Genomic DNA, 55,000 nt, shown 5'->3' on the forward strand with positions numbered 1-55,000 from the left:
AGTTTTACTAAAAATAGATTAGATTTCCAGAAAGAAATCGATTCTTGATTAAACCTGGAGAGTTGTAGATTGGTATGAAAAGCCACGTGAGTTAACTCTACAGACATCGATAAGATTGAATGTTTCCATTATATTTAAAAGCAAATTCCTGAAGGGTGTTGGTTTCCAGATTATGCCACCCTAATTTGTCTTTTTGTTGTTGTTGTTGTTAATCGGTAATTCCATTCACCTTGGGCAATCATGCAGGCTGGTTAATTCCGACTTCTCAATGATGCATGCAACTATTCAGTTCTTGAATGGATTGTACTTGTTACGATTGATTCTTTGGAGTGTAAACATTGCAGTGAGAAATTTTCAGGTTGGTCAAACGTGTGGTAATCAAAATAATCTTTCCCGTCCTGTTACTGAAGCCACATTCAACTTTACAATTGACAGTAGAATCTAATAATTTATGCAAACACTTTTGTTGTGTCGGGTTCAACGAGAGAAAAGGATTCTGCTTCCCCATATGATGCTGCAATGTCATTTCATCTTCTGGATCCGATTTTGCTTCTAAAGAAGGTAAAAATTTCCTTTGTGATTTTTGAAATACGAAAAGATACTCTTCCTCTTAATATGGTCTCTCATACCTCTGACATTAAGGACAGAAATACATATTTCGATTTGCCTTGCAGTTTATGATAATAAACATTGTAAAGCAATAGAAAGTAACCAAAAGGCAATACTACAAAACTATAAAGCTTTGTTGAAGAAAAATTAAGCGTTTGTATACCTCTTCCCGAGTGGTGTCTTCCCTTGAAGAGCTCAATGGAATTATAAGAAAGAGAATATTCTAAGATTTACCGTACACAGTCAACAGCATTACAAATTGTTTGATCATGAGTCATCCTCGGACGAAATTTCTTTTGTCTGACGATGTCTTGACGAAAACCTTTCCGTCGATTGTTCAAACACTTTGTAACAAATCATTGTCCTTCTTGATATTGACCAGTCTGACTAAATTCCTTCTTCGGATAGTGAGCTTCTCATTATTAAAAATGCGGCTTAACGCCAGTAGCAGCTGACGTTTCTGGTAATAGGTGAGAAAGACTGATATTCTGTAGCTTCATACGTTGCTTATAAAGGACTGTTTTAACTTTATGGTTGATTTCATTCATCACTTCGTGGTGCGGAATTGGCTTCGTCCGCCATATTGGGGCGTTTGGCCACTGTTGTATCTCCTTGTTCTTCGATCGAACCTCTCCTCTCTTCAGTGTTTTTTCTTCCCACCTAAACGGCTCGGCCATGACCGACAGTTTAGTTCCATAGATACAATATGTATTTCACAACGTTTGGGCTTAGTCGAGGAATTGACTCCAGGACCGTCAAAAACCATGGCCGTCCATGGCCAGTTCACGCACACTCTCGCAGGACTGTATATTGACTAGTGTACGTTTGATTCCTTTTACGTATACGGGATCCTGGTGCAAGTGCATAACATCCCGTGTACTTTCCTGGCATACTCTTACGTATACCGTTCGGATCCTCAAACAGGCCTGATACACCATGACACATTCTCAAACTCATTAATAACTCAAAAGCAAAAGACAAAGGAAATCATGCACCTTGACGTGTTTGGAAATCTGATGAAAAACTCCTTGTTTTGCATCCTTAATTTCTTCTTCAAAATCAGTTTGTTTGTGAAGTTATATCAAACACTCGTCACAGTGTTTCATCACAATATCAAAAACCTCGAAGTTCGTCAAAAATACTCCGCTACGCGTCGTATTTTCAACTCTCTTCTCGGTGTTTGAAACACTGTGTCTCGTGTTTGATATATTACATCTTATGTTTTCCGAATACAACTTTGTATACTGACTGTCAGTGTACAACATGAATGCATGAATCCTGCACGATGGCTATAAGCTTAGGAATCTAAACATCAGCAACGTGGAAATTGCACTTTGACAGAAGGACATTTTCATGGTGTTGAACACTGATGAGGTGGAAAAGTCGAACGGAGGTGAACTTTCACTGCTCGGGGAATGCCCAGAAATTGCCTTCGTTCCCATCATTTATTTCCATTAATATTATAAACTGCAACTATAAATGGGTCTGTTTTCTTCAGAAATATCCCCAGCCTCGTTCATATTCAAAATGGCGCCATTTTGAATGTCGCGAAGAGCGTGGGCACGATGTTGAAATATCCCCCCATCGTGGAAGTGACCGAATATGTATTTGTATTAACTCACATGTAAACAGGTTGTAACCGCAATACAGAGTTAAGCGCGACTGAGGCATGCTAAATCACGCTTAGATAAATTTTGTGTGCAACCTCCGAAATTTGTAACTCGGCCGACGGCGATGTAATTGACACCAAAAGCGGCAGACTTGCAGATCTCAATCGATCGGTTCCATTCACAGCTTTATCTAAAGCTTGTTACAGGCTAACCAATCATTTGCGAGCACAGCCATTAGCACTTGGCCTTCTTATTCTGCCAGACGTTCCGAGAATAACTCCTTGAGAACTGTTTTTCCTCTTGCGATAATTCTCAGCCTAAGTCGTGCCCGGGCGTCTAAGCGTCTAAGTCGAGATAAGCATGAGCAGTCAAATGTGAAAACATGTCCAGTTTAATTTCAAAAGAATTAAGATGAGATCAAATGGCTTGCCTTCTAACAATGGTGGTTGACAACGAGGAACTTCATTGGCGTTGCGGTAAAAGACCGTAAAACGGCAAATGCAAGTCATTTGAAACGTTTGAATAGAACCCCCGTTTCAAAACAACACGAATTCTTTTCCTTGGTCTTTTTCCGAAGATACCGGTACCAGAGTTCATCGTCTTTTTGCACTGGATGACATATGCTGAAAAGTTTGTTTATATCTCATTGCTAACTGTGCTATCACCGAGCCGAACCACGATTTCGCTTTCAACTTTGGAAGACCGAACACCCTCTACACAGCGGGTACAAGCTGTAGTCGTACAGGCGACGACATATAAAGTACAAATAAAGTAACCAAAAAACAAATAATTTACAAACATCTTCCTACCTATATAAAAAACAGGTTTAAGCATCAAAGAGTAAGCATGATGCTCGGCCAGCTGACGGTCTGTTGGTCCGCTACGGAGCGAGCCCAGTGAAAAACTTAATTTGAAAACTATAGGGCAACAATTAATAAGATTATACTACTACAGTCATAGTGCACAGACCTTTTTCCAGCTTCAAATATGTTCAGTGTTAAAACACCGAAGTAACTGACTAACCCTTTAAAGCCTTAGGACCCCTAAGAGTGACAATTGACACACAATGTCATAACTTTGTGAATAAGTGGTAAATTTCTATGGATTTTTGCTACCTAAATTGTCTAGTAACTATATCATTAAATTCATAACACTGTGACCCCACCTATCTGTGATATGGCAAGCACCCCTACAATTTTTAGGTTTTTTTCCCCACTCTGATACATACGGGATGCAAGACATATCTCACATTAATCTCTTAAGCTGCAAAATGAGGTATAGTTTTTCGGCACGTTAGAAGATTTGTATCGTTCTGAAGTTTTTAATTTTTGCGTTTGAGACTCATTTTCCTCAAGCCACAACTTCCGGCTTCACAAATACCGAAAATACAAGTTTTGAAACAGGCTGATCAGTAGCTTAGAAATGGAATATTATACACAGATAAAGAGTGATTTGGAAAATTGCCATCCGCCTTAGGTTTAAAGGGTTAGAAAGACGAGATTACAGATTCCATTTCCACTCGCAACAACTCCGGTATGCTATTTGTAACTCTCGAAACGGAGAGGGGGCTTCGGCAGCGTTAACCCTGTCATGCGTGACATTTGTGTAGCCTCAAGCGCTTGTCATTGAAGTCGTCGGCAGCTGTCAGTCTTTATTTGCGCCAAAAGCATTCAGTTACTAATGAAGGAAAACAAAGAGTCAAACTAAAACAGATGACACTAAGCGTTGTGATGTATAACAACTGGTTGCACTTTAATAGGGTTTGAATAAGAGTTCTGGAGATTTATTCATAAAATATAAACAAGACGAAAAAGAGTGTTGTCTGCGTGTATTTTTCGAAAATCGGTGATCGCGTCGAAATAAACACAAGCACGCCTCCGTACATCTTCATGTTACAGCTGTCGATTTACAGGTCATTTCTTGAAGAAATTATACTATTTAAAAAGCTTTGCTGATAGAGTCTCTTTGATGTTTATTCGGCGCTGTAAATAGTGATTGATACGACGATCAAAATTTGTAATTGTACACCAGACACGTTCCGTTATTGACAGACGCATGTCGATTTGGGTGATTTGCAATAGAGAGCGGGTGAGCTCGTAAATATTTTTGGTCAGTCTCGAATTACAGCAACGGCGTGTTACAACCCGTGCTGTCAGATCCATGTGTCGCTAGCAGAACGTGGACAGCAAGTTGGAGCTTATGCGGCGGAAGACTGCTCCTTCTGAGAAGGGAATAAGGTACAATTTAAGCCACGTCATCGGTTCATCACTCACAAGGTTAGTCATGCTAATCGCGGTGTTTGTAAATCGCAATTCATTCCTCGCTTGAAAACCACAGCATTGATGTTAAGCTGTCGAATATTCGGTGAAATACGTTACGAATCGAGGCAAAGTTATGGAGCGTTTTCCAACACAAAACAAAAAAGTGCATTTTCTTGATAATTTGAGGACGTAAATATTTTCGGGATGCTAAATGACCGAACATTGCACTGAAAGTTGAGACGGAAATTAACTTCATCAGTCATGCCCTCGAAATTATCTCTTTTAAAGTCAATTTCCCGCTTGTTTTGACATTGGAGCTATTGTGCTATCAAATTTACTCAAGCAATTTAGTTTTTATTGTATTTCAAGACATCATTGTTACGAAATTTAGGATGAGAGCTATGGTTATCTTTGATTTTCAAGTGTGCGAGGCCGACAAATCACCGAGGGGCGTCTTATTGTGACATACTAGAGATGATGAATACGTTTGGGTATCATATTATCGGGCTTGGAGAGCTTTTACGAGGTTTCAAATAACGGGGTCAACACGGTTATTCCAATACGGCAAGAAGATTTCACGAAGACTAAATTTTAGTCTTCCTTTTCCCTAGCTATGTCATGAACCCCGATTCCTTTCTATTAACACATTAAACCAAACATTGTTTGCATGGACTCAATCGCACCTTCTCTGAATATTGAAAAAATATTCTAAACAACGCTTTTTTACCGTCATGAAGTTGATAGAACACAGGCGTAGGGCGACCTGGCCGCCATTTTGAATTTCGGCAAGCGCGGCACACAGTGGATAATTTTCGGAACAAGAAGATGTTGCAATTATTCAAGCTTGATTAATCTATGCTGGGAAATAAATTTTGCAAATGTAATCTTAAAACTGTTTGTTTCGCGTTCTTATTATTTGTATGCATTTGTGTCATAATCTGGGCTTATGAAACAGAATCCCTTGATCGCTCATTTACTTAGAACGCTGTGGATTTTGTTCAACGGTTGACTCATCGGAGAAAATGAAGAAACCCTACATAAGAAGCGCTTTCTAGGAAAGCTCGATTGTCCGCTTAAACAACGGTTCCCGGCCATAAGAAAGTGATGTTTTAAGTCAAATGCCACTGCACTGAACGTTATTTTAGGCCCCTAGGTTGGGTTTCGACCCGGTGGGTTCGTTTCCTCACAAAATGGCGGACCGAACAGTTACAGTTCGAGCATTTGCTTACTACTACAACATTGGCAAGAAATAGCTTAAATGGTCACTTTTTTAGAACTTGCAAGAGCTTGTGCTTTATTGAATTTGTTAATCTTTACGGCCGTGGAAACCAAAAAGGTGATTAAATCAACATTAGATACACGTAAGCAGTGATGCTATGCCTTTCATTCTAGTCTGAAAACCAACAAATGGTGAATTTGCCAAAGTATTCAGGACATTTCGTCATTTTTGCTGTACGTACACATTGAATATTTCTCTCAAGGTAAAATAAATATTCTTTTTGAGCAGAACACCGTCTCATACTACCTATAACGGGCCTTTTCCGGCAGAAGGTGCGGGGATTGGGGGGGGGGGGGGAGGGTGGAGATTTTCACCCGCTTTTGAGCTTGTATTTGAACATATTAGTAATGTCGGCGATGACGAATTTGTAGCAAATTTTAAAATTAATATAAGAGGCCAAGCTCACAGAAACAAACAAAAAAAGCTAACGTTGTTAAGATAGTGTCCTGCAGTTTTAAATAATAACTGTAGTTCATACTATACTTGTGATTAATTAGGTTTTACTTTTTGAATTACGATATTTCAATTTATTGAACGAAAGTTCCTCCTTATCTTGATAATGTCAGCATCATCGGCCCATTTGTCCTGAATCATGCTCTTCGTCCTTTTTTCAATCTTTGTGTGTGTGTGCTTTTTTTCCATGTTAGCAAAGTTGCCCGGCCCTCAGATCCTTATAGCTTAGAGTAGTCGAGAGATCGGAGTCATGGAATACCACTTTTTCCACTTTAAGGACGGTGCCTCCTAATACAGAAGCATTTTTGCACAGTTTATAACTATGCGGGAAAAGCAGATCTTAGTATGGGTTACTGAAATCCAGAAAGAAAATTGGGGGTAGCGGGGCATTTTTTAGAGAAAATTAAGCTACAATTATTCTAAAAAGCAGTAAGTATGAAATCGAAATTTTCGCCGACTTTCATTACTGATCATTTAAAGAAGTACCCGCTTAATGAATCAGTCAATTCTACACACCCCTCCCTTCTCAATCATTAGTAGGACATTTCATAATAAAAGTGTGAAATAGAATAAATTAAATTAAAACTAAAAGTAACTGTCCGGTGTTCATTCAGAAGGTGTCATAAAATGGGAGTTTACTTTTATATAAATTACCTTTTCTGTTGCATTCTTTACTTGATAATGGTGCCAGGATGACACCGAAACGTCGTTCCGTTTTTTCGCTCATTTCTATAGTTAATAATAATAATAATAATAATAATAATAATAATAATAATAATAATAATAATAATAGTAATAATAATAATAATAATAATAATAATAATAATAATAATAATAATAATAATAGTACGGACGATGAATTTTCAGTGCACCATGACCATATTTGGGCAGTTTACAAATATCTTCATGGTGCACTAAATATTCGTTGTCCGTCACGTTAGTCTACAGATATCTTGCGATATACGTAATTTCGTGTGTCCGGGAGAAAAATGGCAAAATAAAGATGTTCTCTAGCTTTTGTACAATAAGACTGTGCTCTGCTATCAAATTCAATATGTTGAATGACGAAACAATCATCCTACTCAATCTTGCGGAATATCTCCTGATTTTAGTATCAGGCCTAATTATCAGGCGATATTCCGCGCGACTTCTAGGATAATTGTTAAACAAGAAGCTGGGTTCCAGCTTATACTCGGGCCATATTTGACTGTGTGGTGCGTAAAGCCTACATACAATCTTTTAACAATGATAACCTCCAGCATCGCCAATTCCCCCAAATAGATAGCCTGCGAGCAAGCTCTCTTGGGGGTGGATCCTCTTTCCTCCTCCCACCCCCCACCCCCCAAGAGAGCTTGCTCGCAGGCTATCAAAAAGATAGATAGAGAGATATAGCGAGGCAATAAGTAACCGCCAGATAGAATTGCATTTCTTGCAGTCAGAATGAAATACAGGGGAAAACGACATTTGTCATACGAATGCTTTTTATAATCCCCGGGCTTTAATCCTTACGTTTTTCACCTTTCGTTCAGAGACAGAAACCATTTGTACGGTCCCTGATATGTATATGACGCCGGGTCAATGACGGATCGTAATTTTCGGTATGATCTAGACCCGGCGGGGAGGGGGGGGGGGGGGGGTACTCCCTTATGTGACCTTAACGGGGACGTGCGGCCCGATAGGGTATGGTTTTCAGGGTGTTTTGTCTTGAACGGGGTATCTATTTCATCACTTTCTGTCTTAAACAGGGTATCCCTACATGACCTGATGGCTTAAACAGATTGTGATTGCCAATGCATTAAAATACAGTAAGAAACTAGTGTACTCTTATTTCATTCTAGTCTTAAACAGGGTGTGATTTTGGGTTAAATGTCTTAGAAAGGGCCTGAAAATTTTTAATTCTGTCTTGAACGGGATAGGGAAATCGGAGAATTGTGTCTTAAACAGGGTCAGGGTTTGAACGCCCGGGCTGCACCTCCCTAACCAAGCATCTGCTGAGTACCCCCCCCCCCCCCCCCGGGTCTAGAGTAACCTGACGCATCACGCGTACGTTTATATCCTTGTACGTTTTTCAATGTTTCGCTGTTTATATTTTTAAATGAAATTCAGGGGAAAGAATTTGTTATTCACCTTTCATTTGAAAACAGAAACCGTTTCTACATTGGTTGTTTTTCTATAGTAAACGTGAGACATCTTTGTCTATCTTAGCCCGCGAGGTCTTTTAGTTGCCAAATTTTCGGTTAAACAAAACTTACCTTGAGGCACTCAGGTTAGCCTAAAAAACACTCCGGTGAGCCTAAAGAGCACTCCAGTTAGCCTTAATAGCACTTAGGTTAGCTTAAATAGCTCCCCGGTTAGTATAACGGTTAGCAGTTTATGTTGGGGTTGTTCATGCCTCGCATGCCTCGCATATTTTGTTCATGCCTCACACATCTGGCTCGTATATTGTTAACACTTCTCACGTCCCGAAAACAAAGAACGCGACCGAGAATTTAAGGACGGTGCCTACTATTGTTACTGCGCATACGTTCTGCGCATCGCGAGATACTCGGGTTTCCTATGGGTGGTGCCTACTAATACAGGAATATTTTTGCGCGGTTTAAAACTATACGGAGAAAGCAGAACTTACCAAATGCCTTTGGTATCTCAAAAGAAAATTGGGGGTAACCATGCATTTCTCAGAGAAAATTAAGCTTTAATTTAGGAAAAAATCCCATACATTGCTTTATATTTTGGCGCTTTTTAGAGATATTGTTGCTTAATTATCTCTAAAAAATGCGTGGTTACCCCCAATTTTCTTTTTGGATTCCAATAGGCCTTGCTAAGATCTGCTTTTCCCGCATAGTCATAAACCGCACAAAAATACTTCGGTATTAGTAGGCACCGTCCTTAAAGAATTTGATAACACGACAGAAAACGTAACTCGTACCAGCCGAGTACAAAAAGCGAGACCGAGGACAATAACTCGTGGCCCGAAGACTTATCTCTTGGCCCATCGCGACCCCAAAAAGAAAAAAGAATTTGATAATGCTACCGAAACCTTAACTCGGTCCACCTTACGGCCCGAGTAATAATGACGGGTACTATGTAGACTGCGAGCATTCTCTTTCTTCTCCTGAGTTCTGTCACGAAGCCGCGAGCAGCGAGAAACGCGCGCCCAATCCCTCCTCGTTCACTTTTCTAATTTGCATAATTTTACCGTCGCTTTGCGCGCGTAATCTGGGGGAAAAAGTACGACTGCTCGCAGTCTAGGTACAATGTTGGTAGGGAGTTCAAAATTTGGTTCTCACCCTTGGGCATTTGACCGACTGTTTTGCCCATCTTGGGGTATTTGTTCCCCTCGCTACTGGACTATAAGCATTCCCCTATTTTTCTTCGAGAAGGCTTAGGCTCTACGGGTTTGATTATGAAGATACTTGCCTGGATCACAAAGTCTTCGTGATAACTTGAAGAATTGTTAGGTGGCCTTCGACAGTCGTCGAGTGATGCTTGCAATTTTTTCAGAAACCTATAACCAGTCGGTCTTGCGCAAATGTAGAGGCTCCTTTGCAGTCAACTGATAAGCTGTTATTCTGGATGATCTAGATTGATGTGAATGGATATTGTAGCTTCCTACTTATGTTGGTTGTTGTTGTGTCTTGTCTTTTGTCTTTAGGATGATATAAAAGCATAAAGCGCAGGTTTCGAAATGGAAACAAACACAGTCCCCCGGAAGAAAAGGTAAGTCACTTAAACAAAACGAAGAAAAGTGACTTAGTTTTCTTGCATGTGCGCTCTTCATGTCCATGAAAAGACCGTTTGAAAAATGAATCTAAGGTCGATTTTGTGGTGATAATAAAAATATATATTAATTATTATTAAAAAGCTTATCATTGTATAATCCATTTCCAGGGATTTGATTGGCTTAGCGGTCATGGTATAAAAGCTATTATACCATGCCCGAGAAATAGCGACCTTTGAATTGTCTTTTGATTTCTCTTGCAAAGCGAAAGCAGCAAGAGCAATATTTCAGAGTGTCTTGGATAAAACAATTATTCCACTCGTGCTTGTTGGGTATGAGATGATTATAGCCAACTCAGCGCTACGCGCCCCATTGGCTATCTATCATCTCATATCCAACATGCACGAGTGGAATAATTGTTAAATATTGCCTCATAATAATTTGACTCAGGATCCCAGCTCCTCAGCAACACCAGGTGATCATTATTGTCTGAGCGCGACCCATTCTTTGACTCCCTCATCACGACTTGATTTGGGAGAGGGGAGTGGGAGCGGCTACCAAAAAAGGTAACAGGGCTCCTCTACATCCTACCAAAGGTGAAAAAATCAGTATGATTTAAGTACCACTTGAAATCCAAGGCAGTAGCGCTAGCTGTCACTGAGCTTTCGAAGGTACGAATAAGGTAGATTAAAGACAATGCTTTATGTGTTCAATGCAAACTGCATTATCTCAAACAAGGTAGTGACAATGACTTGCTTCTGTTAAGTTTTCGTGAAACTTTACTAAACCTAATCCCTGGATTATCTTGAGAAAAGTCCCATCCCATTTGCAGCCCTCCCCCTTTTCTGTTCTCTATCTCGTAATTAACCCTCTGCCCCTTCATAGTCTCCACGTTTATACCTTCTTCATACCCACCCTGCCCAGTGCAGTTCCGCGAGTCCCTTTTATAATTCTCTTATTTACCATTGCTTATGTTCTAGGAAATTGCCAACACATTCATCGAAACAAGCTGGTGAGTTACTATTTGTCGACAACGTTTTAGTCTACAAAAAGTCCCCTTTTAGTGCAGAATGCTGCACTGTTGGAAGGAAGGGGCAGATGTGAGGTAATAAGGTAATATGGGAGATGTGGTCTGGTTGTGACCGTCTGCAAGGCAAAGAGAGTGCAGACTATCTTTAAAAAATGAACTGAAAATTAAACGAGTAACTATTAGCAAAAGCAAAACGAAAAAAAAAAAAAAAACAATAAATAAATAATTAAAAAATAAAATAATATAATAGTGGCGTTTCCAGAATCTTGGAGTTATGGTATTGGCTAACAACGTTTTTAGGTGTACGGTGAAAAAAAAAAAAAAGGAAAGAAAGGCAACATTTCAAAAGACGCGACGACCGACTTTTACGTATGACGCGGTGAAAATTTTAGTAAAGCGGAAAATAGGACTTAAGCAAACTATTGCAGGTGGTGTTTAGAGTACAGTAACAATAAAGTAAATGACAACTTAAAGGGTATTTGATCCATGTTTTCGTGCGACGCAACTTGAAACTGTACCGCACGCAACGCAACATCTTCTTCTTAACAACATATCATGCGCTGACGGAGTGTTTTTATTAAAATAAACGCTGCGAACTCCTAAAATAATACACGGAGTATTGTGTAGATTTGCACAGCCGCTGTACAGCTAGGTGCCTCCTATGGTTTTTGAGCCGTTTGGTCTTAACAGATAGAGATTTTACCTAGCACCGTACACCGGAAGTGCACAAGTGATCTTAGGGAGTGCAAGGGCTTTCAACAGATGATCTATTTCTACTGTAACAATAGAAATGATGTTCGCGGCATAAATATGTTTTGGCCCGACTCAGGCTCACTTTAGCCCGACCCGCAGGCGAAAATAGAAACAACAGCTGGGAATCCATTATTTCGTTGAAATCTAGTCGCCCGTTCAGCAGCAAAACTAACGACAAACTGTCAGAAATTGTCGGGTTTGTCGGAGAAAATCTTCATATACTAAATAATATGTAAGGTAAGTTGTTTCTGTGAGTAATGGATATGGTTAAGTGAAATAAAATGAAATATGTTTTTAACCATCCAAAAAGTGGGGGTGCTAACCCCCCCCCCCCCTCCCCCCTCCAGCCCCTCTCCCACCGCGGTCCCTGACAATAGAGTTGATGTTCGTGGGCGTAAATATGGTTTTGGCCCGACTCAGGCTAACTTTACTAAAATGAGTTCTGAGAAGGGCAAAAGCATATTCAGGCCCAAAAACATCAACTCTATTACTATTACAATAATTTCAGAGGGCATTCAGAAAAGGAATCAAATTCAGTACAGTGAGCAATATCTTGAACGCTGCCGGCGTTGCGTCGGCGTTTATTTTATTGTGCAGAAGCTTTTATTGTCGCATAACCTTCAAACGTTGGCAGAACACCGCAAAATTGGTCAAAAGAATCTTTGTTTCTAAGTTTTCAAAAGGAAAATAACAGAACTTTGTAAACAGCGAGGAAATAGTCACTTTGAACAGAAGTGTTAAAATTACATAATTGTGCAATTGCTAGCGTGTTTTCACGTCGGAGAGACTGCCGTAAATAATTAACTATCTTGCAGTCGATCCCTCAATTTTTTCCTCGAAGAAACGAGACATGAGCAAGCATACTCAAAAGTAACTTGTTAAATCCGGATATTTTCGAGCGTCAATCCGAAGCTCTTTAATCGGATTCGCCCATAATTTTTTCGTACGATTTGATTACAAGAAATTTCTTCGCTTGCTATTGGAGATGAGTGATCACACTTTAGCGGCGAGGAGAGGGACAAACAAGCCATGTTTGTTTAAGTTTTTTTCCACGATTGATAGCAAAGAGGGATCTTATATCTAACTGTTACCCGTCAGCATATATTTATGTTGACTCTTGTCCCAGAATGTTCCCTGTTTCAAAACATGCCGCTTGTTATGTTACTTTTTGTTGTAGATGTGGAAGGCGCAGAGATGAGCATAGAAGGTCATGCTTTGGTCCATCTAGATGAAAGCATTTTGCACAGAATCAAACAAGAGCCATCGGATTACACTGAAACACAACAGCCTGCTTGCGTCGCTTTTCAACGTCAAATGAATGAAAATCCTTTTGACAAATTGTTAGAAAAAAATGCAACCACAGACGATGACAACTGGAGCGCAACCAAAGAGAACGATACTGGCGCAACCTTTAACGAAGATTCCCTTGGTGAAGATAACCATGGAAACGTAGGTGAAGTAGGTATCAACCAGGAAAATCCTGTTGGGTGGTCCAAAACAGGAATCCGCAGGAGTAAGCGTCAACGCGTTTCAGTAAGGCGACTATCGTCAGAACACAAAGAGACAAAATCTTACAGTTATCAAAAGCGAACGGTTACCGCACGCATGCACCCAAGTAAAAGTCCCAGAAAGTCACTGAGTTTCGTTCGCAGAAGAGGAGCTAGCAACTCCAGTCAACAGACCTTGCCCAACGTCTCACAGGAGCAGGACGTTTGCAGTGGGATAGGAACAAGTCTGGTGATTAACAACTCAAATGAGGTGTTCAAACGACGATTTCGGAAGGTAATATGTCTGAAGAATTAACTACTCCGTTATGCCGGAAGAAATTAGCGGTGGTGATGGCGTGTATGCGTGTGTGAGTGTGGAGGGGGGGGGGGGGGGGAGGGGAGTTAGGACTTTATTAACGAATATTAATCGTACCCCGTATCAGCTTACATTATACTCCTGAGGTCGGTAAAGCACTTTCTCCTGATGATGACGACGACGATGATGATGATGATGATGATGATAATGATGATGACGATGATGATCAAAGTTCCTGTTGCGGTTCTCTAATGGTGATAATGATTATAATGTAATGCACATTAAACATAAGTTTTGAAGCTGACAACAGATATTTTTTTATTAATGTTTGTTATTTAGATGTTAAAAGAATTAGTAGCAAAACGGATGTTAAAACTACAACATTCAGCCGTGTACAGTGAAACCGTGACAGCCTTACAGAGGAAAATAGCGATACTTGAGCGAAGGAACGTGGAGTTGGAAGATAAAGCTGACAGATTAGAGACAAACATGATGAGTCTCTTCAGCGAGGTTGGTGCAAGTTCTTTTAGATGGCAGCTACATTTAATATGTGATGTTGCTCGTCTAAAGAGTCACCTTTGTCTTCTTCTGAAAAAAAAAAAAAACATCTTTTTCAGGTATATGCCGAATGTTTAAAGTCCAAGCAACTGCTAGTGCAAAACCAGACATTTTATTTCATTATTTATTAATTGTTCAGCGAAAGTTCAACAATATGACACGTTTCAGGGTAAAGAGGAGAAGTATTTATAGAGGTCACTAATGCACATACTACTACTACTACTACTACTTGTTCCCTGGTGCCAAGGTGGCGCATAGGGCCTCCACATGGGCTTTCCAGCGATTCCTGTCTTGCGCTGCAGTACTAATGCACATACAACAAACGAACAAACGCCAATTTGTTTTAAATACGCGCACACACAGGTGTTGACGCATAAAAATTCGCTGAATTACATTATTCCTATCTTGACAGGTGGTCAGGCATTTTTTTCCAGAAAATAGAATATCCCTTTTTAAAATGAAGAAAAATCACAATTTTCAGGTTTCTAGCCCATAATAGGTTTCTGGTTTTACTTACTTTTCGTTCAATTTCGGCGCTTTCCTGAAGTTTTGGGAAAATCCAGAAATCTAAGATGGAGGATCCAAGATGGCCTATGTTAATCTTTAGAGGAGATATAATCTATTTTAATTTAAAGAAATCTATATTTTTTTTGCTACCGAGACTAATAGGGAATTCTCTTTTGTATTTCCTTACAATCTTTGCCTACCATTCACGCAAATTTGGAATTTTGATTTCTTCTCCAGCCCCATATGTGAAGTTTTCCAATATATAATGGGAATATATTTTAACATTTATTTAGTTGTGACTCTATGAAATGCTGTGCAACCGGCCTCGGTTTGAAAAAGAGGCTAAAGGTTTTTGTCATGTTTATCTGTAGAGAGAGAACAGAAGGACTGAGACTGTATCACGTGGCACGCAAGTCTCAATGGGAATGGTAGGTTTTGGAGATAAAAAACAAACAAACAAACAAACAAACAAAAACAAAACAAAACACGAAACAAACACGAAGAAGCACGGTTGTCAAAAGTAAAGTCCTCAAATTCTCAGCCCCGGAACACGATACATATGCTATGTGTTTAACTTGGTCAAGTCATTGTCTTTAAGAGCGACCGATAAGAGTTGATGATCTCGCCATTTCAAAGGCGACGTACGAAGAAGGTTACAGGTCATCAATAATTCAAAAACAAAAACAATCAAATGTGGATTTCAATAAGCGAACTCTGGTGCTCATAGGAGAGAAAGAATGGTCCACTTTTTGTTCTCAAGAAAACTGAACGCCAACCAATTATTAATGGCATAAGAGGACATTTTAGTCTCAGGCTTTTGAACTGCTAATAAGGGGAGGGGGAGTTCTTTTTCCGGCGCAGTTGCTATACGACGGAATACAAAATTGACGTTCAACGTATTCCATTCGAAGATGTTCTGTTGTTGTTGTCGTTGTTTTTTTTTTTTTCTATTGATCTGATTATTTTGTTCGGAGAACGCAGATTTGTCTTTTAATTTTTATTGCTTGATGATTCATTTAGATTCTGAGTCGAGCTTCTGTATCTGGCTGCAAAGAGAAAACTGCTTCAGTCTCTACTGACCAACAAGCATCATTACACAGTTCCACTGATGGTCCAGTGATAGTCAATGTCTTTGGAAATCAGGTAAATAATGTATCTTCTGGTGTTCAGCACCCTCAAATCTCTGCTGCAGAGACCGGCGATACGTCTCGAGAAACATCAGCATCTCACTTCTCACAGGCTCCCCATGGTAACATCTTGTACCCAAAAATCCAGCATGTTTCTTCTGTTAATAACTCCAAACCAGGATTGTTTTATCAAGAGCCTTCGGTACTTGGTTTTGAGTCATACGTACTTCCTGAACATCGTCTTGGTAACAGCTCACAAAAAAGGCCCACATCGTATGAGAAGATAACTAGGCCTTTGCAAGCTACAAATGCAATCATACGAAGATCGGAAACAGGCACTTTAGCATCGAAATTTCAAGTTTCTCAGGTGGAAAACCAGCAAACATTTCCAAGCCACGTGCCCCCGTATTCGCAGCAAAATGGAGGTGATTCGTGTCATCGTATCGCCACTGTCCTTCCACAGCAAAATATTCCTTCCGCAGGGACTACAATGCCAAATACTGTTCAGCAGACGGCTCAACAAACACAGGGTCCTGAAAATCAACCAACTCCTGACAATCATCCACTAGAAACTGTTAAGGAAGTTCATGCTAATCAGTCTGACTCATCAAACGAGAGACAACATGGGGAAGCTCCATCTCAAAGGGAATGCCCTGTGGTCCCTACACAAGATGTCCAGAGTTTACCCAAAGATAGCGTCTCTCTGGTTACGAACAACTCGTCTATGGGCAGTCAACCTTCCCGCTATCGGATACGAGGCTTCCATGAACTGCTACCCGATTATTACCCTAATATAAAGCGGTTCAATTACATTTCTTCCTGGGGAGAAGCAGCTTCCAGACTAGGGGAAAGTTCTGCCCAATCAATCACCCAGCAGACAAGTCAAGAAGCGCCAATAACTAGAAGTAAAAGACCGTCAGCAGGTTGCCTATCTGGTACCCCAGAATCCAATCATGCAACTTCGAATTCGAGTTGTAACCAAAGTACAGGCGATAAAACTCCATCGGCTGGTCAACCGCAAAGTTGGTGCCAAAACAATGGCAATGTTCACGCCGAGGCTTCTGCTAATAATACAAGAAATAGTACTCAGGGATTAACACCACATACACAGCCAAGTCTGCATCCTTTTTCACAGCAGCAATGCCTACCAACCACTCCAAATTCTTCAGACAATTCACAGTCATATCAGTTATCAGGAGCATTGGATCCAAACTATCAGAATTATTTGAATGGCTCCCAAGCCCACATGAACTTATCCCGATCTGATCAAATTTCTTCACGACAATTTGGGAACGGCATTTCAGTAAATACCCAAAATGTACAAAGCAGGCAACCTTCTCAAGTGTCTATACCTAACGAGTCGTCTCTGCGACAACCAAATCAAGCAGAAATGCGTATACCCTCGAATCTTGGAGAAACATCCGCTCCTCGACAATTGTCCGTACTTCATCAGGAATACAGAAGGCTGTCGGGCCAAATTGCAGGCCCACGATCGGAGTTATTTTGGCAAATAAGGGCCAGAGCCAACCACAGGCACCCGTATTACGGTCCTAACAAGCAGATGGTTTCTTATGGGCATTACCAATACAATCATAGACAGCAACAGGAACGTACGTTATTGCAACAGCAGCAGCAACGACAGAAGAGGCAGCAACCACAACAACAATCAGTACTTCAACAACGACAACATCAGCGGCAGCAGCACCAGCAACACCAGCAACAACAACAACAACAACAACAACAGCCACGTCTCTCTCTACAACAGAAACAACAGCAGCAACTACAGCAACAACGGCAGCTTCAACAGCATCGGCAACTTCAACAGCAACAGCAACAGCAGCAACAACAGTTTCTAATACAACAGCAGCAGCAACATCAACAGAGACAAGAACTGCAGCAGCACCACCACCACCAACAACAACAACAGCAAAAACAGCACCAACTACCTCCCTGGTTAATGCACTACCATCAAAGAGCAGATTACCTGCAGCAACCAACCGCACCACATCACGCCATGCCAGTCAGAATGTATCCTCCAGCACAACAGCAAACGATGCCGTACTGGCAACATAGTCCTCAGTTTGCAACGCCAAATGCATGTCCTCAAGGAACGTCTATTGCTGGGCAGTCATTCCGTTTACCAACTGCTTCCAGTGCTAACGCTCCACTTGTTGTCCAAAATGATGCCCAAGCACCAGTTACTCAAACACTTCAGGCTAATGCGTCATCGGAAACTCCCCCTAAAAGTGCAAACAATGGAGTCTATGTCCACAGCGAGAACCGATCACAGAATCACCCAGATCAAAACATCTTACCAAAGCCTCCAATGCTTGCAATGCAGCAACAGATTAGCCTACTTGAAACAGCTCCAACTCAAGTACTGCCAAATTTGCCAAATGGGTTTCAATCTTTCCAGGTGGCTGCTCATCAAACAGGAGGGGTAAACGGCGATCTCCCGCCCAACGGGACCCCTAACACAAGTAGCAAGGTGACATCCCATTTAGACATCTCGTGCAATTCTTCCATAGTGTCGACTTCGATTGACACTCAGAGAAGGTCTGCGAACGAAACGTTGGTACCATTTCCGTCTTCATTTGATGCAGGAAATAAGCAACCTGTTGGAAGTAAAACTGCAGTATCAAATGCTAACACTGTTACGCAATATAACCAACAACAAAATGACACTCCGCCGACTTCGACATGCTTAACAGAGGGATCGGCACCGTGTTCGGAGAGTGAGGACAAAACGTCTCATCTTGAACCATCAGCCAAACCGGCACAGTTAGGAAGTAGGCAAGAATCTAGTTTGGAAAACGACAGTGAAACCTACTTTCAAAAAGACAGCTTGGGTGGAACTGTTTGTCAGTCGTCACCTTCGCAACCGGAAGAAGAAAACGAGTCGACCGAAAAGCCCAATATCACTGGTAGTTCAGCAACTGATAGTGCAACAGAGGTAGAAGACGAATGTTCTGGATTGAGTTCAAATGCACTTAACGGCGACTTAAGTCCAAGTTCGTCGGCGGACGATGTTCCTCAGGCAGAGTCTGGAACACCCGGACACTCACCAGATCAAGACGAGGGGACCTCTCAACTTAAAACGAGCGATACATCTTCATCGCTCAAGCCTGTTCTCACTGTTGAAGAGGGCGAAGTGGGGATTGTGTTGAAATGGGATTTACCCAGTAGAGGAGACGAGCCTAAGGTGATAAAGTATGAACTATTTGTAATGTCGGCTCCCACCGAAACGACTTCGTCAAACGACTGGGACCTTCTTGGTGTTGTAGATGCTCTTGCTCTTCCCATGGCGTGCACCATGAATCAGTTTCAACCGGGAGCCTCTTATTTTTTTACTGTTCGTGCGATCACAGAAAACTATCAGTGTGGATTGTTCAGTGATCCCTGTTCAGTTACGATTACTGGATCGGAGTAACCTTTTGGATTCATTCTCACGTTCTTTACGCAAAAATGCAGTGGAGTCCTGCCAATACAAAAATATTTAAAGCTCTCGCTGTATATTTTTCGAGGAGAACTCGATTTTACTCGTTACTGTAGTGCGTTTATTTACGACAGGTCAAACCGCTTCCGTTGAATAATATAGCTTTCTCAAGCACCCCGTTCCCCAGTATTTTTTCGAAATAACGGCGAGCTTCTTCAGTCTACAAAAAAAGTATATTCGTATTCGGTTGCACATGTAAAGTAATTTACTACTGTCTTTTCTTTTCGTTCTCGAAAAATGTTTCAGTTCCAGTTTGATGTTTTTGACCGGCTCGGACATAAATGAGCTTCGAGAACCATTCCGAATACAGCAGGGTGCATCAAAGCCTGTGTTCAGTTGTCTGCGACAAGGGGATATTTGATTTTGACAAGTAGGTCTTTCACACAACTTGTCCGTTGGGACAGGGGATATTTGATTTTGACAAGTAGGTCTTTCACACAACTTGTCCGTTGGGACAAGCGCATTTCTGGTGATTGGACAAAGACTGTAATGTATGAAAATTGACTTTAAATTTATTCTTTCGAAAAATATGAAAGGAAACTTTAATAGGAAATTTCTTACCTAACAAAATGAGTATAAACGTTGGAGTACGGCGCTGGAAGTACTGTCAACCAGCACTAGAACTGTGTGAACAGTTGAATGTTTTCAACTTTGATTAGTTGGCTACGTTGTTTTCTTATTTCTGATTAGCTCAATGCAGCCCATTACATTATCGTCTCCCGATTTTATCCCGGAAAATACACCACAATGCCCGATGAAATTGCTGTAATTCGACAAAATAGCGTAAGATAGCGAGATTTCCAGAAAATTACCCGAAATTCCAGTTGGAATTTAAATGGGACACGACTTTTGGCTGAAACGGTTATTTTGAGAAGGCAGTCCAAATTCCCGATTGGGACATCGCGAATGTGTTCTATTTACACGTTTCGCATCTTTCACACCAGCTTCGCCATGATCTCGATCGAAATAGGTTTCTTGGGATAAATGAAACAAGTTGTATCCGAACGGAAACTTCCAACTGAAATATCAGGAAATGTCTGGAAATATCAGGAATTTGGGAGTAAATGGTAAATCATAAAATGGTAAACACCTCTATTGTGCGTCAGTTCATGAAAGACATATACACAATGAAGGCGGAATGAATGCCTGCAGCAGCTATAGACTTCACACGTATATTTTGTTGACGTTACTTGTATTCTATATTTTCTTTTGACCTTGTGCAAAGAAAAATAACTCAGTCGCCTACATGGAAAGACATTGATAGAACTCATCGGTATATTTTTGCAAATGTTTTGTTATTAATCTAATGCACGGGGATTTTGTATGTTTACTTCGAGCGACAGTTGAATAAATATTTTTCTGTATTTTTTTTTTTTTAGAATAAATGACTCTTGCTCTCAAGCTTGCGTAAGCCCGTTGAGCTGGAAAAACCTGTTTGATGCTTCTTTCAGAGATAACTATAACGCGTGCAACAAATGGTCTAAAGAATAAGGGCTGGTAACTTTTCGGCTGATCAAACAGCTATGTATCGTTAGGTCAAAGGCTGATTTGCTTGATTCTTTTTTTCGAGAAAGTCAAACCATGAATAATTATAAAGGATTTTATTTATTTATTTTTTAATCCAAGGCGCAATGGCATTTATCAAGAAAATTGAAGCATTACGTAGAATGAACTTTGTGTGTGTGATCCTGCATAGATGGCGTTCTGTTGGAATTATGTCCTGCGCATGTAGGTTCCAGGTTTCTACGTCGCAGTTCACGCAATTGAACTGCTGAATTAAGCAACCGAGGCTGTAGGGTATTCCATCGAAACCGTTTATCGGGTGGCGTTGCCATTTATCGTACACTAAATGATGAACAATTGAGCTGGTCTGCAGTGGTACTGTTTATAGCAGCACACAATATGTTTGGTTGTTACGTTTGAATTTGAAAAAAAAAAAAAAATTAAAATGTGCCCATTCAAATGAAGGCTGCTGAGCGATAATTTCATGTTGTCCTGTCTATTATGCTGCACGCAGATGGTGGTTCTATATTTCCTTTTATGGATGAAATCCGAAAATGTAGCATTTAAATAAGTACTTTGTACGGGAAAATTACTGTTTTTTTTTTTTAAACTCTTTGCTAGTTTAAATCAGAGCAAATTTATTAAAGAGTATTTAGTTTGACGCATCTAAGTAAGAGATAAACGGAATTCAGGGGGCTAACCGTAAAATGAAAAGTCCCTCCACTCGGACGATCGGCATAACACTCTGCTGCAAAAATTAACATATTCATACGCCCATAGCAGACCGTGATCAAATTTGACAACCCCCGAAAACGCGTGCCTGTTGGCGAATTTCACCGGACGGGCAGTCGTCTATAGACTGGCTTTGCAAACAGACCAATCAGTTCAGTTGAACGTTCACTATGAACATTTATTCTGTGTGTTGCCCGCGTTAAATCAGGATCACTTCTGTTGTCAGTTTTTAAATACAGGATATTATATTTGTGTAAGCTAACACAGATTCACATGTTCATGTTCACATGTTTAAGTCAAGGAAAGTGTTAGGAAAAGGACTTTTGTTCCCTGAAGATACTAGCTGTTGTTGGTTTTACCAATTTGCTAGCTGAGCTTTCTTCGCTTTTTTAATGGCACATTTGCCCCTTCCCAAACGAAAGAAATTAGTTTTCGAATGTTAATTGAGCTGACATTTTGCTGAAGAAAAACATTAGGTTTTCGTTACGCCTAAATCCGAATTTCTGTGGCGGTTAGATGTCCATCGAAATGACCTTTGTGTTCCAATGTTAAAATCTTTCATGAATGCTATTTTGTTTACCTTTGTGGCATTCCTCGTTGCTTTGGAGTCTCATCGCAATTTGGAACAATTTTAGATTCGCCGGCTTTTCTTTGATCTTCATTCATCGAAGTTTTTTCTGTGCGGGCCATTCAATTTGTTCAAAAAGACATAATATTACTATAACAACAGGATTTCAATGGGGTGGTGGCTTTTACCGTTAATGGCTCAGTGTTTTTTCTTTCTTCCGTTATGGTCATATAACAGGACACATTAAAGCCCATTTAAACATAGCCTTGTTGCAATAAATAGCGAAATATCTGCTTAGAAACAAGTAAAATGATGTGTGGTAAGTCCGAGTTTTTGTTCCGCCCGCATGGATCATTAACTACCAAATTGAAGAAAATTGACGTCTTGTTTGGAAGCAGGTACTTACTATGAGCGAAGGCGATTTTCAAAAATTGTCAGAAAACGGAATTTAAAAAGCACCTCATTGAGCCTTGCAGTTCTGGCAGGAAGTGTCTCACATTTGAACCAAATGATATGGCTTCGCTCATCACGAGTCCCTCACAGCTCAGTGGTATGTCATGACCCGACCGGCACCTGGATAGTCATGGGTTCGCCCACTCAATTTTTTTTCTGAATTTATTATTTAGACTTAAAGACAGTGCTATGTTTATTCCACTTAACACAAGTCGCCATTTCACTTATCATAAAATTTAGTGGCAAGTCTATCTTCAGCCAAACCTTCATTAATTGGTTTAAAATATTAATTCTAGCATTGGCCCTGACATCGGCACAGGACCAAACGTTACCACCAAGAGCGGATTAGCTCATCCTCTCTTGTTACCTCTTATCAATGACGAAGTCGAAATTTGCAAAGCCATCTAATAACTGTCAAGCGTTTTCTGGACCGCGTGTCGTTTTATGTTATAATAGTTAAGAAAATTAAAATATTCATCTCGAACATTGTGAGGGTTTCCGGTAGCGCCCCCTTACCCCCTACCCCCACCCCTTTTTGGATACACATATTGAATGATATTTAAACGACAAAAGAACCGTGCGGTTCCAAACAACAGCTGCACGCTGACAAGAATCCTTGAATGGGGAGGGGGGTGGAGGTAATGCGGACGAGCTTGTTAAAAGGATAAATCGTACTTCTTTTGTCAAGTCGCCAGTGGCGGAATAGCTAATGCAGTAACGTAAATTTCACTCGAAAACAGCCCATAATTTGATCCAATTCAAAAGTAGTGGAAAGTTTACATACCCCCCCCCCCCCCCCCTTCCCTCTTCCCGCGGGATCCTTTCCCCAGAAAATATGGAGTTCAATGCAACACCATTTACACGTGTTGATGTTATATGGTATAAATTTGAGACTTTCGGCTTGTTCTTTAACATGTACTGCAAAGACAAAAACAAAACAAAACATTTTTTTTTATCCCCGAGGGTCCTTCACAATTCTAACAGATAAGAAGTAAGTGATATCCACCGTAACAATATAACAAAACATCGCCGCCACATGGCCAGACTTTGATTAATATTTATGCCCATCAGTGAGATGAATAAGCCAATAATTCAAATCAAACCCATTGGAAAAAAAATCAGTGTTGAAAGCGAGGTATTTTTCAACAAAATATTATGTTTTTAGTGGGTGTAGTTATTGTTTTTGTCCTCCCAGGTACCTGTGACGGGTCAAACGGAAAACTTGAAAAATATATGAAATTGGCAATTGTGTTTGAAACTTGTCTTAACACTTGCAGATGCTTTTTTGTTTTTCAGTGACTGTAGGAATACCGCTTGAAGAACTGAATTCGCTATCAAAGCTTTGGTTTAGTGGGAAAATCCCACTCTAATATATTCTGTTCTGGGGCTCTGATAAAACTGTAATAAGTCTGATGCACCGTCTGGCCAATTGGAAAACGTTGACTGTAAAATATGTATGGAGTAAAAAAAATAATAATCATAATAATAATAAGCAGTATATAGGCCATGAAAAAGTGTTTCACCAAAGTGCACCCTTAATTCTTTCCATTTCTATTCTCTGGCAAAAAAGGCGAAGATACAAACAGCTGTAAAACGCACCTCATTGGTTTTTAGTTTTTCGTAGGCATTCAAAACATTAAGGAGTGAATTTAGAATTTGTGGCAAAACTGATTATTTAATCAGATCAGACAATGACCACTGCTAAGAGAAACTCGCAAACATGGCAGAAACCAGTTATTTTCCGGCCGCATGTTTTTTTTTTTATGTTGTTTGGCACTAAAAGCCGGGTTTAGTGCGAAAGGAAGACAATAATGCCTAAATAACAAAAGCCAGCTAACACTGGATTTTCATTTTTGAAAGGCAAATGTACCGCTTTTCTTTTCAGAATTGTTGATTTTTAAGTCTCAAAAGCAGAAATCGTCTTTAATACCTGGTCGGTTTGAATGGTGTGTTTTGAATTAACACGAGCAAAGCGGCTGAATCGTAATTTCTATATTCCATTTTAAAAACATTCATTGTGGCCAATTTAAGCGGTTAGAAACAAGACAAATAATTTCCTGGCGCTTGTTGATCTCTTTTTTTTTCACCAAATTTTTAAGTGAATGGAAAACTGGTTTGCATTGCAACAAAAGACACATTAGAAAGTGGTCGCTTTTGAAATGCAAATTTTCCTTTTTCGATTTTCAAATCCATTTTCAGACGGCAAACTAATGTGTTTCACCGATCATTAAGGGCAAGCAGCCGAAGCCAAGTCAAACTAAAATAAAATAAAATAAGGCAATAAAATATCCTCGCGGGCAATTCGCGAGACCTCGTTACAAGCCCTTAACATGATCCGAATGTTTACCTGGTCTTAACCAAACCAGAGAGACGGAAATATATGTATTTTGTCACGATTTACAGTCCGCTGCTAGCGGCAGAATTAAATAAAACTGTGGCTTTCGCCATAATAAGCTGCAATAAAGTAACGGATTTACAGCACAAGTGCGTCTTACTCTGAGATATTTTATTATTCATTGTATTATCCAACAATTTTGCTGTTGTTTTTGTTGTCATTTGTCGATGTTTTCTGAATATAATATATATTTTACATATCTGTTTATGTAGTAACAAGGTCTTCTTCCTCGCTGCAGCCAGCACCTCTGTACAAATGAGCTTCATCGAGTCTGATATATCTGCGATAATTTTTTTCACTCCATTAACTTCCCGTCATTTGAATTACAATAGAAATACAAAGATGCTGAAATAACACCAATGTTTAAAACGTTCAAAACCTATTTCTGCATTCTTGTTCCGTCTAACATTGGAAAAATTGCGTCACCTCTGATAACTGACGCAGGATGTAAATGTGTAAATTTAAAGCGAGAAGAGGCAATTTTTGCAAACGCAGTTTACGCACTGGCGAACACTGAGAAAACAAGACCTTGAATCTATTCCACTGTACAAATGTACACTCTTATTTACAACTGAAATTCATTTGCATAGATGTTGCAAGTTTTAGGTAAGAGAGGGAGACAGCAGCAGTTCATAAGAGACATTAAATTGCGTTTCGTGCTTGGTGCGTAATCCCGTCACGTCTCGGTGACATAAAGGATCGCATACTGCAAAATAACCTGATTAAAACTCACTCAGGCTGGCGCATTGGCCTCGGATAGACGACTCATCGAATTGGCTGTACATACAATGCATCCCACTGAACAGATTACATAAAACAGATAAGCACAGTAAAAAAGTTGCTCTCCCGGAGATTGACGCCGCGCTCTTCGCGTTTGAAACGTGACATGAACGAATTGTTTATTTCAAAACATGAATTTGCGATGAGGCGAGTGTGTTTATGCGAAACATGAATAAAGGTTCGTTTCACTTTTGTCTCTGCTTGAATGTACCCTCGAGAGCTTGGTCCTTGTTGTCCTGGGATGCTGTGTTTAAATGCCCGTGGGATTCAAATTACATATGTCTTGCGGACAAAGTTGTTTTGGTGCTATTGTTGTTTTGCACATGGCGCTTTTCATTCCACGTGACTTGGGACGAAAATGTTTAGTATATCGATCTTTCCTTCTCACCTCCGAGTCAGATCGTGGCAAAAGGCCATAATCGCTTCCCGCTAAGCCGTGTAGGACCTCGGCCTCGGGTAGTTGTTGTTCACGAAATGTCTCCTTCGCCAAGTACGTCCTTCGCGGTCGCGCTTCAAGAGTCCAGAATTGCGCGCTCGCTCGCGATGGATCTCTGCAAGGTCGCGATTCCGTTCCTGTCCTTTCGCGTCGTCTTCTTCGTCTTCTAAAATGTCGTCCAGGTTTGGCTCGTACGAAGAGTGCCGACGGATTCTCGGGCCTTTAACCTGCGGCGGGACGCTTTGCTGTTTTGCATGCTCCAAATTTGTTTGATTTGCTTCCATACTCTGGCTCAAAATCTCGACATCCTCGTTCGAACATTTGTGTGCATACTCCTTCTCCACATCGGCGCGATGCGTTTCCTTCCATTCATTCATGGACACAGGTTTGTCCGTAATGAAGAGCATTTTCCGCTGACGCGAAGTTAAGATTTCCCCGCAAAATTAAGCGAAGTGTCTCCTATTTGGCAGCAGTCACGTAGGAAACCGTTCAGCCCCTGGTCGATCAACAAGAAAGCACTATCTTGTTTACATCGTCTTGCATTTCACGTGCTATTAATATTAAATAGGCAGGCCGAAACTGAAGTGGCGGGCGATAACAGTTGAATGACAAACCTAGCAACCGAGCAAGATTGGCTTAAAAGTTCTCATCTGCGAGCGAAAAGGCCCGATCTTAATGCACAGGGACTATCGTACCGAATTTTTATTGGTTCTTCTAAGAAATGATTTTCATTTTATTTTGAATAAGGTAGGAAGAAAAAACAATCGTATTTATGAATACTAATAAAGTGCAATTGATGAGGCGTGACAGTAAAACACATCATGTAGCTTTGGCGGCAAGCAGTGGCAGGTTTTCAGACTTTCGATCCAAACGCGAAAAAGAAATTTATTTCATGGAGACGTTGGCTTGTTTGCATAAGAGGGCAAAAGGTGGAGGTGAAAGAAAAATATGCCTCTGAAATCTGTAAGTTATGGCTGGAAATTGTAGCAAAACAATGAATGAAATGAATTGAAGGAATTGAATGCTATTTAAACCCGTAAACGATTGCAAAATGCGTAACATCTGCCAGTTTTCGCGTTGCCGAAGAAATAAAATATGGCTGAGACAACGGGCTATGAAAATTATCATATGACATTAATGTGACAGACTTTTTGTGAAAAATATAATAAGTTGCCAATCAAAGATAAAAAGTTGTCGCTTTCAATTCAAATGTTGTTATTCAGGAAACGATTGAATGCAAATTGCAGCGTAAAATTCCCGGAAAATAATGCCCTTAAAAGATTATCGAGAGGAGATTGTCAAAATACAAAAAAAAAAAAAAAAAAAAAAAAAATGAGGTTCGTCATGTTTTCTTCTTCCTGCGTTGATTAAAGAACAGCGCATGCAGGCCTTATGATATTGCCCTGCACTGCTGCCGAAACCTTATTTCAATTCTCTCTGTTTTGCTTCAAGAAAAAAAATTTGTCTCGAAAAACAACTTTTAGAAACCAATTTTTCGAAATAGTATATTTACATCTCCATGACAGACTCGATCTTCAGTGGAATCAATACGACAGGTTGGTTAATATTGACAAGGAAAGAAAATGTCAAAGTTTCGAGACTTAAATAAACTAAACCCTCCACGCATGCAACTTGTCTCGCGACGCGCAATTAATCTGCTCGAAGAACGAGACAGGCCATAGCGAGTCAGAAATCTGTTTTTTTTTTTCTCCTACCCGCAGAGTAGTTACAAAAAAAAAAAAGTCAATAATGTGGTTTTACGTCTCGCAACGATTACGACAATGTCAGAAAAAAATGGTACCAGTTGTATTGCGTTTTTGTGGAAAAGGTTGCACGCAAAAAAAAAATTGCGAGTTTTACATGTAACCGTTAAAGTATAATATAAAGAGCACGAGTTTTACCATATTGTCCTCCAATTGCTTCCCCTGGATTTCAGCCAGTACAATCAACTTCCTTTATTGCGGAAACCCTCGGGACCGCGAGTTAGTGTCCTTAATAGCGAAAATTTATTTCAGTTTTTTGCCTGAAATTTAGCTGCTGTCCGTATTATCGGGGTGTTCGTAATAGCGAGGTGTCCGCAAGGCGAGAGATGCTGGACTATATAGTTGCAAGGAGCAAACTGCTGTTCCTACTTGAACAGCTTCTGTTGACACTCTTTCGCTACAGCTGCCTGCAGTGATCTCCAAGACAATCAGTAGGACAATATGATTTCAAGAATTAAATTCAGTGGATAGCATCGGTTTTTTTTTTTTTCACTTGAGGAATTAATTTAGTTTTTAAAAAAAACCCTTTGTCTGATAGGAAAACATTATTAGCGGTAATTTAAATGGCAGTGGTCACATGATATGCATTCATTCGGCTAGAGTCGAAAAATAAAATGAGAAAACATGCGTGTATCCTTGCTATAACCAACAAATCGAACGTACGATATTGTAATCTTCTTTACTAAGGTAATTTTAGACACCGCGGCGCCCAATTTTGTGAAAATCGTATTTAATTTTATAAATTTCCTTTTCCATGGCATAAGGTAGCCTTCTTGAAAAATTATTGTTTACGTTGCTGAATCTGATGTTAACTATTACACTTTAATTTTGTTACTATTAAACATTTCTTGTTTAAGACTGATTTAAATCAGCAAAGGTTAAACTTTGAACTAATGCGTAGTTTCGTGACTTATTCTTTCCGCAATTTCGAATTCGTTTTGATCAGACAAAGATAATTGGCAACGACTCCAAGTATGCATTTAAACTCTTTCCTCGCCGCGACACGCAACGTTGTTTTTGTTTGGTTGGGAAAAGCGCCAGCTTGTTAAGTCTTTACGATTGGGTCACAGAATGTGTCCCACACTTCCGATTAGTTAGCTGGTGTTGATACAATGATAATAAAGATAGCAAAACAGTAATTCTAAGACCTTTGACCTTTAAAACAATGAACAAGTGGGAATGAAAATCACACTTAGGAAAATGAATTTCCCAAAATAGAGCACTCAGACGCTCGCTCGCGAGAACTCTTGGCTATAAGCCCGCGTGAGCTGATCGCGCGTCAGTGACGCGCGGCCGAGTGAATTGTATCAATCGAGTTGATTGCAAAGCCACACGTATGCTGTGCCTAATTTTTTTTAAATAAAGATTGAAGATTAAAGATTAAAGAACTCTGTTCTTGACCGCTCGGTCCCATTCAACGGTTCTTGACAACCCGCTTCTTTTAAAGATGATAAAAGAAGCAGAGACCGATACAACGTAGAATTACGGTTTAAAGGTTACTATATTTCGGCTGGCCAGCCGAAATATAGTAACCTTTAAACCGTAATTCTACGTTGTATCGGTCTCTGCTTCTTTTATCATTTGTAATTTTTAAAGCCGATTAGATCTACAATTGATCCAACGTATACCAGCAGGATTATCGTCCACGGTTGTTGCTTGGACTTGACTCTTTTAAAGAGCCTGAGCTGCTGCTTTAGTGCGCTTTGAGATTGCCCCTCCCCTCTCCCCTCTCCCCTCTCCTTCCCCCCCCCCCCCCGCCCCAGGAACAACAACGACAACAAAATCGCATCACTTTTTCAACCAGTTAAAGGTATACCAAAATCAACCGTGATTTATTTTCGCGCGCTTTCCTGCGCTTGACAAGAGTTTAATGATTTTACCCCATTCTTTTGTTTGCAAGCATTGACTGTTGTGATTGGCTAGACTAATTACTTCGGTTTTGAATTTACGACAGTTCAGACTTAGCATTGGATGTCGTCATATATTAGTATGTTTAAGTTTGCAAACGTACAGCCAAAAAAAAAAAGGGGGTATCATCACAGGCACTCATGTTTGAGTTCTCGCTCCCGCGGTCAGCGGAGAACAATTGATATCGAGAAAGTGCCTTATGTATGAACACTACAAATTCCAAAGAAAATAAGAAATCAAAACAACGCATACTACAGAAACGAGAGAAGCAACAGAAGGAAATAAAGATATTGTATCTACTCAAATAAGTACCTTGCCTAATAATGGTACTCATCGGGAGGGAAATGTTTATATTCAGACCAATTTTAGTAGGCATGATTGGTTTTTAGAAACGTGGCCTTCGCAAAGGGGATCACGGTCTTCCAGGGAAGTTCTCAATAGTGGCAAAGTAGTAAATTTTTGTAAAACATTTTGCGGTCGCTTTTTTTTTTTAACCTGGTTCTTATCGTCACTGGTCGTGTTGTTGTCTCAAGATGGGTTGCGGATATGTTTTGCAATTAACCATGAGATGTAAAGCCTGGATTTTGAGGGGCACTTTAGTCTGTGAAATTAACCATCACCGCCTATCTTACACTTTGGAGGCATGAGTATTATGAGCAAACCTCAATGCAATGCACCATTTTATTGAATAACATTAATATTTAAAATTTCAGTAGTCAAGACCGCCGTATAACCCAAGCCAAACAAGAAATAGGATTAACATATCAAAAGCCAAAAAAGCTAAAAAAAAACCAAAAACTAAACTAAAATCCCCGAACAAGGCAAACTTGTTTATTTTTGGTAATAATTTTGATTTGAAAGGGTTCGGTAATCTAAAAACATCTAAAAACAGATCAAACATCACAAACAACCTCTTCGACCCCCTGTGGAGTGGCAAGTACAGATTGTAATTAATTGAATGAAGCCTTTGATCTTCAGCTACACTCATAAACCGCAAACATTGAGTACGTGATCAAAACAAAAAACATTCACATAGAAGACAAAATAATCTATTTTTGCCGCAAATGACTTCCGTGGGGAGGGGGTGGGAATACTAGCTAACTTTCATACGGGGCAGGCTCTGCCCGGAGTTTAAATCCCATAATCTTTCTTTCTTTCCTTTTTTTATTATTTTTATTTTTTCCCACCAGCCATCTTTTACCAAAATGGCACCCTTTCCGTGCCATACAATTGTTAACTGCGAGGAATTGTTCAGTTTTATCCTCTGTTATTATCTCTTCTGGTAGCTGGATTTAGCGCCTTCAGTTTGTCATCCTCGTGGTACTAAGGCAATAAAAATGCGTACCCCTATCGGGTGCCTCCTCCCCGTACAGCCCGACTATATGGGGTACTTTAATGTTATCACCCGGAAACAACTTGCTCAACCCTAATCCTGGTGGTGTGGCATTGTTATTCTGGTGCAGAATTAATCGAATTCAAGGAACTTCAGCTGCGATATACGTGATCAAAACAAAAGTAGAATTATTTTAGTTGTTTGTCTGTTAGCTCGAATTCCTTAGGCTATGGATACGGGTGTCCACAACCGCAAGGTGTGGACTTGAGATACAGAATTTTTAAATCAATCATGTTTGTGATCCGTTCTTCCGCACTCTCTAAAGAAAGTGCGATCAGTACGTGATCAAAACAAAGGTAGAGTCATTTTAATTGTTTGTCTGTTCAGTTCGAATTCCTTAGGCTATGGACACGGGTGTTTACAACCGCAAGGCGTGGACTTGAGTTATAGAAATTTTTAAATCAATCATGTTTGTGATCCTTTCTTCCGCACTTTGTAAAGAAAGTGCGATGAGTACGTGATCAAAACAAAGGTAGAGTTGTTTTAGTTGTTTGTCTGTTAGTTCGAACTCCTTAGACTATGGACACGGGTCAGAATTTTTAAATCAATCAAGTTTGTCAGTGATTCGTTCTTCACACTCACGGTAAAGAAAATTATACTTTATGATGTCAATTCGATAGACGACCCGCTCGAGTTGTCATCTCCGATGCCTGTGATGATCACTTTGCTAGTATTGGACCCAGGCTAGCAAATGAAATACATGCGAACGAAAACATGAACAGCCCTTCGCATGCAAATTCTGTGGGACTATAGTGTAACTGTAGATTCATCTGTGAAAACAACAATTGTCTCCACAGTTTTTTCGCTTTTATCTAAACTATGCAAATCCAACTAAGGCAACAGGTTTGGACAAAATATGGGCTAGAGCTTTTACGTGAATACGTGCGCTGATTTAATTATTACTCCTTTTTGTGCTATTTTTAATCAATCCGTTACTTCTGGCATAATTCCTGATGAATGGGAACTATCGAAAGTGGCTCTTTGTTCAAACAGGGAGAACGGTCAAATTTAAACAATTATCGGCTAATCTCGATTGTTCCAGTTGTAGCAAACGTTTTCGAGAGAATCATTTACCGAGATCAACTCAATTCTCGACCAAAGTTCTGATATAAATAATAATAATAATAATAATAATAATAATAATAATAATAATAATAATAATAATAATAATTTAAAAAAAAAACTAAATTATAAAATCTTTTTAAATCTCTGAAGTTGTTATTTACAAGTTAAAAGTTGAGAAAAGAACTATTAAAACCTATTTACAATTCATTCCGATTTCGAGACTAATTTTCAAGCACAAACTTTTTTTAAAGAAAATACAAATGTCATAATAATAATAAAAATAATAAAAAACAACATCTTAATCAACATATTCCAAACTATTTACAAGTTAAAAGTTCCAATTCCGAAAAAAACAATTCACAGAAAATCAACGGACACATGCTTGGCCAGCGCTTAGGCGACGGAAATAACAATTGTGGATACTGAAATCATGGCCGCCATTGAAATAAACCGAAATCCATCGAACGTGAGCAATTTTGGGCAATTTATGGCCGATTTACGCACAGAAAAGGCTTACGATGTGTGAGATTAGAGAATATTTATTATGTTTTCTTCAAGACGATATGGCGTAGATGTTTGAAACTTGGCAGTTTTAAACTGCATGAGAAAAGGAAACTTTACACCGCAGTGCGCAACAGAGAGTGCCTTAGAACGCGAGTGAGTGGACCTTACTTTCCACGAAGGTAAACTTTGTGAAATTTCGCTCTTAAAACAGTTCAAAACAAAACTACAATGCGCACTGCGGTGAAAAGATGTGTTTTTGTGCATTTTAATCGTGTCCCAAATTTTAAATGAAAATAATAAATTCCCGTTTGCATTTGATTGATTTCAGAAAATTTCTTGTGAATGACAGCACCATTAATTTCTTAAAATTCCAGACATTCCATTAAATATTTCTTTTTAAAAAATATTTTTTTGGAATCTATATGAATTGATGAATTAGTGGTATTAAAATGATGTCTGTATCTTAAATACTGGCTCAGAAACAATGCTTTTAATTAGTGTCAAAATTGAGCAAATTAGCCTCCAGGAATACCTTAAATCCCCTTGTGGAATTCTGTGGAAAGGTGTCCTGGAGCCTCTTACGCATGTGTGTACCGACCTTAAAATCTCAAATAATTAATAATAATAATAATAATAATAATAATAATAATAATAATAATAATAATAATAATAATAATAATAATAATAATAATAATAATGGGTCTTTTATTCTTCAAAAGATGAAAATACATATCTTCTGTTACAAGTGGGAAGGGAGATGCCGCTGAGCCCCATAAATGACCCTATTAACATAAAAAATGAACAATCTTCGATGTTCATACACCTTTTAATAATTATGGCAAAATATCTCACGTTGAGACCATTTCTAAGTCAATCACACGATTGCGTTGCATTGACTATTTTTCGTCAGTGGGTTGGCTGCTTTCACGCGGTGATACCTTCACTGACGCTGGGGCAAATGTTGATGGAATGGGTTCGAAATTAAAGTGTCCTAGAGTTTAATTCACTGATAATAGACTCGAATCAATTCCCAAGTCAAAAAAATGTAATTTGTGATAATCCTATATTAGCATAAATTACTATTTTTGCGGAACGTATCAGAGGGCTGGGACGGGTGCTAGGCGCGGAGAGAGTTATAAGATTGTAGTTTGTAATTTGCGACCTAGCCTGCGTGGCAGGCGCTAGAAAGGGGAAGGGAAAAGGGAAATCAGGCGCGCGTAATTTTCCTTTTCCCCTCACGTCGCGCGCGCCGATTTCTCTTCTCCCTTCCCCTTTCTAGCGCCTGCCACGCAGGCTATTTGCGGCCGTTAGTAGAGTGGGACATTCTACGGTCAGCCTTTTAATATTGTCACGTGGAAGCCAGCTTTTCCTTTTGTATGTAGCCATATCCTTTCTTAAGTAACTGTTACTTATCAGTGTGCATACCATGTTTTATATAGGATACCTTGAAACCCCGAGGATGGCACCACTGCCTTGGTCGGGGGGTGCATGTTACCCGTTTTTTTGCACCTGCTGGTTTTTAGGGGTTCAAGTTCGTGTTCAGCTTTGGTGCACTTAGTTTTCCTTTATTGTAATCAATTTTTATGAGTATATTAAAGCTAAATAAATGGCACGGTGGCTTGGCTGGCCAACGCGCCCATATATCGTCACTTTGTGTGCCCGGTTGAGCAGTGGAGGCAAAATTCAGGGAAATTGATACTCTGACGTGACCGTGTAAGAAGGAGTTCACCGGTCTCTAAAAGAGACACTTCTCTAAGGTGGACTGATGGATCTAAAGCAATCCGGGTTTAAATGGCCAATCACTAATTCACTGCAGCAGCTAAGATAAGGGCAAGTGAAGAAATCAGCTTCAGGTTCATTAAGTGTTGGTGGGTCTCTTAACCTTTTTGCTTTTACCTACACTTCTCTTTTTAATCTGCAGAGGTAAGCGTAGCCTCCAAAGGTTATGGCTTTTTTGCTGTTGTGCTCTAAAATTGGGCTGATCATGAATGCCGTTACTGGTTTAAAATTGACTAGAGTTTAATTTTACTCATTTCCGTTGGGTTTTGAGCAGAAAACGTGGGGATCGACACTACTCAAGCAGTGCTGTCTCGGGCAACTAAAGCTGACTTTCATGTCACGGTCTGATCTGTTTTCTTGCATCTTTAATTTCCCATTTCCTTTCGCTTATATCCCAGTTTCTCTCAAATTTATAACAGGTAAAGACTTAAACAATGACTCACCCCCATTTTGAGGTTCAGTTCCAGTCCCACGCTGCCCTCTGGAAACTCGCTGGGTAAGGCGATTGTTGCCAGTTCGTCGTAACATGCTCGTAAGATGAGACGGTGCATGACTGACGTCTATATTTGGAAGTTAGCCGTGTGACGAATATTTCAATTTGTCGATTTTTGTCCCACCAACGGGGCCTAGACAGTGTGCTCTGACCTTACGAATTCATTTCAAAAACAGAATACAACTTCGTTAGTATTTCAGTGTTGTGATTGGATGAACTGATGTTATGTTAGCCACACTCGAAACGTATTAACGATCAACCACCAGGTGTTTCTTCTCTTTTAGTCAGTACATAACAGTTGAACAGGAACCGAGTAAATTTTAAAATTTTGAATTGGAAGCTAATTTATTTATTTATTTACTTATTCATTTATTTTATTTTATTTTATTTTATTTCATAAAACTTGCGAACTGTCCTGACAAAGTTCTTGCAAGTTATTGATGTAGATGTAGATAACCTAACTCCAGCCCTAACCCTAACCCCCATGTTTCAATGGGCTAATAAGTGGTTGCAGATTGTGAGTGAGTGTGAGTGGGTGGTGGGCATATACAATGTATCCATCTATTTTCGTTTTCAACAAAAAGAAAAGGAATGAGGGGCCGGCGATTGAAAGATAAAGATATAAACTTGACTGAGGTCTAAACTGAAGACAGATTTATACCTGACTTCTGGTATGGCATAGTACCAAGATTTGGAGAACCGGGCGGCACAGCCTCACGAAGGACCAAACATCATTAGCTTGGATGGAAGAGACAAATGCGCTGCATCTAAATAGCCGCACGTCCTTGCAAGAGGAGTAGCCATCATCCTGCGCCCTGCGCCAAGACTTTTACGGCCTATTGGCGTCCTAGCTACATCGGGGCGAAAGTGAATGGACGAGATGTTCAAACGCTGGCTTTGTTAGCCTGCGAACGCAGACGTATTTCCGGTTGTCGCTTCTTTGTTCTTCGGCGGAGAGAAGCGACAGCCGCAAATACGTATACGTCTACATTCGCAGGTTATGGCTTTGTTGGTAAGTCCAAGTGAGATGAAGTCAGTGTACTAGTTGGAGTCAGAAAGCTCTGTTCACAGTCGTCCTCTCATAGCTTTGAGGTTCTGACCAGCGCTTGTCCCAGTGAGGGTTGGGACCCCATCCACACTAATGCATTTTCGTTTGAAAACCCATACCTTTCGATGTATTTTTTGCCCATCGTCCGCAATAAAACGCCCGAAAACGCCGATGTAAACGGAGACTTTCGAAAACATTTTGAAAAGTGGAGACTTTTGAAAACGCATTGTTTTGAAAACGCTTCCTTTCTAGGGTGGGCAGTTGAAAACGTTGACGTAAAACACGTCAAATGCAATCGGTTCCAGTCCAAATCCGAGCATCTATCCAAGATGGCGGATGATCTTGTGATGCCGGTTAACACATGCGCAATCCCAGGTTCCAGTCAATTCATTGATCGTTGTCGAGCGTTTTAGTGTGGATAGGTGGAAACGATGCAAAAACACTAGTGTGGATGAAAATGCTTTGCTTCGTTTTCGCCGAGATGAAAATGGAGACTATTATTGTGGATGGGTCCTGAGTCTAATGTCGTTGGAATGATATAATTATGCCTGGTCCGCTCTCTCCTGCACAGAGGCTCCTTTACAGAAAAAAAGAGAGGATTGTTCTGATGAAGCCAATCTCTCCAGTCCCTTATCTATCTCCGCTCGATTCCCGTGCTCCTCTTTATTTCACTCTCCTTATTTGTCTCCGCTCGAGCGCGAAAGAGGCCTCTGCGGAGAAGAGAGCCGTTGGTCCGTGTGAACTTCCTCAGAACATTGACTCCTGGCCGAGTCACATTCAGTGAGGAAAATTCGAACAGAAAGAAATTCAAAGATTAACTTCTGAAGCGTCAATTTTACAAAAATCGGTGGGTACTCAACCGGTTAGCCAGTTTACAGCTGTGGACTTAGCCAGATGGGATCATGTGTCTTATAGGTGGCCTTGATCGATGGTAGCGATCGCTTTCCTGATCGTGATCCGCAGTCACAAATTCAATTCTCGATCGTGATCCGCAGTCGCAAATTAGAATAATGATTAGTCACACAACGCGATGCTTCAGTTGATAAATTCGTCTCTTCGATAAATTGAATAGATTTCTTGTCTCAGTGTTCGAAATACTTTGCTTCCAAAGGCTTTTTGGAGAAGAGGAAAATTGCTTTAATGTAAGAGTTTCTGTAAAATAGTTAAACACAGTAACATCTTCAAATAAGATTTGTGAAGTTGGTAAATTCCAATTTGGAAGAACTCTGTCCGGCATGAATGTGAAGGTGATCCTCTGGAAACTAATCTAACCATACCTTGACCCCCCACCGTTCTAGAATTTCCAATTCCCCTCCTGATGGGGGAATGGATATTTTCTGGAACAACACGTCCATACATTATGGATCCTGCTTGAGAACTAAAACAGTTGTTATGTTGAGTTTTCGTTCAGCTTTTCGACACCTTATCTTCACATAGCCTAAAACCAACCTTCATGCTGCATCCTGCATGTAGTTTTGAGCTAAATCTCATCACCGATAATAATACAACACTCCTTCAAGGTTGTATTGAAACATCTCTTTTGTTTACTTATAGACATAATCACAAAAAGGATGGCCATGTTTAGCACTGCAAGAAAATTACCCCCTTTTTCAACGTAACACACCTTACAAAGGCACAAGCCTCTAATTTCCCTGTTTCCTCGTTGGCACTTCTATGACTGAAATACTGCTAGTTGTAGGACATACGTTCGAGTATCTTCTTAATGTTTACGAGTATCTTCCTAATGTTTTCCTGCGCACTACGCAACCTCGTTTTGCTGATTCCAATCCATAAAGTAGGAAGTATCATCATATGATTATACTGGCGTCACGACACGGAAACGCAAAGGATCGGAATTGATAACACAACGAGGTCAACGAGAGAGAAGGACTGGTATTTTATTCATGCGTTTATTAGGAGTTGACTATTACATGTGACTGTTGGAGACTAATAACTAGACACAGGCCCCTTACCAATCCCTTCCGCAACCTTAAACGAAAACGAGGCATGCGTAAAAAAAAGTTATTAAAATAACCGGTTAAACCTGAAACTGATTGTTTCTGAAATTGGTTTTGGTTGCAGTGTCTCACTGAAACTCCCACTGGAAGGAAGAAACAACTGGCTGCGATTGTGTAACTGGTTAAAGAGGTGAAATCTCCAATTTCCCAAATTTGAGGTATGAGGAAGTTACTATTCATGTCAGTTCATTCAGTTTGAACTTCTGTGGGTAATGACTGATGTTGTGATGCAAAGCGATTTGATGGCAGAAGTGGTCTTCTTGGAAGGGCATGTTTTTATTCGTAGGGAGTGATTAGTCGTTTAGCAGTCGCGAGGATCTTCAAAATTGGCCACAATTATCATCATAAGCATGTTGAGTTCAACAACTCTAGGGAATTGTCGTCGATTAACAGTTTACGCTAATTTCGCATTGAATTCTGTTGTTTTGCACGGGCATGAATTTTATGACGCAGTTTTAAAGAGAACAAACTTCACACGCCTTAAAACGCCTTAAAACTGAGTGATCAAATTTCCGGCCGTGTAACTCAGTCTAACTCCATTTAATCTTAACTTACTCCAAAGCAGCTGCCTGGGAAGCGATCAGGGTTTACGAAGTCGATAATTAATCAGTCTTGAAAGTGTTGAGCATGGCTGTGCATTCAGTTCATCCCACGTAAAGTTATTGCATGATGGTTTCTGTTCTATATATTCTTGTACTTTTTCTATTCTTGTCTCCAGTAAAACCCAGACAAAATGCCTTTGGATACAGTGCTGTGTCTCGACACCTCAGGTTCCATGGGCTGGAATAATAACGAGGGTATTAACCAACTCAAAGCTGCAGCACGGAAATTTTTGGAAGGAGTGGAAGAAACTGCACGCCAAGCGAATTTAAAGGTATATGTTTAGCCCGGAAGTCATTCTGTGACGATACGGACCCGAGTAACCTAGTTCTTAACAAAATTTGGGTTGTTAATTCTTTGCTTCTACTAAAAATATCAACCCATCCTTGGCTACTGATTCATCTTCGTTTGGTTACGGTACTTTCTTTAATTTCTTGTGATGACTTTGTTTAGTAGCTAACCGCTTAAAAATCGTGCAAAACTGAACTTCCAATCGTGGAATTGAACGCCACAACTGTTGGGTAAACAACGTTAAATAGTTCATCGCTTTGTGGAAACGATGGAAGATGCCTCAAAACATGCTTCACGAGCTTCGCGACGAAATTTCCCAAAAATAAACCCAACGCAAGATTTAGCTATCAAAAGGTAGGCGACGTTGTTTTCAAATCTTTCTCTTCAATGGAGTGTTACTTGGCCGCCAGTACTTGCAATTGTGAATACATGGAATAGCGTTTGGTGCGAATTTTATGGAGCTTTTATTAAAAGTACACCACAGTTGTGTTGCTTGTTTATGGAGGATTTTAATTACATCAGTGTCCGTGCAACAATGCAGCTAATTTCTCAGAAAAGCGTTCCTTCCGCTTTTTCCATGAAATGGTTTGTTTACGCTATTGATTTGCGTCAGAGAGTAAAGGTCTTCACACGCGAGGGGACAATTCCCATCATGCCCGTATTTTTTTCGGCAAACATCTAGTTTGGTCCGTACCGTATGATTTGCCTCACGAATTTAATGATTTTGAAACGAGGACTAAGATTTATCCCCTTAAATTGTACTTGTCCTTCCTTTTGATCTGCTTGTGCAAAGGGACTAGTCCCTAAATAGCTGCAAAGGTGCCAAAACTGACACCTGGAAGTCATCACATGCTGAAAAATCTAAATAAGGGAGAAATACATGTGAGACATTCCTTTTGATGCTGAATCTGTCTTGATCCGTTTTTCTTGTTTTCCTGGAATAATTTATGCATTGTAACTTTTTCATCAATATCCCAGACTCAATCAGCCGCTTATGCAAATTGCTTACGGGCATCAAAACATCATTGTTCCAATTCTTAGAAAAATCACGGAGTACTGCTTTCATGTTTTTTTCCCAAGTATCGAAATTTGATCTTACGCCCTTAGAGCACGGCATCACTTAAAGTGTGAGAGTCACGCTACTTTGTTTCCTTTATGCCTTGAAAAAATATTCGTTATGGCAGATAACAGGCATATTCCCACTTCAGTAAAAGACTGAATCGTCAACATTTAGGTGGCACTTGATTTTGGGATCTTCGCTTTATTAAATGTGTTGTAACTATTTGACAAGATAAACTGGCAAATTAAAAAGCCTAAAGTTCAAGTTAAAGCCTTTATCTTGAAAAAGAAACAAAAGCGTATTAACAAGGAACAGAATTAAGTCAACGTCAACGAATATAATCACCGTTTCGAAATATGCTCATATACAACCTCTGCGGATAGTTAAGCGTTAAAGCGTTGAACATGTTACGTTAGCTGTATATGTGAAAGCGGCTGGCTACTGGTTTGTAAATCGTAAAGGGAATCGCAAGTTTTGGATGTGGGGTTTTTGGGAAGGCCTACACAGTCAAACTTCGGATCTCTGGGATTGAAACCTTCAGGGCAAAGAAATATGCCGTGACAATTTTTGGGTTTGGGAATCGGCTGAAACTGTTGTGCCGATTGGAACATTCCCCGCACTCGAGCGTTTTTCGGATTGCATTGAAATCGACCAACTCTTCCCTGTTTAAAATTCAGTGTCATTCTTAAGGAAAAAAATTGCTTTGTAGGAAAATATTGCCATCGTTGAATTTGGGGCCAAGACGCAAGTTTTGCACAGTTTGTCAACGGATTACCTGAGCATTCGAAGAAAAATAGGTAAGTTATGTGTGCAGCCGGTAGACTCTTACCCTTAGACGCGGCCTTACAGTACAGTCTTCAGGCTTTTCTGAACTACGTGCGGTTATAATGTCTCTTAATTAGACATGAATTACTTTTAAAGGTTTTTTCATGGGTAATACAGGATCCCAGGAAGTCAGTTTACGCCGCTGGGTGAAATATTGAAACACATAAAACCTACGGCTAGATCTGGCACTAACTTACTGTGATGAAGTGCAGTGCGAAGAGCCGGCCTCATTTTCTGTACTATTGACAAATCAAATTTAAAAGAAAAACTGTTTTAATTTTTTTCTTGTTTCAACACTACATCAGGCACACGCGAGTGTAGGTTACTTACTGAGTGTTAAATAACTGAAATAATCTCTTTGTTGTTTTTAATCCTGCCGGTGCCAACGTGTAAAGGTAAAATAAGTGCAAAGTATACAAAATAAGGAAGAGTTTCTCCTAATAGGCCACTTCCGAGTGCTGTGAACCACATTATGAAAGCGAGGCTTGATGCAAAAGCATATGAAAATCAGTTTTGGTTGCATTTGAATGGCAACTAATTTTCGGCATAACAAAAACTTTGCTTTTAGCCTCGCTTTCATAACGAGGTTCATAGCAACTCAGAAATGGCCTTTTCGTCATCTAGATATCTATATATAATTGAGCTGATCGATGTAATGACTTAGATGAGAACTTCAACGCGCACGTCGATTGCAACTGCATTGATAAAATGTCAGTTTTGAAGTAGAGCCAAAAATAGGATTGCCTGATTTTGCATTCCTACGCTACTAGAAGTGATAATCACGATTTACCTTACTGAAAGCGATCACTGGATATGTTTTTCAGCTGGACTTCAGGCAAATGGTACGACACCAATGAAGGATGGTCTGTTGATGGCACTTAAGGAAATTGTGACCAATGGTAATTTTGTTATAACTACAATCCTGGCCAAACATCTTGCGATGATTTCCAATACTCAATACGAAATACACCCTACCACCGCCCCCATGCAATGTTGTCTTGTTGCTGTGTTTATGTACAGTCCAAATGATGCCAGTGGCTATCAACTTTTCTTGGGGTGGGGAGGGGTGCAGAGCTGCCAAAAAATCGCAATGACAGCACCACCAAGCTTGTGGCGACTGGGTATTGATTTCCAGAACACAAATGTACACTGTAAACGCTATTTTCGTTTCTGTCCCCTACGCGGCATAAACCAATGCTGGACGGTGAGCGAATCGAAGTTCATATGGGTGTTTCACTTAATCGACTTGATTCTCAACTTGCTATAAAACTAGAACCATGCAAAATGTAACAAAAATTAGGAAATAAATGTAGACTAATGCACTGTGCGATACCGCGGATAAAACTCCTATACATGTGTATTCAATAATTGCTAAGATCTTGCTGGCTGTGCTCAACACCTCGTCTTAGTTCATATGATCGCGTCATTGGGCAGTGACATAAAAGCGTTTGTTTTTTTTTTCTCCTTCACCTTCTCGTGTCAATCACTGGAGTAAAGAATCCACATCACTGTTCGAAAAGTGTAAGTGATGCATTCCCTGAGTTGTGGTCCGGCTTTCGGTTCATTTAGTTCACTTCACATGTCATGGATTGGGAGAGTGGCAGTGAGATAAATAATGGAGTGATAGCAGCATTCGAGGTATAGAGGGGATACCTATACATTTTGTGTCTGCTAATTAACGACACTACATTTCAGACCGATCTCCTTTCTTACATCTACAGGAGGCGTGGTGAATGTGAATGGAAGAAAACTTTGCCCACGTATCATTCTTATGACTGACGGCAAACCCACCGATGAAAACGGACGTGAAAACGACCAAGTAAGAAAACATAAAAATCAGTAAACCTTCGTGGACTTTGTGAATCTGGCAGAATAGACAGAACAATACATACCTCAGTCTCGATATATCCACCCTCTCGATTGAAGAATGTGTGTGACAGCCATTTTGCTTTCTGACACTTTTTCAGTAGTATGCCTAGTTTGATACTTCAGTTAATCTGATTCTGACTCGTCTTTCAGGCTTTGAAAGAAGTGCTAGTCGCTGCTGTCTTGTTTGGACCTCGATGGCAAGAAGTGGGCCTCCCGCATAAAATCCCCATTGCTTGTGTTGGGTGCGGAAACGCAGATAAGGTAACATCTCCATTTACCCGCAGGATTCACCCAATAGCTTATACACTCATCTCACTCGCATTCTCTAAAAGTGGGCACATACTATGGTACATGTCACAGGGATATGAAGCGAGGGCATGAAGCGTAGACATGTTGCAGGGGCGGTTTTCCTCGTGAGACATCCCGTTTTTTATGACAAAGTTCTGTCGCAGGAACAAAATTTTGTCCCCGCTCCATGTTGCATGAAATTCAGCTGCGATAAAGAGATTCAATCTTTTAATGTCGAATGGTGTACACTGCTCTGGTTTCATTTTTTTCTTTCTTTCTTAAAGAAACTTCTGGCAAGCATTGCTCAAACTACCGGGGGAATGTACGTGATGGTTCAAAACATGGACGAACTAAGCACGTTCTTCAAGAGACAAGTTCTGTTGTCACGTTTCATCGCCAAATTTGCTCATGGTAAGCTCTTGGCAGTTTGAGTTATAGCGTGTTCCTGGCTCCTGTTTAGTAAGAAAACCATTTTATACTAAAATAAAGTTTAGCATGACATTTGGGAAGTGAGGGAGGGGATTTGTGTTTTTTTTTGTTCGTTCTGGACTTGGTTTTTTCTTGGACCTGTCGCCAAGAAAAATCTGGGCTCTGATTTCCAACTAACGTCTAGTACGCGTCCCTATTCCCTATTGGAAATTCTGGGCCTTTTTATTACATTTTAAAATGGCGGTCTCCGAATTGTATTACATATCAGAAAGAATGAAAAATTGTCTCATTGTTGATGTAAGGCACCTAAGCCATTTTCAAATAATCCTTCAGGAACAGAAACAGAAACAGGAAAATTTACAAGAAAATGGTGTTCCAGAATTGGGAAAAGTTATTAATTATTGCTTTTTTACCATACCAGACATGGCACAGCTTCATTCCTTGATAGCACTGCAACAGTTTATGCGAGGATTAGGTGAAGATATGGATGAAGCGGAACTGGTGAGGAACAAAATAGATTTTAATCCCAGTTAGGAATCTTACAGGGCCGATAAAAAGCAGTGCCAACGGGTCTTCTCTCCTTTCTCTAATTTATATACAGCTGTTTCGACAAAGGTTTTTCCAAAACATCGTAAAAGCGTACGCGACAATGCTGAAAGGTAGTCTTGGAAATACCCAATAAATTTAAATAAAAGCTCAGAATCCATATTGCCCTCCAGATTGCCCGCCATCTGCGGTCGAGGCATTATGGATTCTGGCCTTAATTGAAATTTATTGGGTATTTCCTAGACTCTTTGTCGAAACAGCTGTATACTCTCGATTGAATAAACGCAGTCTTCTGGAAAACGTTTGATCTATGAGCTTATTTCTATTCTTCCGGTCAGAAAATAAAAGCCCTTACGGTTTTTATGGCATAATATTTTCATACTTTTCGCGGACAAGAAAAAAAAAAAAACAACAACAACAAAAACCACGAAATAGGCGCATGCTAATTTGATCACCCATAATTCCGCTTCTGTTAATCACGGAGTGTATACATTCAGATTTATATAAAGTCCTTGAACTGACGATAGATACGGTGTATCAAAAACATGGTCTCAATACTTAGAAATGTGGTAGTTTAACTTAAGTGCCTGATATTTAATTTAAAGTGCAGCGAGTAGCCAGATACTAACTTTATCAGCCAATCAAAACACCGTAGTATTTTGTTGATTTCGTAAACAGGAAAAGAAAATAAAAACCGAAAATCTTTTGAGTAAGAAACGACTGTATGTCAATGCTCTACAATCTGTGACTTTTAAACGTTTCTTCCAGCGTCCTCTTATGGCATTGCTCCTGGCTATGATCGTTGCAGAAGGCGACGATGATGACGACGATGCTGGAGTAAGTAATTATGCGTTTACTGCGCATAATACCTACAATATGATGAGTTATTGATGGCTTTTAATAAATGCAGGTTAATGGAGAAAGCTGTTAATGGCACTTACGGTAAAAAGCGTCAATCCCGACGTTAACTTACACCATTTTTTTATATAAACTTCGCTAAAATCAAAGACACCGTTTGACCGTTATGCATTCATATAAGCTTCATTGTTTACAAGTGCGGAGATAGAAATACGTCACTCATGAACCACTTCATTGCGCAACAACAACAACAACAACCACTTTGCGTTAGGTGGGGTTCCAGTGAATGAATTTGGTCAAGTACTGATGCGATATTTAAGGCTGGTTCCTACACTATAACAACCTCCCTAACAGCGTCACAAATGTTACTCTATTGCGATCGACCTTTGGGTGTCTAATCAGTGCCCGTACCGCCGGTTACTAGATATCTACCTTCCAGACTTTGAGGATGAGTATTTCGATGAAACGGTAAACATTTAGATAATGGCCTTCCCAGATGATTACAAGACAACAACAACAACAACAACAACAACAACACAATGACAACAACTTGAAGCGAAATACTTAAAAAAAAAAATGGATGTTAAATGGCATACTTAATAATGAAATGTTCTTTGGAAACATTTTCTGAGAAAATCTTTGTATAATGGAATATTCGATTCCTAAGGGATATCTCATCTGATCCCACAAGCGTACGTTACACGAGCTGGTGGGAATAGCTTCCACGGCCGTCCTTCTGCTGTCAACTGTAACCCGCTCATTTCTAAAGGGAACCCTAGTGTTGTATGTGATAGCGTCATCCTAATGATTACCGTAGAAATTTGCGAAACAATTACCATTCTATCACATGACTACCAGAGCGGGAGATCCCATGAGATAGCACAGCGCACGCGCAAGATCATTGCATAGCTTGCATCGCCAGCAAGATCACTTCTGGACGATTTTCGTTGGAATTTCGCTTGAAAATATTGCTTAGTCTTACGCAGTAAGGCTCACATAAGCATACAGCGAGTCAACGTAGTTGACCCCATCTTAATCTAACTGTTAACATGTTGTAACTACTCGCACTTCAACGTAGTTGAAGTCAGACGATTTCCCGCCTTGCGCATGGCGGACGTAGACGGCCCAAGTGAAGACGAACTTTTGAGGGAAGAAAGCACACCGGGCCCTACATCTACAGGCTCAATGTTCGCCGCTCTTCTCCAGGAGATGAAAAAGATGAATGAGAACATCTTGGCTATAAGTGAGCCCGCTGAATTTAGCGACGGCTCCCCTGAGAGGGAAGACAATGTCACGGAGTCAATCGACGAACGAGTAGCCGCGCTAGCTGCCCATATTCCTGGAATATCAAATATCGATGCAGATGAACAGTCCCGTAATTTCAATGATAAGCACGAGTGGGCTTTGAACACTGGAGCTTTCCAGGAAATCACTGCAGAATACCCTGACCTAACTATAGACTTGTTTGCCACAAGGCTCAATCATAAGTTTGACACCTACTGTTCCTGGAAACCAGACCCTGGGTGCTCTTTTGTAGATGCCTTCTCACAAAATTGGCATCCTTTTCACTTTTATGCATTTCCACCTTTCAGCCTGATCCCGCGATGCCTCCAGAAAATCAACAAGGACAAGGCAACAGGCATTCTCATCGTCCCGTTATGGCCAAGCCAACCATGGTTCCCATTTCTTCTTCAGCATCTTTACAAAACCCCATGGATCCTGAACCCAGCCAAGAACCTCCTTCAACACCCAGGACATCAGCAACCTCACCCTCTGTGGAGAAAACTGAAATTGATGGTGTGTCCTGTCTCAGGAATTCCTTCACAAACTACAATATTTCTGGACACGTTGCCGACATCCTCATGGCATCCTGGCGCCCCGGCACCCAAAAACAGTACAAGACCTACATTGAACAGTGGCTCAAGTTTTGTGGTGAAAGGAAAATTAATTGCTATTCCCCACAAATGGGTGAAGCTTTAGATTTCCTGGCGGGCTTATATGACAAACACCTTAGCTGCTCCACACTGAACACTGCCCGATCAGCTCTCTCGTCAATTTTACACATGAACACCTGCAGCAACTTTGGTTCACACCCACTTACAGTACGATTTATGAAAGGGGTTTTTGAAAAACGAACACCTCATCCTAAGTACAACAAAATATGGGATGTTTCACTGGTCCTAAATCACTTGACCACCTTGGACCCAGTAGAGAAGTTGACATTGAAAGATCTGACACTCAAGCTGCTTATGTTACTCCTACTGATCACAGGACAAAGAGGACAATCGATACATTTGCTTAATATTACCACTATGCATCTTAGTGATACATCTTGTGTCTTCAACCTGACTAGCCATACCAAAACAAGCAAACCAGGGAAACCAGCATTGGTTATCACTATCCAGGCTTTCCAACAGGACTGCCGCATATGTCCCATTAAAACACTGAAAGAATACTTGAAACGTACACACACTATCAGAGGTGATGAGCACCAGTTGTTTATAAGTTTTGTTAAACCGCATAAATCAGTATCGAGAGATACAATCTCCAGATGGGCTTAAATAGTGCTGCAAAGATCTGGTATCGACACTGAGCTGTTTACAAGCCACAGCACAAGAGCAGCCAGTGTTTCCAAAGCTAAGCAGAAGGATGTGCCTTTGGATGAAATTTTATCCCAGGCTGGCTGGAGTACTGCTGATACATTCCGGAAATTCTATGACAAACCCATCATGTCAAGTAATGACAGTATGGCATCTGCTATATTGACACATTAGACTTGTTAAGTCTCTTGTTATCCCATGTATTGTTCCCTGTAGTTTCTTGTTACAATTCATGGAAAAATGTTTCTTTAGTTACTGTTCCATTGTTATGCTACATGTAGAAGCACATAACAGATAACTTGGTGTAGTAAATGTTTACATCTTACTAGACACCTCCAGTTTCTTTATTTGCATGTAGGTGCTCGAAGGCTTTAAAGTCTCATGGGATCTCCCGCTCTGGTAGTCATGTGATAGAATTGGAAGATTAAACGAGACTTACCTGTAAGTTGAAGTTTGATTGAGATTCTATCACATGATGGACAGAGCAGGGAGATCACATGCCCACCCTTTTTATTCTCCCTCCCTATAGGAGTTATATGCAAATATTTCACTTATTGGAACATATTTGCTGTTCCTCTGTGGGGCGAGTTGGGGTTTCTTCCCTTCTCACACCCACACCTTTTAAGAATGATCTTGCGCGTGCGCTGTGCTATCTCATGTGATCTCCCTGCTCTGTCCATCATGTGATAGAATCTCAATCAAACTTCAACTTACAGGTAAGTCTCGTTTAATCTTCCAATTATAAATTTTATGTAGAGTTTCTTTGAGCAGATGTAATTAATCGAAAGCCACCATAATTCAGTAAATAGTTTCACTGGGTTATCAAAAATGTTGGCGTATGTCTTTAATACCTTTAGTGCTGCCACAATGTTTTGTTTATTTGTCCAATGAAACTAATTTCCTTACTCTAGAATTACCCAAAACCGCCTCCGGTGGGTACACGCGTGCGCAGGGGATCCCACTGGAAATGGGGAGATCAAGACGGGAATAAACCTGGCACTATTATCAAAACTGGCAGCACACCTGGTCAGTATTGCTATCGTCAGTTGAGTTTTGCAGTGCAGTATTGATGTTGTTGTTTACGTCTCATAAGTGTTTGCGTACTATAATCCCAGATCTTTAGTACTCTGTGTCGTGAGATTTAGTATTGTATTAGTAGAAGATTCTATGCGTTGCTTACAGTGACTTAATGACTTACTCCGCCCAACATCTCAACTCTATTCACCTATTCAAATAAAATACACCATTATTATATAGGATTTTCATATGGAGTACATGAAGGTCCTTCCTTACCCCATACCGGTCCGTTGGCCTGTCTATCCATCCATCTGTTCATTCGTTCCTGTCTGCCTGTCTGCCTGCCTGCTTGGCTCCCTTCCTTCCTTCCTCCCTCCCTTCCTTCCTTCCTTCCTTCCTTCCTTCCTTTCCTCCCTCCCTCCCTCCCTCCCTCCCTCCCTCCCTCCCTCCCTCCCTCCTTCCTTCCTTCCTTCCTTCCTTGATTCTTTCCGTTAATTAGCTTTTGCTGTGGTTTTATTTCAGGGTGGGTTGACGTTCAGTGGGATCAAGGAAGGAAAAATTCCTACCGTTATGGAAAAGATTCAGCATTCGACGTCAAGGTTAAACAGATTACTCTTATACTCACTCATGATTATATTTCGTATTTATATGACTTAACTTCATAAAAGTGATTTTCTTAATTTCTTTATGGATGCATTTCCGTGGCAAATTTTGGAAGGATTTATACGTCATCGCCCAAAAAAAGAACAATAATCGACATCAAGGTTGTTAAAGAAACAAAAATTATGACAACAAGCACAAAACAAAAGTTATATGCTTGGCAACTGATGAACAACTGAGAAATACATGCGCTTGCTTAGAAAAATACCCAGAGAAAACAAACAGACAAACAAAAACACTTGTCGTTGAGAAGGGCATCTTTGTTACAGAAACCAATTGTTTCCTATCCGGTAAAAAAACGAAGAGTGGTACAACCATTTCAATTTCTATTCCCCATGTTGAAAAACCTATGCTAAATCTTACTTGTCCCCAGTCGTCTCTCTTCTCTTTTCGCGTGAGAGCTGATGGGTAGGAAAGACTCTCACTTTTTCCCTTCCCATCACACACCGTGCTTCTCCCCCCCCCCCCCACCCTCCTGAGCGTGCGTTTCCCCTCCACAACCCCCCCCCCCCCCCTTCAAAGGAAAAAGAGACGACTGGGAACGAGTCAGAGAGTCAGATGTTAAATGTTACAATAGGTATTCAGAAGACTTCACTTTCTAGTAAGCATTAATGGCCAAAACAAGAATTGAAATACTTCCAAGAAATTCTGCTTTAATCAGTATAAAGGACTATGGAAATCAGCCCTTTGCCGGGAATTCACATTGTCAAACATTGTAGGTTGTTGATGAAAACAGACGTGTGATCCTAGAACTCGAAGGAATCCAAGTTGGTTGTCGTGTGATCAGAGGTTAGACTGTAGGGCGGTTTCCTGATGCTGTCAGGAAGTCTTATCAAACTATGGCAATTTATGAGGCACTTAAGGCACATACTAAAAAACACGACTAAAGCCAAGGGCGAGTAAACGCGCGCAATTAAGTTCTGATTTTTGTTTTGTTTTTCTTTTCTTTTTCATTTGTTGTTTTTGTTTTTATATTTTTTGCTGTTGTCGCATGCATGCTTTTTAACTGTTCAAATGTGCATTCGCGTTAGTCGGATCGTAACCTACTAGTTGTTCAGCTGAGAAAAAAAAAAAAACTCTCAAATGCTATTTTGGGCCAACCATCACTCCGCGATAGCCGATCGAAATCCGCCCTAACTTAAATCCGCCTTTAATTAAAGTTCTGAATATAGTGATATACAAAATAAATAAATAAATGAATAAATAAATAAATAGATAAATAAAAAAATAAAAAAATAAATAAATAAACAAGTAAATCAATAAACAAAAAATATATACACAAATTTAGCGAACCAGCCAACTACCAATGCTATGAAATAGATGACACGTACACGATGGAAATCTAGGGGGCTCGGCAATTTTTTCCCGAGAATTTCCATCGTGTACATATCATCCATTTCAAATACCCAAATAATTTAATAAATAAGTTGAAAATAAGTACGGCTCGATTTAGCACGTTAATTGAAAATCTTGACTGCATTTCCGTTTTCTCAGATCATAATCATAAAAAGACGAATCGTGATGAATGTCGTCGCAAAACTGTTGTGTGAGTGCAGATATAGCTGGTGACAAAAATCGTTGTGTTATGCATTTTAGGTCCAGACTGGAAATGGGGAAATCAGGATGGTGGAACCGGAAACATTGGGCGTGTCTTTGGTGTTAGCAGAGGGCTTGTAGAGGTGATTAAAGACCTTTATATTTGAGTAAGAGTACGACTTTTCAAATCTATTATAGTTTGCGTGAAGTAGGTAATCACTTGACAGATCAATCAAGTCTCGACAGCCTCCCCTATTTACTGTTAAACAACACGAAAGAACAAAAGTCCTGGGAACATGACTGCATGGTTTGAAATTTTGAAAGTCGTTATCAATCTCGCACACGTACTCTAATCTAAAAGGTCCCTATTCTTTGCCTAACTACACGAGCTCCTTTAATTTTGGCTCATTTTTTCTTGGGGAAAGGATTGTGAAGGACAGACTGACAACATCATGAGAATGTCCTCATACTAAGGTTTCATTTCTGGCACGGCCCGTGCAGGGTTGTATACCGAAGCCCTCATTTTTGTCCGAAGAATGATTTAATTAAATCGAATAACAATGCAAGCCCTAGTTAAACGGCCATATTTTTTTCTATGGCGATCGATGCTTTATTTCATTTCTTGTCCTGACGGATTGGTACATACTCAAATACTCTTCATTGGCTAAATACGAACAAGAAGTGACTTTTTAAACACAACTTCTCAAACTCATTAATAATTCATGCAGTCAAAAGCCAATAAATGACCTCCATTTCGGTCAGGTGGATGAATCTTGATACCCCAATGAAACACCAGATGAAACACCACCAGGTTTTCATCTGAGATGAAACATGTTTTTCATCTGAGATCAAACATTTGCATTTTAATGAGATTAATTTCTTATTGTTTCATTTGAGAAGACATGTCAAAAACTCGGGCTTCGTGCTTTATCACGGGTTCCAAATACCTCGAAACAGGTGAAAGCACTCGGCCTGCGGCCTCGTGCTTTCATCTGTTTCTCAGTATTTGGAACCCGTGATAAAGCACTCGCCCTCGTTTTTGACATATTACTTTAAATATCAGCGCGCTGAAGGAACATATTAATCAAGTCAAAGTAAAAATTCACATAGAAAGCTAAAAATTATGCTAAATTGGAATTCACTCAGTGCATGCTCCCTAATTTGAATACATAGACGGAACTCTCTGTTTGACATAACATTTTTATCATATAATGTTTGACGTTCTTTTTTTTTTTTAACGACTTATTGTTTGTACTTAGTATTTACAGCCTTCCATCTGAACTCACGTACTTAAAACACTGGCAGTGCATTTCAAATTGAACGAAAACGTCACTTGAAAATAGAACTGAATTCGTTCTGTTTGTGGTACTTCGCGATTATTATAACTCTTCGATTTGTACAAAAACGGCAGACAACCTAGGAAACAAATTGATAGTCGTGACGTTCAAATTAAGAAAAAGAAAGAAAAATTCAGCGCCATGTGTTCACGTTCTTCACAAAACTTTGAATTTGGTCATTTGACGCTGTCGTTTTGAAGAGGACGGTAAGGAAATGTACCAATTTTAAACCGTACCTGCAGGGCGATTTTTTTTCTCATTAAACCTATTGTTTTGCGGCGTTGTCGTTGCCGTCGCCGTCGTCGTTGCTTAAGTTTCCTAACAGCTGTTTTTTTTTATTAGGTCCGCTGGCCCAATGGACACACCAATACCTATCGCAATGGCGCAGAAGGAGCTGTTGACTTACTGGTTCATCCTGCGGTGAGAACTTTTCTTAGCTTTCCTCTTAAAACATAATATCATTATACCTCTCCGAATGACTACGCCATATCTAGCCGGTTGAATTGCATGATTGTATCGGTGGTGGCTGCAGACGAACTTCTCAAGTGTATGAAGAGGGGACGGGTGGGGTAAAAATATTGAAGGGAGGGGTCTTCCTCTTGATCAGCCACAGCTAATGATGACCTGTTGTTTTATCTTAGGACCTTGTGCTGATGCCCTCCCTTGGTGGAGCGAGCCCATTTGTCAGACAACAGCCGAGTGACGTTTGTCTTGTGATGTAGAGCAAATCAAACGCAAACGTTTGATTTGCAATTAAACGTGCGATGCGGCAAGTTAGTGGAATATTAATCAATGATGCTTTGCTAGAATATTCCTTAGTTGGGTCCAAGTTAGCTCTCAAGGGGCACGAGTATCATCACCGAGACTGTTTAGTGCATCCGCACCCTGCTTGCCCTCGATGAAGAAGTTGCTTTATAACCAAGCTGTTCAAGAAACAAATGTTAAACCAGAATTACAGTGTATGGAAGCGGTCCTTAAGACCTCCTTACCGACTAGGCGTTTATTTTAAAACAGGTGCTCGAGTTGAAGTGAGAGTTTTTTTCCTGGTTTCATGTTATGGTTGCCTGCTGCCAATGTTTTCATAGATATCATGAGGGTATTTTGACTAAGAAGAGCTCTGATCATCGCTTTAAATCGTAGTCTCGGTGAAGGAAGTGCGTATTTTAGTCGATGACAAAGTAATTTTTAACAGACCGTGTTGTTCTTGTTACGCTCTTTAAGTCGTAAGCCATCGCCAATCCGCACACATCAATAATGGATGTTTGAACTTATCACGGTGAATTGTTGGCTCGGAATTTTAAAACAGCTTAGATTTCTGTTTTCCCGTGAACAGCACATGTATTTGACAAAAGTCCAAGCCAAGTCGGTTGGGACCTCCGTTCAGCGAAACGCTCATCAAATTAAAGTTTTTCTATTACTAGAAATAAACGGATCTCGTTTTGTAACTGAGTTAGACCAAAGAGGCAAATGAGCTGTTTTTTGATGAGTGGATTAATAAACTAATATGCTTATTGCTTTTATTATTTGCTTCAATACGTGCCCTGGGCGTTCCAAAAATTTGGAGTACCCTACAGGTCTCTTGTAGATCCTACGTCAACTTACAGCATTATCGTTCGCGGTCCTTTGCAGTTTTCACGTCTACTTTATTTTTTGGGGCCGTAGGTCTTTACAGATCCGATATGCTGTGCCTTTTTAGCATGGTTTTGTCCATGCGTTTCAATGTTAAGATGGTTTTGGCCATCTACATTCAGTTGACTTTGCGAGACAGGAATTCGATGCTTTGTCTGCTTTCTCCCTGAGGCACGTGGTGTGGCAACGCGTGATTCGGGGAGCGGGCAGGTTCAAAGTACGAAACTTGATAGGACATGGGTTTTGTTGCATTTTATTTGAGCTGGCTCTGTCGCTGGTTTCATATAGAACTGCTACACCGTGCTGACGAGTTCCAATAAAAACGAAACAGCTGTCCACGGTTGCAGCCCTGTTTTGTCGGTTTCTGTCGGGTTGTTGTCTCGCAAAGTCAACTCTTTCACGTAGTATCAGCCTTGCAGTTTGTGTTACCCTACAGGGTCTATAATCAGGGACGTTGTCAGTTTCTGGGCGTGCCAAGACATTGTTATTGTTTTTTTGTTTTTTCGGGATAAATTTTGGAATTTAAAACTAAGGCACGTTCACAATTATTACTGACTTCACTTCGAGACACAAAAGGAATAATTGAAGAAGTTTTTCATACCGTGGAGCTCAGTTGTGAAACAGTGTTCCTTTGGAATTACGGCAACCGACTTCCTTGAACGATTTTAAGACTAATTAAATTGAGTCGCCACAGTTTTAAGTTAATTTAAAATAAGATTTTAAACACGGTTTCCAAGAAAAGCAGCCTTTGTTGTTTTAAATTTTTATCTTTTATATTTGTAGTTAGTTATAATTAGTTGATAAGCTGATGGAAATACCGAGCCTAAATAGAGTTATCGTATTATATAGTATCGTGTTCAAATTTTACTTCTGTAACTTTACTTCTATAACCCCCTTTCCCCGCCCTCGGTTTCACGCCCGTTTGAGTTCTTTGTTGTTGAGTGGAAGAACCGTTTTAATAAAAAGTGGATCGAATGTTGGAACTCGAGCTTGCAACTCGATGTCTGTGCAAACCGACATAACAGGTTATGTTACGACTAATCGTCACACGACAAATCGTCACTAAGCCGTCACAAGCGAATCTCTAAACAATGGTCTACAACAACAATACTCAACAACAACAATACTTCATTTTTACATGTGCTCGGATTCCTTTGTTCTTTTCGGAGGGAATATATTACATAACCCCCAAATCAACTGTCTGAAAAGCTGGGTGCGGCTTTGATTGTTTGAAGGGAAGAGCGGGGCTAATGAAAAGCTAATTTAAATTCGAGGGGATTAAATGTTAATATGCAAGGGGGATAAGTGACTTATCCCCTTGCATATTAACCCATAATTCCCTCGCATTTAAATAAGCTGTTCATTAGCCCCGCTCTTCCCTTCAAACAATCAAAGCCGCACCCAGCTTATTTA

General features: G+C 40.1%; 2 protein-coding genes and 1 pseudogene across 6 annotated transcripts; all 3 read left to right on the top strand.

Moving 5' to 3' along the window:
• The first annotated feature begins 4,237 nt into the window (after window positions 1-4,237).
• On the top strand, window positions 4,238-20,577 carry LOC146473618 (uncharacterized). 2 transcript variants are annotated; one of them, XM_085118335.1, is made up of 8 exons: window positions 4,238-4,495; window positions 9,865-9,929; window positions 10,911-10,942; window positions 12,891-13,495; window positions 13,856-14,026; window positions 14,953-15,009; window positions 15,602-19,578; window positions 19,633-20,577. In XM_085118335.1, exons 2-7 carry the CDS (start codon window positions 9,898-9,900, stop codon window positions 19,136-19,138), a joined length of 4,434 nt encoding a protein of 1,477 aa, XP_084974461.1. In that variant the 5' UTR covers window positions 4,238-4,495; window positions 9,865-9,897; the 3' UTR covers window positions 19,139-19,578; window positions 19,633-20,577. The 2 variants fall into 2 exon arrangements, with proteins under 2 accessions (XP_084974461.1, XP_084974460.1); XM_085118334.1 differs by lacking the exons at window positions 4,238-4,495; window positions 9,865-9,929; window positions 10,911-10,942 and having other exon boundaries at window positions 12,226-13,495.
• Window positions 20,578-38,039: 17,462 nt separating this feature from the next.
• Window positions 38,040-54,436, top strand: LOC146473619 (uncharacterized). Of its 4 annotated transcripts, XR_014866397.1 has the most exons (16): window positions 38,040-38,200; window positions 38,761-38,916; window positions 40,703-40,790; window positions 41,643-41,717; window positions 42,540-42,637; window positions 42,838-42,948; window positions 43,260-43,386; window positions 43,826-43,905; window positions 44,719-44,787; window positions 48,320-48,434; window positions 48,948-49,024; window positions 49,805-49,874; window positions 50,682-50,764; window positions 52,301-52,378; window positions 52,600-53,532; window positions 54,024-54,436. XR_014866397.1 is itself a non-coding variant. In XM_085118338.1 (15 exons), the coding sequence occupies exons 2-15, from the start codon at window positions 38,776-38,778 to the stop codon at window positions 52,678-52,680; spliced, it is 1,293 nt and encodes a 430-aa protein (XP_084974464.1). In that variant the 5' UTR covers window positions 38,040-38,200; window positions 38,761-38,775; the 3' UTR covers window positions 52,681-54,436. The 4 variants fall into 4 exon arrangements, 2 of the variants coding, with proteins under 2 accessions (XP_084974464.1, XP_084974466.1); XM_085118338.1 differs by having other exon boundaries at window positions 52,600-54,436; XM_085118340.1 differs by having other exon boundaries at window positions 44,719-44,776; window positions 48,321-48,434; window positions 52,600-54,436.
• Window positions 46,217-47,618, top strand: LOC146473620 (uncharacterized; annotated as a pseudogene).
• Window positions 54,437-55,000: the final 564 nt, after the last annotated feature.

The sequence above is a fragment of the Pavona decussata genome, unplaced genomic scaffold (genome assembly GCF_977016875.1).
Source record: "Pavona decussata unplaced genomic scaffold, jaPavDecu1.1 SCAFFOLD_93, whole genome shotgun sequence".
Taxonomy (NCBI): domain Eukaryota; kingdom Metazoa; phylum Cnidaria; class Anthozoa; order Scleractinia; family Agariciidae; genus Pavona; species Pavona decussata.

Bases quoted from the DNA above. Each gene is read 5' to 3' on its own strand.
- LOC146473618 (XM_085118334.1), top strand. From the start codon at position 12,821: ATGTTGACTCTTGTCCCAGAATGTTCCCTGTTTCAAAACATGCCGCTT. The intron at 14,027-14,952 runs GTTGGTGCAAGT...GTTTATCTGTAG, and splicing joins TGATGAGTCTCTTCAGCGAG to AGAGAGAACAGAAGGACTGA. The intron at 15,010-15,601 runs GTAGGTTTTGGA...TGATTCATTTAG, and splicing joins CGCAAGTCTCAATGGGAATG to ATTCTGAGTCGAGCTTCTGT.
- LOC146473619 (XM_085118338.1), top strand. From the start codon at position 38,776: ATGCCTTTGGATACAGTGCTGTGTCTCGACACCTCAGGTTCCATGGGC. The intron at 42,638-42,837 runs GTAAGAAAACAT...CTCGTCTTTCAG, and splicing joins ACGGACGTGAAAACGACCAA to GCTTTGAAAGAAGTGCTAGT. The intron at 48,435-48,947 runs GTCAGTATTGCT...GTTTTATTTCAG, and splicing joins CAAAACTGGCAGCACACCTG to GGTGGGTTGACGTTCAGTGG.